The sequence below is a fragment of the Aulonocara sp. 'chitande type north' Nkhata Bay genome, linkage group LG3 (genome assembly GCF_057382095.1).
Source record: "Aulonocara sp. 'chitande type north' Nkhata Bay isolate Kocher_YH1m ecotype deep benthic linkage group LG3, A_spYH_male_GT1.1, whole genome shotgun sequence".
Taxonomy (NCBI): Eukaryota; Metazoa; Chordata; class Actinopteri; order Cichliformes; family Cichlidae; genus Aulonocara; species Aulonocara sp. 'chitande type north' Nkhata Bay.
Window position 1 is genome coordinate 22317950 of NC_141346.1, and position 72089 is coordinate 22390038.

General features: G+C 40.0%; 4 protein-coding genes and 1 pseudogene across 5 annotated transcripts; 1 reads left to right on the forward strand and 4 right to left on the reverse strand.

Moving 5' to 3' along the window:
- The first annotated feature begins 13224 nt into the window (after positions 1-13224).
- Positions 13225-14694, forward strand: LOC147334575 (uncharacterized). Its single transcript, XM_086273193.1, has 2 exons — positions 13225-13698; positions 14374-14694. Exons 1-2 carry the CDS (start codon positions 13255-13257, stop codon positions 14692-14694), a joined length of 765 nt encoding a protein of 254 aa, XP_086129319.1. The 5' UTR covers positions 13225-13254.
- A 10319-nt stretch (positions 14695-25013) lies between these two features.
- On the reverse strand, positions 25014-27078 carry LOC147334576 (uncharacterized). The gene is made up of 6 exons (XM_086285952.1): positions 27019-27078; positions 26542-26811; positions 26143-26388; positions 25797-25934; positions 25648-25695; positions 25014-25126 (listed from the first exon to the last, which is right to left on the reverse strand). The coding sequence occupies exons 1-6, from the start codon at positions 27074-27076 to the stop codon at positions 25014-25016; spliced, it is 873 nt and encodes a 290-aa protein (XP_086142078.1). The 5' UTR covers positions 27077-27078.
- A 12498-nt stretch (positions 27079-39576) lies between these two features.
- LOC147334577 (cell adhesion molecule CEACAM20-like) lies at positions 39577-44992 on the reverse strand. The gene is made up of 5 exons (XM_086285954.1): positions 44962-44992; positions 40767-40811; positions 40355-40615; positions 40030-40272; positions 39577-39782 (listed from the first exon to the last, which is right to left on the reverse strand). The coding sequence occupies exons 1-5, from the start codon at positions 44990-44992 to the stop codon at positions 39577-39579; spliced, it is 786 nt and encodes a 261-aa protein (XP_086142080.1).
- Positions 44993-49899: 4907 nt separating this feature from the next.
- Positions 49900-52846, reverse strand: LOC147334578 (uncharacterized). The gene is made up of 7 exons (XM_086273188.1): positions 52816-52846; positions 52614-52658; positions 52185-52448; positions 51839-52102; positions 51438-51551; positions 50138-50203; positions 49900-49982 (listed from the first exon to the last, which is right to left on the reverse strand). The coding sequence occupies exons 1-7, from the start codon at positions 52844-52846 to the stop codon at positions 49900-49902; spliced, it is 867 nt and encodes a 288-aa protein (XP_086129314.1).
- Positions 52847-57169: 4323 nt separating this feature from the next.
- On the reverse strand, positions 57170-58286 carry LOC147334579 (low affinity immunoglobulin gamma Fc region receptor II-like; annotated as a pseudogene). Its single transcript, XR_015128362.1, has 4 exons — positions 58256-58286; positions 57996-58040; positions 57534-57791; positions 57170-57447 (listed from the first exon to the last, which is right to left on the reverse strand). The product of XR_015128362.1 is annotated as a low affinity immunoglobulin gamma Fc region receptor II-like (transcript).
- Between the last annotated feature and the right edge of the window lie 13803 nt (positions 58287-72089).

Below are 72089 nucleotides of genomic sequence, written 5' to 3' on the forward strand. Positions count from 1 at the left end.
TAGTCATACAGGCACAAATTCATTTCCAAACAACTGCAGTGTGTTTGGAATGAATCTGAGACAAGGAAAAGGTGGGGAATTTAGTTTACTGATAAATTACCAAACTGCTAAACTACCAATCTTTAACTGTGCAATTAACTTATAAAGCATAAAAGGAAAATAGTAGATAAATTTTCACAAAACCAAAATTATCTATTTTCTCTTCACTTTTTCTACTTTAAAAGTTCACGTTGATGTCAGTAAGAATCTGTAACTGACACATATTTTTCATTTTTACATTATCAATTCATCAGTATTTTTTTCAAATAAGCAGAGTCAGTCAGCAGACTTTGTCATTAAACAAAACCACATACAATTTCAACCACTTTTAGTGACACAGTGGATAGGGCTGAAGGATCTCTCTTAACTTTATTTTAGAGGGAGGGAAATAAAGGCATAGATAACTTCTAAATTTTACAATACAATACAAATATAAATTTTGAAAAAGTTTGCAGTTTATGTGACGTTTCTTGTTCTGGTCACAATCTAGTGGTTGCTTATAATATAGCAGACTACATAATGATCTGTGATAATCCAGAGATTATCAGGCTGTTTTACAGCTGATCAAATGTTTAAGATCACATGCCTTTAAAATGCCAAATCTGTGCAAAAATGTGGATTCATGGTCATGTTCTGTCAGGTAGAGTAATTGTCATGACATTCTGATGGCAAAGGCAAAAAAAAAAAATATATCAATACTACAGTCTAAATATCAGGAGAGCAAATCAATATGCTTTCAGATGTGTGGCTACTTGTTGGTGACTTTTACCTGGATTCTGACTCCACTAATAGGTGAGTCATGACTGGTAATCTGAGATGGGACACAGTAAGACAGTCATTTGGAATTACTTCAATGATCTCAGCGTTATGGAAAAAAGTCAAGTGGAAGACCCAAAGAAATTTTCACCAGCACTGAGCTGGAGGAACCAACTGGCTGTCTGCCAAAACACTGGATTATCCTCGACCCAAATTAAGGCCATTACTGGTGCCGACTGCAGCCCTATAAACATCAGACGGCATCTGAGACTGAAGGGCTTCAAAAACACAAAAGGTCTTCAAAGGCCTTGTCTCCTTGAACACCACAGGACTCCCTGTTTGGACTGTGCAAGAGTGCACCAAACATGGGAGATTGAAAGGTGGAAGAAAGTTTTATTCTCTGATAAGAAATAATTTAACCTTGATGGTCCTGATGGTTTCCAATGTTACTGGCATGACAAGTAGATTCCCCCTGAGATGTTTTCTGCATGTCACAGTGGAGAGGGCCCAATAATGTTCTGTGGTGCTTTTTCCTCCAGTGGAACAATGGAGCTTCAGGAGGTGCAGGGGCATCAAACACCACTAAGTCCAGATATTGCAGAGCATCCCTCATGACTGAGGGCCCTCGTGTATGTGGGATTGACTGGGTTTTTCAACAGGACAATGCTACAGTACACAATACCCACGGGACAAGGGACTTCTTCCAGAAGAATAACGTCAGTCTTTTGGACCATCCTGCGTGTTCCCCTGATTTAAATCTAATTGAGAACCTTTCAGGATGGATGGAAAGCGAAATTTACAAGAATGGACAACAGTTCCAGACAGATGCCCTTCGTGTGGCTGTCTTCAACATTTGGAGAAATGTTTGCAATCAACTCATGGAAACACTTCCATCAAGCATGCCACGTGAATTTTTGAAGTGATCAACAATCATGGTGGAGCTACTGATTACTGTGTTTATGTTTTGAACTGATTTCTGTTTTGGAGGGTTTATGCATTGTTTTCCTTCCCAGTGTCGCCAAACTGTTTGCTAGAGGTTCATATGATTTTTGTTTTTTTGTATTATGGCAGGGTCTACCTTACAATATAAAGTGTCTTCAGGAGACTATTGTTATCATTAGGCACTGTATAAATAAATTGAAATTTTATATTAAAATTAATTGTGTTATATGTCCATCCATCCATCTTCATCCACTTTATCTGAGGCCGGGTCGCGGGGGCAGCAGCCTAAGCAGAGAGGCCCAGACCTCCCTCTCCCCAGCCACCTCCTCCAGCTTATCCAGGGGAACACCAAGGCGTTCCCAGGCCAGCCGAGAGATATAATCTCTCCAGGGTGTCCTGGGTCTGCCCCGGGGCCTCCTCCCGGTGGGACATGCCCAGAACACCTCACCCAGGAGGCGCCCAGGAGGCATCCTTGTCAGATGCCCGAACCACCTCAGTTGGCCCCTTTCGATGTGGAGCAGCAGCGGCTCTACTCTGAGCCCCTCTCGGATGGCTGAACTTCTCACCCTATCTCTAAGGGAGAGGCCAGCCACCCTTCGGAGGAAGCTCATTTCTTCCGCTTGTATCCGTGATCTCGTTCTTTCAGTCACTACCCACAGCTCGTGGCCATAGGTGAGGGTAGGGACGTAGATTGGCCGGAAAATTGAGAGCTTCGCTTTTACACTAAGCTCCCTCTTCACCAAGACGGACCGGTGCAGCGTCCGCATCACTGCAGCCGCAGAACCGATCCGTCTGTCGATCTCCAGCTCCCTTCTCCCATCACGCGCAAACAAGACCCCGAGATACTTGAACTCCTCCACTTGGGGCAGGAACCCATCCCTGACCCGGAGTGGGCACTCCACCCTTTTCCGGCTGAGAACCATGGCCTGAGATTTGGAGGTGCTGATCCTCATTCCCGCTGCTTCACACTCGGCTGCGAACCGTTCCAGTGCGAGCTGGAGGCCCTCACCCGATGAAGCCAACAGAACCACATCATCTGCAAAAATCAGAGATGAGATTCTGAGGCCACCAAAGTGAAAGCCCTCCGCCACTCCATAAAAATTATGAACAGAACCGGTGACAAAGGGCAGCCCTGGCGGAGCCCATCACCCACCGGAAATGAGTCCGACTTATTGCCGGCAATGCGAACCAAGCTCTTGCAACGGTTGTATAGGGATCGTAGCAATGGCTCAGACACCCCATACTCCCGCAACACCTCCCACAGGACACCCCGAGGGACACGGTCGAATGCCTTCTCCAAGTCCACAAAACATCTGTAGACTGGTTGGGCAAACTCCCATGCACCCTCAAGTATCCTTGAGAGGATAAAGAGCTGGTCCAGTGTTCAGCGACCAGGACGAAAACCGCATTGTTCCTCCTGTATCCGAGGTTCGACTAGCGGACGAACTCTCCTTTCCAGCACCCTGGCATAGACTTTCCCAGGGAGGTTGAGGAGTGTGATCCCCTTGTAGTTGGAACACACCCTCCGGTCTCCCTTCTTAAAGATGGGGACCACCACCCCGGTCTGCCAGTCTAGGGGTACTGCCCCTGATCTCCACGCAACATTGTAGAGGCGTGTCAACCAGGACAGCCCTACAACATCCAGAGCCTTCAGGAACTCGGGGCAGACCTCATCAACACCAGGGGCCGCATTCCGCTTGGCCTGTCGATACCTGTCGGCTGCCTCCGGAGTCCCACAGGCTACCCAAGTCCGATAAGACTCTTTCTTCTGCCTGGTGGCTCCCTTCACCTCTGGTGTCCCCGATTTGGTTCGGGGATTACCACCACGGCAGGCACCAATCACCCTGCAGCCGCAGCTCAATGCAGCAGCTTTGGCAATGGAGACGCTGAACATGGTCCATTCAGACTCAATGTCCCCAGTCTCCCTCGGAATGCTGTCGAAGCTCTGCCGGAGGTGTGCGTTGAAGATCTCGCGGACTGGGGCCTCTTCTAGACGTTCCCAGCACACCCTAACTACGCGTTTAGGTGCACCGGGTCTGTCCAGCGTCCTCCCCAGCCACCTGATCCAACTCACCACCAGGTGGTGATCAGTTGACAGCTCAGCCCCTCTCTTTACCAGAGTGTCCAGAACATATGGTCGCAGGTCTTGTGATACGATTACAAAATCGATCATCGACCTACGGCCTAGAGCGTCCTGGTGCCACGTGCACTTATGGACATTCTTATGTTCGAACAAGGTGTTCGTTATGGCCAAACTGTGATTTGCACAGGAGTCCAATAACAAAACACCGCTCGGGTTCAGATCAGGGAGGCCGTTCCTCCCAATCACGCCCCTCTAGGTCTCGCTGTCGTTACCCACGTGAGCATTGAAGTCTCCCAGGAGGACAACAGAGTCTCCAGGTGGAGCACCTTCCAGCACCCCCCCCCCCCCCCCCCCCCCTCAGGGACTCTAAGAAGGCTGGGTACTCTGAACTGCCACTCGGCGCATAAGCGCAGATGACAGTCAGGACCCGTTCCCCGACCCTAAGACGCAGGGAAAAAAACCCTCTCATCCACTGGGAAAAACCCCAACGTACCGGCAGCAAGCCGAGGGGATGTTAGAATACCCACCCCAACCCGTCACCTCTCACCAGGGGTAACTCCAGACTGAGACAGAGTCCAGCCCCTCTCTAGGAGACTGGTTCCAGAGCCCAAGCCATGCGTAGAGGTGAGCCCGACTATATCTAGCCGGTACCTCTCAACCTCACGCACTAACTCAGGCTCCTTCCCCACCAGAGAGGTGACATTCCATGTCCCTATTGCTAGTCTTGGCAGCCGGGGATCAGTCCGCCAGGGCCTCCGCTCCTGGCCGACACCCGGCACACAATGCACCGACCCCTATGGTGCCTACTGGGGATGGTGGGCATGCGGGAGGATGGGCCCATGTCTGCTCTTCGGGCTGTGCCCGGCCGGGCCCCTTGGACTAAGGCCCGGCCACCAGACGCTCGCCCTCGGGCACCATCCCCGGGCCTGGCTCCAGGGCGGGGCCCCGGTAACCCTATCCCGGGCAGGGTAAACTGTTCCCTCGATGTTCTCTTCATAAGGGTCTTCTGAATCGCTCTTTGTCTGGACCCTCACCCAGGACCAATTTGCCATGTGTTATATGTGTTCATGTAAAAAGGCTACCAACTCCTTTGACAACAATGAACTAAAATGACTAATTAAATTAGAATCAGATAAATGCTTCATGGTCAAAAAAATTTGAATGCCTTGGCAATGCTGCGTGGGGTTTTGTTGGTGGCAAGGCTTTTTTTTTTCTTAAAAACATCAGTGTTACTGATACAACTTTTGTTTTTCCAACTTCCAAGAGGGACCACTTCCAGAGGCCACTGGGAAAAAAGTGTGTTTTTTCTGACTTTAATTCTGAATCCTGAGATTAAAGTCACAATGCTTGTTTGGATCTATGGAGAGGCCAGTAAGTGTATGTGTGTGTTCAGTTTTCAGGCGAGTCCTTTGCAGTTCATTGTAGTACAACTCTGCCACCTGCAGTGCATCACAAAACATTAGAACATTCATTTTCTTTAGGCAAAAAAGGTTACATGCAGTTTGACACTGAGTCAGATTTGGCAAAAGTACAGATATTCTGTACTTTCACAAGAAAGTATAGGTATATATAATGTAATATGATAATGTAATAAAATAATATTATTAGTACATGTTCAAATTTATTTCATTATACATTTTAATTCTAATGAAGGCACTCAGCTTGAATCGTTTTTTTTACGCATAAGTGGAAAAAAAAACAATGATTTTTTTAATTGCTCTATTTTCTGTTGCCTACATTGTAGATGACCTTTACCTCAACACATAAAGAGGGAAATGAGAACAGTCAGAGCCTGAGTTAGGATTCTGTTGTTGTTGTTTTGTTTTTTTTAACTATACCTCCAGTACATTACAGTCCATTACAGTACAAACTTCTACTACTACTACACCAACAGTAACTACTGTGTAATATTATTTAAACAAGATGCTATGAGTCATTCCATTATTCTTGAATTTGATTTATTTATTTGTGCAGAAGGAGACACAAGTTCCTTTGTTGTTGTATTGGGATCTTTGGCATCTTTCTGGCCTAAAAATCTTTCAGTTAAATCACATGGAGACCGATTGTGACAACCGAGGTTTATTATCATACAGTATTAGCTCATAAAGAGGCTTCCTTTTTTTTTTTTTTCTTTTTTACAAGGAGTGCTGTAATGCCTGCTTTTTGCAACAGGGGGCGCTGCAGCACTTCTACTTGACCTTTCTCTGAGTCGTCACCAAGTGATTCCTCTGCATGAAAAACACATTAATATCACATTTGAGAATTACTCATGTATGTTTTAAAAAAATTGAACTCCATAATTTTCTTTTAATTCAGAAAAATATTCACACAATCTGATGCAGAGAGCTCTCACCTCCATGATGTCTTACTGAGTAAAACCACTGTGACTCATTTCTGCTGCTGAAACAACACTTTAAAAAAATAGCTTTGGTGTACAGTTCTCTTTCAGAGGGGGAGGAAACAAACAAATCCTGTCTTAAAGAAATCTTGTAATCATTTTTTATTCTCTATGTCCACTCTGACTCTAATGTATTAATATGCTAAAATATGTGCATTACTACTAAGCCCAGAGTACAGGCTTGGCTGGTAAGTAAGGAAGTTACCCTTTTGCTGTAGAGGGATTTTATTTTTGACTACTGCCAAAAGTTGAGCCGCAAGTATCATATCATATCCTACAGTAATCCTTGTTGCTGGTAGCAGTGAATACACTCATGTTAAACTGAAGGTAAAAACAGCAACAATGACACATAACTGTTTGTTGGGATGTACGTCAAAGTACACCAAAGAAAGGCACAAATGCAAAACAATGACTCAATTCATCTGTGCTCACTTTTATTTGAACACAACTCAAGGTGCTTTATATTGTAAGCTAGACTCTATACATACAAAGAAAAAACCACTGATCATTTGACCACTCATGAGCAAGCACTTTGGCGACAATGGGAAGGAGAAACTCCCTTTTAACTAGGGATGGGTACCGGTATCCGGTGCCATGATGTTGTTCGTGTTTAATTTACGTTGAGTAGGCTAACCACGTTATTACATTAATGCAGTAAGGTGAACTAGCAAACATCATCATAGCTACATGCGGCTGTCTTCTTGTTTGATGGCAGATACTACCTTCACCCTGGCCAAAAAGGCTAAAATGACCAAAGAAAAAGTGGAAAACAGCTAAACATGAGAGGTTTTTGGACAAAGTTTGTGTTTTTTCCATTGTTTAAGCACTGCTTCCAGCCAAGAGTGATACCATATATGTCCCATAGCTGCAGAAAAGGCTAACATTGTTATCTTTTTACAAAAAAACAGCTGAACATGAGAGCTTTTTGGACCAATTTTGTGTTCTCCATTCTTTAAGCACCAGTTTGAGCACCGTTTAAGCACCGGCACCATTTCAAAAGTACCGGTTTGGCACCGGTATCGGATAAAACCTAAACGATACCCATCTCTACTTTTAACAGGAAGAAACCTCCAGCAGAACCAGGCTCAGGGAGGGGCGGCCATCTGCTGCAACAGGTTAGGGTGAGAGAAGTAAAACAGGATAAAATACATGTTGTGGAAGAGAGAAAGAGATTAATCTGATAATATGGATAATATAATGATCATATTTAAGACTGAAGCATTCATTAATGGCAGGACTTCTTTGAGCAGTCCTGTAGGAATGAGGTCTAAAAGACATTCTGATGGTTTGGAGGAAGTAATTACAGAAGTTAACTCACAAAGATCATTTTGAGAAAAAGACTAAATAAATATATATGAAAGGCAGTGAAAGAATCTGTAGATAATATTGCATCTATCAGATGATTATGACTAATTTAAGTTAAAGACATAAAATGTAAGTACTATCTGCTTTTTAAGATGATATGTTTTATACAAACAAAGTCATAGGTCACATGTGTGTCCCCAAAAGGCACTGCAGTCTTCTATAGAGAAGAATAGTGTGGGTACTTTATCAGAGTTATAGTACGATGTTACAGACATTTAAAAGTATTTTAAGATCCCCATTTCTTAAAACTGTCAAAACACTTCATAACTGAATTTGTGATCCACAGAAGGATGCAACCATTGTGTCCAGTTCGTATACACACACAAGTAACTAGTAAGTGCATTATGTCACAGAGAAAGTAAATTCTGCTGAAATAATTCATATTCACTGACTGAAAAAATAACTGACTGTAACCTATTCTGTTAAGGCCAAACCAAGAGGAGCTGAGTGTTGCCTCCCTCACTTAGCTCCTAAATTCTGCTTTCACACAGTCTGACCAAAAAAGAAGCTGATGCAATAAAACAAAACACCACTTATTTTGTCTGGGTAATAGACCACACTTAAAGTCAGTCATGCTCTATATTGAACATGGCAGTTATATCTCATTTCTGACCACAAACTCATTGCGTCTGTTTTGGAAAAAAAGTAATGTGACACTTTGAGATTAGAGGTTCACCACAGTGGGTGTCATTGAAAGCTGCAGCATCTCTTTTATTGAAACAACATTCATACATGTGTAAAAAACAGAAAGATCAAACGTGTTGGTTAAAGTTCAGCTTTAGCAAAGACGCTTATGTTCAAACTTTATATGTGTATAACACCGTGGGAATGACATGCAGCTGTTACTGACTGAATGAAGAAAAACTCTAACAGTTTATAGACATGTAAACCAAACCTGTCAGAAAATGCACAGCTTGTTTAATTACAAAAAAACAAAACAACAACATTGTGATAAAACTGAGTTGCTTCTTTGATTTCATTCTTACTCAGATGTGATTATGTGCATCTCTCTCTCTGCAACCTGTAAACAAAAGAATTGTAGGAGAAAAAATGTAAAGCACAACATAAAAAAGTGTCATCAAAAAATCTAAGAATTAATCTGCATACTTTTTACAGTATATCATGGCTTTTAATACACAAATTTGGGTGTGAGTGAAATGTATGACAAACTATACATATTCCATTGTCAGGTAATAGTAGGTAACTGTCTATATAGAAAATCCCAAATTTACTAATTACTATTACCTGACTGCAGCACATGAGGCATAATCTCTACTTACTGTATTGTAGAATAGAAGGGATCCTCTGCTATGGGTTGGCAGGGACCTGTTGAGGGCATCTCTCTGCTGGTTCCTGCTTCTGCTTTGACAACAGATGGAATGAAATCAGTTGGTATCCAAAGCATTTTACATAATAAAACACTTATTTGTCTTAGATTATACCAAATTACTTACTGATGTTTTGGATTTCTAAATGCTAAAGTTAAAATAGCTTTTAATCACAGGTAGTCTTACCTTGCTGTTGAGTGTCACAGAGTCCTAAGCTATTGGAAATTGGTCTAGAGAGTGATGCATCTTCAGCTTGTGATGGAGAGGGACAGTGAGAGTGAGGGGAATGATAACCACAGCAATATTAGTGATCATGATCCCTGTCTGTTATTTAATGCATTTATTAGATTTGATTTTAAATTTTAGAAAAAAATGACATTCAAGATTAGAAAGAAAATTGAAGCCATTCAAGGGCCCATTATGTAAGGTGTTGCTACTGAGCTAACAAAAACTGACATTTCTAATTGAATTTCTGCTGTTTGCAAGTCAATTCTACTTTGACTGCAAAAATATCAGCTGCTCTTCAACTTCTTGCTTTTTGCTATTTTTGTACTAAACTAAAATATTAGACTTTACACTTTTACACTCAGCTCTACCCTTTTTATGTGCAATATTTTGGTCTCTGTGAAATATCCTGGCAGATGTGAAATAATTAATTACCAATTACCACACCATAGGCAAAAAAAAAGACAATGAATGCTAGTCACTGAATATTATTGATCAAAAAAAGAAAGTAATTGGGTTTAATATAAAGTTAATTTTGAAACTGAATGCATGTCTGAAATTGTACTTCATGCGGCATTTTACTATTCTGAGCTGTCTGAGATACAGTAGCTTTAAAATTATATTCTATGTGGTTTTCATTTGAGGCGTATGTTTTGAAGGCTCAAATTATCACTCACATCTATACATTTATAAATATGACAGACAACTCTACCAAAGCTACAGACATCACCACCTGAGAAAAAAAAAGCAACCCGTTTATTCAAAGAAGTAATTTTGTTCTACTGTTCAGTAAAATATCTCCTGTCTTTCTTATAACAACATATGTTACTCTACCTGCATCCACTGTGCCGGCCTCTATGAAGTTTAAAGTACGGAAGAGGATTAGGGCCACTGGAAAAAAAAAAAAAGAATTCTGACTTTAATCTCAGAATTCTGACTTTATTCTCAGAATTCTGAGATTAAAGTCAGAATTCTGACTTTAATCTCAAAATTTTGAGGTGGGCACCTGCAGGCTTCCAGCTTCGGTGACAGCGATGTGTCCAGTTTGGCAGGTGGAGAACTAATTCACTAAATATGGTGGATATAAGTGACTTTTTGCGTGGCCGAGGGGTCCCCGAAGATGCTATTTTATTAATGGAAGAGCAGAAGGTGAGTAACAAAAAAGAGAAATAGTTTGGTGTCTCCTATTTTTACAGGAAAACAGTTACGGTACAGTTACGGTTAGCTGTTAGCATGCTTGTTAGCTTATAATGTTATATAGGAATGAACGTGTTTCACGATGTTACAGTATACTAGGTGAATTGACGTTTTAACTGTTGTTGATCGCAGGATCATCCCAGATGGGTTCGTTGCATTTTATTTTATTGTTCTACTATTTCAGAGTTTTTCAAGGCAGTTAAGCGGAGCTGTGTTACAGATGCTAGCCGCCTGCCAATATCACTGATATATTTGATGTGTACAAGTAAGTTACACTTAGTACAGCGGAGGAGAGAAGCTGTAATGAATGTTTATGCGGATATTTCACTCAGAAAAATGGGTGGCGTTCATACACAGCCACCGACACAGCCCCGGTTGTTGTTCTGACGGTGGCCGACTGACGATCCCCTCACAACATGTTAGTTAACACAAACTAATGTAGTGCATGTAACTGTGTATACGTTAGTGGTACAGTGTCTGTCGCGCTGACCTAGTAGGTGTGGCTGTTATTCCTCTTTTCCTCCTCCTGCCCTCTACCTGTTCGGTGCTGCTGCTTACCCATGGCCGCTGATTAGACCTTGGGTGCAATCAACAACTAAGCACGGCCTGGTGTGCGCCGCCCTGCCAGGTGAGCCACATTAGAGCAATCAAGGGTGGGCGTGCCGAGTAAACCTTTAAATGCCTGCAGCAGTCATTTGACCCGGGTGCAACATACTGAGAGGACGGCAAACAAAGCACTTTTCCACTGTGAGGAAGACTTTGAACAAGACAGGCTATCGGTAAGCTCTTGAGTTCACATTTTGCTTTTGCAGATGTATCTGGGACTATGGAAGCTCAGTTGTGCAAATGTTTTACGCTTAGGGAAATAGTTGCTGCATTTAAGTTATATTATTATATTATATTATTAAGTTAAATTATATTGACAAAAATGAATGTTTAAGTTTTAATAAATTGTTTGTGCAGTTAGTGTTCCCACATATTTATGTTAATTAATATTAAAAATAGTTACCCCAAATCCTTGGGTGGATCGTAAAACTAGTGAATAAATGTTTGGTTTTGATTTAAAGAAAATAATTCTTTGTAAAGAAAATCCTTAGTTAAAGTCTATTAAAATGTTTGTGAACGCTAAAATGTATACTTTAAAATACAATTGTTTATAAAAAAGTGTTAAATGCAAAGAAGACACATTGTGTATATTTATTTAAGAACCACAGTTAAATTAACACAGTTAACCACATGGTAAATGGCTTTACTGAAGTGTATTTTGTTATTTCATCTGTCTTCTGTGTAATTTATCTGAATGGTTAATGAAATGTTCTTTATTTTTGTGTTGAAAGGTTTTTTACCTGCTGCTACCTACCAGCTATCAAACTAGTTGGTCTAAATAAAGTTGAGTGAAATTCAAAGTCTGGTCTTTTTCAAGTGTGGACACCTCACAGTCAGAGGAACACTTGACAGTGTCGGAAGAAATGAGCAAACTGTTTATAATGTCAGAATGACATCATCTTTCTCCTATATATAAAAGTGCTGGCTGAGGAGCGCTGCCGGGTTGAACTTTGACCTCGGAGTGACGTGACGTTTGTTCGCACAACCAATAGAAGTGCAGAAAGTCGCAAATCAGGCATATTGTTCGCATAAACACAAAAATAAATAACGAAATAATCCCGATATTGTGCCAAAGACTGATTTACAATGTTACTTTGTGTTCTATGTGTAATACCTTTGCTTAAATGACTAAATGGACTGTGTATTTATGACTCTGTGTTATAGTCTTACATACATAAGTAACATTCATATGTACAGATAAAAATGTACAGAGCTATGTACACAAGCGTGTACACAAAAGTCTACTGCTGATCGAGCTGCTCAGTGGTCGTACAGTCTCATGCAGAGAGCGTGGAGGTGTTGTCCATGGTGGATGTTAGCTTAGACAACATCCTCTCCTCCCCAGTCTGCTCAGTGGACTTTAGCAGACCGCTAAAGCTGGCCCTCCCGACCAGTTTGTTAAGTTTCCCCCTGTCCCTCTCTGCCATTCCACCACTCCAGCAGACCACAACATAAAAGACAGCAGACGCCACCACAGTGTCGTAGAACATCCTTAGAAGACGTACTACCTACATCATAACCAATCAAGTCCCGCTTTTTTTTAAATACAGAAGAGGATTTATTATTTACTGAAAGGCTATGCCTTAGTTTGCTTCTTTCATTATTGTGTTTCGCCCTGCATAAAATAGCTTTTCTGATAACTACAGTCAATACTCTCCTACTGGCATTAACGAGGCCTAAGAGGCTTAACTGTAATATTGCTTTGCAGTGTAAATGTTGCAGAAAATGACTGTCTTTTCTTTCTTCCTGTGTGCAGATTGACTGTGACGTCATAGCGCTGATGGATGACGCAACTTTGGCAAACTACATTCCCTCGTACGGAGACCGAATTGCCGTCTTCAATTTCTGCAAAAGCAAGCAACCACTGTCAAAAAGAAAACTAGGACTTCTGCAAAAAGTTCACCTCTCAAAGTGAAACAGTGGCTGACATGTCAGATTTGGATGACTTAAGACTGTATTTCAGACTTTCTTTCAGTAACAAAGAAATACTTTCAATTTTAGCACATAGTCATCAGACAATTATAAGTGTTCGAACTCTAAAGAGAATTTGTAAAAGACTTGGGCTTTTTAGAAGGAAGAATCAATCAAACTTGGAGGAAGTGCTAGCCTTTGTCCAACAAGAGATCATGACAAATGGACAGATGCAAGGTTATCGTTGGCTACATCTACGTGCAATTCAACATGGATTTGTGGTGTCACAAGATACTGTAAGATGCATAATCAAATTGCTTGACCCTCAAGGTGTGGAACTGAGACGAGCTCGACGGTTGAGAAGACAACAGTACAGCTGCAGAGGGCCAAATGCTCTCTGGCACATGGATGGCTATGACAAGTTGAAACCATATGGTATTGCTATCAGTGGCTGCATAGATGGTTTTAGCCGCTATGTTTTATGGATGGAGGCTTATACTACAAACAGTGACCCTAAATTGATTGCAAGTTATTTTCTGAAAACAGTTTCATGCATCAGCGGATGTCCAGAAAGGTTACGTGCTGACCGAGGTACCGAAAATGGTTGTGTCGAAGAAATGCAGATGTTTTTACGGAGAAACCACACAGACAGTTTTGCAGGTGAGAAAAGTTTCCTTTACGGAAGAAGTACGGCCAACCAACGTATAGAAGGATGGTGGGCTACCCTACGCAAACAGAGTGCACAATTTTGGATGAACTTATTTCAAACTTTTCAGGATGATGGCCACTTCACAGGGGATTTTTTGGACAAAAGTCTTATCCAATTCTGCTTTCTCAGTCTTATTCAGGTAAAAGCATGTGCTCATGCTATGTAATGTCTTAGCTGCATAAATAGAAAATATAAATATGGTTAGAACATTTTTTTTCTTTAAATTAAATATGAATTTTATTTCCATTTTAATATGTCTTGATGCATGCTCAATCAGCCAGGTAAGGAATGTTTTTTGACAGAACATTTCTCACACTGAAAACGCTACATCCAGATGAACAGAATCAACTTTTTGGGATTCCATTTTAATACTTTGATGGAATTGTATTCATGTTATCAGTGGAAGTAACTGCACCTTTCTCAGCACAGGTGCATGGAGCATTTTTTTTTATTTATTGCCACATGGTTTAAATTACTATGGAGTCTGTTACCTAGTGGTCCTTTGGGCACGGTTTCAGAAAGCAATCCTATCATTTGGTTAATTCTCTATTGAAAATTTATTGTAGAATCATTGCACACTGAGTATAAAGCGTTGGGCTATCTATTCAACAGCAGAATCATGCAGCACCATTCTGTGTCCATGTGCTGTTTAGTGAAAGTGCTCTTTTGTTGTTGCTGCTTGGTTTTACATTAATTAGAGGTCAGTTTCTATGTCTGTTGATTAATGAGTTAATAAGCCTCAACTTTGGCTAAATCTACTGGTACATGGTCTGTTTCATATACCGGTACTTATATTGTGTTGTTTTTCATGTAGGATGAACTTGATGAAGTTGTGAACACATGGAACTCGCACAAAATCCGGCCAAGTGGTAGTGCAGCATCGGGTCGACCAGTAGTAATGTACTCATTTCCAGAGCTGCACAGTGCTGAGGATAGACTGAAGCCTATTTCTATGGAGGATATCACTTTGTGTATGGAAGAGTGTAGCCCAAAAGGTCAACACCCCTGTGATGAAACAGTCTTTGAACTGTGTTGTCTGCTTATGGTAGAAAATGAATGGGATGCCCCAGGAGATCCACTTGGTGCTGCGGATCTGTACATTAGGTTAAGAGAAGAAATACTGCAAAGTATTTAAGGAAGTTCAGTGTGTAAATGTACAAATAAATACAAAATATTTCTCTTTATCTTGATAACGTGATTTGATAGTAGGTGCCATGTCTTACAGGTACCTTTTATGCAGGTATTTCTGCACTGCATTAAATGAAAAATGTTTTTCTACATTCACACTACCATTAAACAGAAATGTTTATATATTACTTGAAAAAGCTGAATATTGTGATATTATCAATCAGTTATGAAACACATGTCAATCCTTTTAAAAGGCCATACATTAAACTGCATTTACAAATGTTATATTTTTGATTGAATCATAAGTGGTGTAAACCTGCCTACCAGTAAATTGCAATATAAATTTCTGTGTTTTGTTGCCAGACATGTGCATAGTATATAAAATATAAACTGACCAGCTCCCTGCTCATTGTTTTCTGTATCAACCTTTACTCTTAATATTCATGGCTGGAAACCCAGGCACCAGCATATGATATGCTAAGTGCCCGGGTTATCTGTGGTATGTTTCAGCAAACCATAGTAGCATTAACAATTCTAGGTCTTGACAACAGCATGTTTCTATAAACGTATCATTGTTAATATTTAAAGTCGTTATGCCTTTTGGGGAGCTTTTAGTGCAATTATATTAAAGCAAAGCTATTATAATCATTTACCCATATGAAGATCCATCACTTAATTATTAATGTATTTCACTTCTGTTAGTTGTAAGATATTTTAGCTGGTTTTTCATGTAAAATGACCACGAATCATTGCTATACTGATTCAGTGTTAGCTGTTGTATACAAGGCTCCTTCATGATATGAATCCTAAAATTATAAGAAACATACCAAAAATATTTTGACTTTTATTTGTAGTATCCCAGCAACAATGCAACAAAACAGTTCCTGCAAGTGGAACCAAGTTATTGTCCCATTAAGTGCAACATGTTTTACATTTATATTTGTGTATCTTTATGAAATATTTGAAATTAAAAATAAATGGTATTCTTCCATGTTACTGAGCTCATGTGTGGCAGTCTCTTGAATTCTGGCATGTTCAAATAGATATGGAGTTTGATGAACATATTCAAAACAACAATACAAATGTACTGTGTACAGTAACAGCTGTACTGTCGTCTTCTCAACCGTCGAGCTCGTCTCAGTTCCACACCTTGAGGGTCAAGCAATTTGATTATGCATCTTACAGTATCTTGTGACACCACAAATCCATGTTGAATTGCACGTAGATGTAGCCAACGATAACCTTGCATCTGTCCATTTGTCATGATCTCTTGTTGGACAAAGGCTAGCACTTCCTCCAAGTTTGATTGATTCTTCCTTCTAAAAAGCCCAAGTCTTTTACAAATTCTCTTTAGAGTTCGAACACTTATAATTGTCTGATGACTATGTGCTAAAATTGAAAGTATTTCTTTGTTACTGAAAGAAAGTCTGAAATACAGTCTTAAGTCATCCAAATCTGACATGTCAGCCACTGTTTCACTTTGAGAGGTGAACTTTTTGCAGAAGTCCTAGTTTTCTTTTTGACAGTGGTTGCTTGCTTTTGCAGAAATTGAAGACGGCAATTCGGTCTCCGTACGAGGGAATGTAGTTTGCCAAAGTTGCGTCATCCATCAGCGCTATGACGTCACAGTCAATCTGCACACAGGAAGAAAGAAAAGACAGTCATTTTCTGCAACATTTACACTGCAAAGCAATATTACAGTTAAGCCTCTTAGGCCTCGTTAATGCCAGTAGGAGAGTATTGACTGTAGTTATCAGAAAAGCTATTTTATGCAGGGCGAAACACAATAATGAAAGAAGCAAACTAAGGCATAGCCTTTCAGTAAATAATAAATCCTCTTCTGTATTTAAAAAAAAGCGGGACTTGATTGGTTATGATGTAGGTAGTACGTCTTCTAAGGATGTTCTACGACACTGTGGTGGCGTCTGCTGTCTTTTATGTTGTGGTCTGCTGGAATGGCAGAGAGGGACAGGGGGAAACTTAACAAACTGGTCGGGAGGGCCAGCTTTAGCGGTCTGCTAAAGTCCACTGAGCAGACTGGGGAGGAGAGGATGTTGTCTAAGCTAACATCCACCATGGACAACACCTCCACGCTCTCTGCATGAGACTGTACGACCACTGAGCAGCTCGATCAGCAGTAGACTTTTGTGTACACGCTTGTGTACATAGCTCTGTACATTTTTATCTGTACATATGAATGTTACTTATGTATGTAAGACTATAACACAGAGTCATAAATACACAGTCCATTTAGTCATTTAAGCAAAGGTATTACACATAGAACACAAAGTAACATTGTAAATCAGTCTTTGGCACAATATCGGGATTATTTCGTTATTTATTTTTGTGTTTATGCGAACAATATGCCTGATTTGCGACTTTCTGCACTTCTATTGGTTGTGCGAACAAACGTCACGTCACTCCGAGGTCAAAGTTCAACCCGGCAGCGCTCCTCAGCCAGCACTTTTATATATAGGAGAAAGATGATGTCATTCTGACATTATAAACAGTTTGCTCATTTCTTCCGACACTGTCAAGTGTTCCTCTGACTGTGAGGTGTCCACACTTGAAAAAGACCAGACTTTGAATTTCACTCAACTTTATTTAGACCAACTAGTTTGATAGCTGGTAGGTAGCAGCAGGTAAAAAACCTTTCAACACAAAAATAAAGAACATTTCATTAACCATTCAGATAAATTACACAGAAGACAGATGAAATAACAAAATACACTTCAGTAAAGCCATTTACCATGTGGTTAACTGTGTTAATTTAACTGTGGTTCTTAAATAAATATACACAATGTGTCTTCTTTGCATTTAACACTTTTTTATAAACAATTGTATTTTAAAGTATACATTTTAGCGTTCACAAACATTTTAATAGACTTTAACTAAGGATTTTCTTTACAAAGAATTATTTTCTTTAAATCAAAACCAAACATTTATTCACTAGTTTTACGATCCACCCAAGGATTTGGGGTAACTATTTTTAATATTAATTAACATAAATATGTGGGAACACTAACTGCACAAACAATTTATTAAAACTTAAACATTCATTTTTGTCAATATAATTTAACTTAATAATATAATATAATATAATAATATAACTTAAATGCAGCAACTATTTCCCTAAGCGTAAAACATTTGCACAACTGAGCTTCCATAGTCCCAGATACATCTGCAAAAGCAAAATGTGAACTCAAGAGCTTACCGATAGCCTGTCTTGTTCAAAGTCTTCCTCACAGTGGAAAAGTGCTTTGTTTGCCGTCCTCTCAGTATGTTGCACCCGGGTCAAATGACTGCTGCAGGCATTTAAAGGTTTACTCGGCACGCCCACCCTTGATTGCTCTAATGTGGCTCACCTGGCAGGGCGGCGCACACCAGGCCGTGCTTAGTTGTTGATTGCACCCAAGGTCTAATCAGCGGCCATGGGTAAGCAGCAGCACCGAACAGGTAGAGGGCAGGAGGAGGAAAAGAGGAATAACAGCCACACCTACTAGGTCAGCGCGACAGACACTGTACCACTAACGTATACACAGTTACATGCACTACATTAGTTTGTGTTAACTAACATGTTGTGAGGGGATCGTCAGTCGGCCACCGTCAGAACAACAACTGGGGCTGTGTCGGTGGCTGTGTATGAACGCCACCCATTTTTCTGAGTGAAATATCCGCATAAACATTCATTACAGCTTCTCTCCTCCGCTGTACTAAGTGTAACTTACTTGTACACATCAAATATATCAGTGATATTGGCAGGCGGCTAGCATCTGTAACACAGCTCCGCTTAACTGCCTTGAAAAACTCTGAAATAGTAGAACAATAAAATAAAATGCAACGAACCCATCTGGGATGATCCTGCGATCAACAACAGTTAAAACGTCAATTCACCTAGTATACTGTAACATCGTGAAACACGTTCATTCCTATATAACATTATAAGCTAACAAGCATGCTAACAGCTAACCGTAACTGTACCGTAACTGTTTTCCTGTAAAAATAGGAGACACCAAACTATTTCTCTTTTTTGTTACTCACCTTCTGCTCTTCCATTAATAAAATAGCATCTTCGGGGACCCCTCGGCCACGCAAAAAGTCACTTATATCCACCATATTTAGTGAATTAGTTCTCCACCTGCCAAACTGGACACATCGCTGTCACCGAAGCTGGAAGCCTGCAGGTGCCCACCTCAAAATTCTGAGAAAAAAGTCAGAATTCTGAGATTAAAGTCAGAATTCTGAGGAAAAAGTCAGAATTCTGAGATTAAAGTCAGAATTCTGAGGAAAAAGTCAGAATTCTGAGATTAAAGTCAGAATTTTTTTTTTTTTTTCCTGTGGCCCTAATCCTCTTCCGTATTAAAGAAATACATTTCAAAAAAGTTTTATTTTGTTGTTGTTGTTTTAAAACACATTAAACAGGTATAGAGGATTTCTTAGTTCAAGCCCAGTAGTTTATGACATTCAACTGTATTAAAAAAACGTTGGATGAGAAAATATGACAATGCATCTGCCTGATAGACTCATTTTCCATCTAATAATAATAACATTAATAATAATTTTCATTACCTCTTTTCCAGCAATCTTTTCCAAAGTGATGCAGTCCCACTACCACCAACAGAGCGAACGCTGTTGCGAGGCTTCTGACTAAAACATATTTGTATGTCACACTGTTGCTGATTGAATACAGTCTTTTTCAAGATTCTGGTTCTGACTTTAAGAGCTCTCCTAGACAAGCACCAGCTTACATTAGATAACTTTTACATCCATAGATCTCCAGCAGGTCTTTGAGGTAATGTTATCAGAGCCTATTTATTGTGCATGATAAAACTAAAGGAGACAGAGCTTTGGCAACAGTGGCCACCAGACTCTGGACCTCTCTTCCTCCGAGCGTGAGGTCAGTGGACTCAAGACTTCAAGAAACGACTAAAACGACCTATTTGCAGTTACCAGTTAATACACTCATTTTAAATTGAAGGTAAGAACAACAACCCATAACTGTTTGTGGGGATGTGAGTGTATCAAATAGAGGTACAAAAACAAACTAGTACATCAGAGCAAGCTGTAGCTTTGACTTTTTACTTGTAGTGGACATATTCACAGATATTTACTTGTTTTAAGTAGGAACAGTATAGGTGTAAAAAAAAATGACTAAAAGAAATATGCTTGATGGTGGAAAGAAATATTTTAATACGATTAGGTCGCAGGTCACATCTCCACAAATACACCACAAAGTGGCAGATTTTTTCCAATTTTTCATATGTTTTATTTAATTTGCAAATTCCTCCAAATATACTTCCAGAGTTGTTAGCCTGTTTGTTGTATATTATCCATGACATAATTCATTTTTTTTCAGTGTTTTATGGCACCGGTCCCCAACCCCTGGTGCCATAAACCAAACGTGAGTCGTTTGGTACTGGGCCACGAGAGTTGAGGCTCAGGTGTGAAATTGATGGTTTTCAGGGTTTCTATTGTTATTTTTTAATCACTTTTACCGTTAACTCGGTTTCCCTGGCTCTTTTCCCATGTGTCATGACCAGAGATGGGCAGTAACGCGTTACTTGTAACGCGTTACTGTAATCTGATTACTTTTTTCAAGTAACGAGTAAAGTAAGGGATTACTATTGCAAAATCGGTAATTAGATTACCGTTACTTTCCCGTAGGAACGCTGCGTTACTGCGTTACTAAAACCGTGATTTTTTTTGCGAGAATGTCTCATGACAGTGACGTAAGCAAGTGCGACGTTGGTGACAGCAGCTGTGTGCAGATCAACAATGGATAATATATCGAGTGCGGGAGAGAGTATGAGCGTGCAGCGTTTAAAGTGTGGAAGTACTGACCTTACTTTGAGTTTGATTCCATAAAAAGTGACAAAAACATTAGCGTCCATCGTGCGTGGGAAGAAAACTTCTTTTTACAGCGAAAAAAACCCCTAAACTTCCGAGCAAGCACCGAGTAGCTACGACGTGATGGGAAACTCACAGAGACACTCGCGCGGATTCTTCAACTGACCGCAGCACACCTGCACCAGGGTAACCCTCCGCCTACCCTGCTCCTGCTTTACAGGTGAAAATAGAGCAAAAGGACCGCTGAGTCTTTGACTTTATTTATTTTCTGCTGTGTTTTACTTGCATCTGTTTGAAAGAGTGAGTGGAAACACAAAAAATATTTTATTTTATGTGCTGGAATGTGTAGAAAATAGGTTTAAATTTTAAACTAATTTATTCAAGTCAGAGAATGTTGCATATAATTAAATGTTTTGCTTGATGCATAAAGTTAAAAGATTAAAACTGATAAAACAAGTTTTAAAAAGAGACTTTTCCATTTGATTACATTTTGTATGATGGATTATGTAGAAAAAGTAGAATTGGGCTGAAAGATCTATCACTTTATCACCTCTTCAGGTTGTAAATCGTGTTTTTAAAAAGTAACTAAGTAACTAAGTAACTAAGTAATTAATTACTTTTGAAAATAAGTAATCAGTAAAGTAACGGGATTACTTTTTTGGGGGAGTAATCAGTAATTAGTTACTGATTACTTTTTTCAAGTAACTTGACCAACACTGGTCATGACTAAATCTCCCTTTTTTTGGTACCGGTACTGTTTTTTTTTTTTGTTGTATTTATTTAAGACACCTTAAAGGCCGGTCCGTGAAAATATTGTCAGACATAAACCAGCCCGTGGATGGGTCAAGATCTCTGTCTAAATAAATAAATAAATCTGGGTAAATTCCCAGATCATTAAACATGCAACTACCTGAAATGAGTAAAGAAAATCAACAGCCTATTTATGCAAGATGATTCATAATTTTATTTGGGGGGTTATATTGTTGGGTCTGATTATTGGGGGGGTCATAACCCCCCTAACCCCCATGGAAATTGCGCCCCTGCACATAGGTACACATACCTTAAAAACAGCTCTCTGGCTGACAGTTCTTTAGTGATTCTCCAGGTCCTGAAGTACTGGATCGTTTCTGCAGCTCAGAGTTACATCTTCTCCCTTTATCACAGGAACAGCAGCAGTCTCCAGGATCAGAAAACCAGTTGAAAATCAATGTGTTGTTTATTTAATTAAAATGTGTGTTTGATTATGAAAAATTATTGCTTACTAAATTAAAATATACCAGTAACAGTGATTTAAATGTGTTTTTCTGATCAGAATATATTGAACACATTGCTTTTAAACGTGCAATAATATTGAATGTGTTCGGGCTGCCCCCTGCAGTATATCAACTAGCAATACAAGACTGACAGAAATAAACACAATTTGACACTGAGTGCATTTGGCTAATATATCAGCCAATTATTGAAATTAAAATTAACCAATTCTATATGAAATTCCTTGTTTTTTAATCTTTATTATCTTTATATAATTATATCTGTTTGACTTTTTAATTTCAATTATTGAAGATGAAAACAAAGCCACGTCACATATTTATCCACAAACACAGCACAGATATAGAGTCACAGACCATGATGCATCTGCTTCTAGAAATACAGCAAACAACAACAAAAAAACGAATCAGTGAACTGGTAAGAAAACAGATACATGATGCAAGAAGCATGATGGTAACATAATTATGACAGTCAGGCTCTGGTGTGTGGGCTCTCTGAGTCTCTGTGTGACTGGCTGCAGAAATTACAGAAACTAATGCCGTGGTAAAACTGGCTGGATGTAAAAGAAAATGTTTGGAGATTTGTTTTTTGTTTTTTTGTTTTGTTTTGTTTTTCTCTTCCCGCAAAGAAGCAGAATCAGTCAGAGGACTCTGTCAGTAAACAAAACACACCACTTAAGATTTACAGCTAGATGTGATCAGATTGATTGGGCAGAACAATCTCTTGTATCTCTTTAGAGGACAATTTAAAGAGGAAAATGAAACCACATATAATTGAAATTTTGCCACATGCCCACAGGCACGGGAGTTTTAGAGTTTAATAAGTCAGCAGCACATTGTAATACCAACAGGAACCACTACATTTGCAGCAGAGGAAATGTTTTTCCCTTCATTACATAATAATGCATGCTCTTCCACAGATTATCAGTCATCAGCAGAGGTGCCAAAGAAACTGCATTAGTACTGTATTATTTAACACTTGTGTTAAGTAATACATGTTCATATGTGTCCATATTTACACTATTCAACCAATGCTGGTGCATACGTGGTGGAATTAGAAGGGATGTTTCTTTTATCATGACAAACACAAATTTCAGTAATGTCTACATTTCAAAAGTTAATTTAATTTAAAAAAACAAGAGTATTGTTAATCCTTTACATAATCACATTTTCTGCTATGACGTAAACATATTAAATATGCTTGATAAATTAGTACATTGTTAAAATCATGTTGCACTTCATCATGAAATATGCTGAAGTTTTTTATCCTTTATATACTGATATTTGGCCTATTAATTATAAGCTTACTATAAATATTCAAGCAGAAAAAAGGGCTGAGCAGCATCTTAATCAATTCCTCTTCTCACTCCTCCAGAGACACAGTTTGACCTTCAAAATTAGCCTGTTTTCTTTGACTCGACTGAACAGTTTCTGCTGCAGCATGAAACAAGCCTGTGCACTAGACCACACATAAAGGCATGCTCAGTAGCAAACTTTGCAGGTGTATTTCACTGCCTACCACAAATTTGGTTCATCTGTTTTGGAAAATAAAACAATGCGACACATTCACATCAGCAGTTGACCACAGTGAGAACCTGCTGTTTACAAGAAATGATCTGCAGCAGTTATTTTGTTTTGAACAGCATTCATGCACAAACAAAAAGAGCAGAAGCAACAAGTGCTTTAAATTCAACTTCTAAATAACAGACAGAAGCGTTTGTTAGCATGTAAACTTTATACTTATAGTTCTTTGTAGTTCAGTTATATACCCAGCAGATGATGTACAGCTTGTTCATTTGCAATAACAATATGTGATAAATGTGGATTACATCATCGATGTCAATTTCTCTCAGATGCGATTTTTGTCTTCATTCAGCTCTTTTTGAGACCTGTCAGATATACACGAAATACAGAAAAAAATGTTATTTTCTTTAAAGGATAGAATAAATTTGTAGTTTGCAGTTTGTATTACACACCAAAATTTACTTCACAGGGCAGCTAATTAACAAACATGATTTTTTTTTGCCATGAACAATAAGTTTTATTAATATTGCCAGTATTTAATATTAACCACGCATCACATATTACATATTATCTAAATGCAACACACAAAGAATAATCAATCAAAGTTCATCTTACCTTTGAGTTTAGTCTCAACCTGGCGTAAGGTGTAGTAAATGGCTCTAGAATATAACATGTCATCATCTAATGGAGAGATACAGCCATAATGAGAGGACAGACGACCACAGTAACATCAGTGATGATGAACAATATTTGCTATTCACTGTTCATTAGGTCTAATTTGGAATCTTAGGAAAATCTGACAATCAAAGGAACATAATGTCACTATTACATCAGAACATGTAAGCAAACTGGTGGTGGTCATAACTGTGGGGCAGGAGTGCCCTAATGTGACCAGCTTTTCAAAACATTTCTTTGTTACAGGGGTGATAGAGACTGGCTGGTTGTAGATGAAGCTGAAAATATTTTGTTTCCTGGGCATCTCTTTGTGCTAAGCAATGTTTAGGTTTGTTCATAAATTAAAGTGGATGTGTTCAAAGTTTATTCTAAACAATAAAAGTTGCACTTCAGGCCACAGTTTTGACCTGCACGATGAAACTCTTTTCATTTGGAGCAAAAGTGTAGAAAGCTCATAGTGTATTATCACTATCACTATCACTGTATTATCACACCTATACTCTTTCCTTATCCATGTTTACAGATACCAGAAAAAACAGCACAGGAAAGCAGAAGTTTTTAACTAAATGTATTTATCTCCTGCTTTTTTAATTATTTTGGTATTATTCCTGAAAAAAGATTTAATTAAATAAGAGAAATAATAAAATAACGATAAGAGAAGAACACAACATTCACAAAACTTATGTTGCCTTGATTTACGTGCTGATGTGCATGATGTGAGCATGCGACAAAGCAAAAGTGATCAATTCAATTCAATTTTATTTATATAGTGCCAAATCACAACAAAAGTTGCCTCAAGGCGCTTCATAGATACAGAGAAAAACCCAACAATCATATGACCCCCCATGAGCAACCATTTTGGCCACAGTGGGAAGGAAAAACTCCCTTTTAACAGGAAGAAACTTCCAGCAGAACCAGGCTCAGGGAGGGGAGGGGCCATCTGCTGCAACCGGTTGGGGTGAGAGAAGGAAAACACAAAGTTATGTGCAAAACATCATGTTCAATAAAATATCTAAATGTTTATAACATAAGAACCAAGTTCTTGAGTTTGTCGTGTGTTGTTTATGGTCACAGTGGTGTAAACAGGTTGTTTAGAGCTATAACCTGAAGAGGAAGAATCATCCCTGGGCAAGGTTATATGTATATATATATATGTATATATATATATATATATATATATATATATATATATATGTGTGTATATATATGTGTATATATTTAGACTCTAAAGCTGTTTTTTGGTAGCCCTGACGCTTCTTTTTCTGGCTTTGTGCTGTGGTTTGACCTAAGACAGTTTTAAATTATCAAAGCATCACCAGTGTCGAAAACAAAAAACCCACATACGACATACTGAGCAGACACAAAAATAATCCTTTTGTGCAGCATATGTCACGTAAAACTACCACACTTCACTTTAGCTTTTATTTTAATTTTCTTAAATGTCAACCTACTAGAAATTGTATCATTCAGTCTCTCAAACAAGTGATGCAATTTTAATCGATTGATACTGATGAAGTTACTCCCACTGTGACCCTGATTTGGACTGGTTAACAACTTTAAATTGATAAATGAATAGAAGGCCATAAAATCGGTAACAAACATGAAATAGAGTAATACAATTGTGATAATTATTTCTCTCTCACCTCCTGGATGGTCTCCATGTGAGTTTGTCGCTGATGATGTCTTTGAGGAAACTGATGAATAGAAAAGAAAAACCCAGCATTAGAAAAAAAAATGAACAGGGAATAGAAGACTATTCTTAGAAATTATGTAAACTGAAAAAAAACTGAATTACCTCTGTGTTTGCAAGTATTAAGAAATCTGACTACCAGCAGTGTCAATATTATCACTAAAATAGGAAACACAATCCACAGCAGGAATAAGTCAGGAGTGGAACTGGAGTCATCTGACGGGGTCTCTGCTGAAGAATATGCTGCAATGGTACAACTTTATAAATATCATAGCACGTGTAATATTTCTGACTTTAAACATAAAAAATTGTAACATCATTTTTATAACATAAACATTTTCATGAAGACCAAAAGAACAGAAATCTGCTTGCTGGCTGCAGTGGTTAGAGTCACATTTCTCTCTCTATGAAGCCCAGACACAGAAATAAGTAAATATAGTTTTAGCCTTACATCTGACATGAAGCCAGCTTTCTGGTGATGTTCCAACACCAGAAATGCTGCACTTGTATCGTCCTTCATCAGACCTGGAAACACTGTTAATTTCCATGTTGTCAGAAGGGCTCCGGTCTATGAGGCCATCGTCTTTGTAGAAATTTGCACTTTGGTTGATGTGAGTTGCCTTGCTTATGCAGCGCAGAGTCACATTGTGTCCCTCAAAAACAGGGAAAACTGGACTCTGTAGGATCACAGAACCATCTGAAGAAAATGCAAAACAGATTTTTTTCTTTTAACTTTTTAAAAAGGTGAATGACAAATAAATTCTGTACCATACAAGACAAAGTGGACAATAAATCTCACCTAATTTTAAAATAAAACTTTTTACTAATTTCACAAATATGATGAACTTACCAGTTATCGTAATGTTGACCCTGTTGCTCCTCTGACCCCCTTTATCCTCACACCAGTACTCTGCACTGTCTGTTACATAAATTTGAGTAATTGTGCATGAAGAGGAATTTGTTTTACTATTACATAATGGACTAAAAGATTCTAACTTGTCCTCAGAGGTTTTGATTCCTCTCAGTTCAGCAGAACCATCAGGGCTCTCACAAACAAAAGATAAAGACTTGAATTGAAAGTGTTGGAGTCTGTTAGGAGTCACACGAAGAGTAGCTGCACCTGAAAATTAGAAACATCACAAGATTAATAGTAAACAGATTAATCAAAATTCTTATAAAATGTGTTAGTAAAAGATGATTAAACTTAAAAGGATTTTAATAAACATCATCAACAGACTTGTAAAATGTTTAAGTCAACCCCAACTTACTCACCCCCAAAAAAGTAAAAAAAGATTATTTATTTTATTAACGTCTCTAACTTACTCACCCCTTTTTTGGGTAAAGCCATTTCGAACATGTGTCCCCAGCAGAATAACTTCCAACATTACTAGATCAGCACAGGAAAGCCATAAATTATATGATGTACAGACATATATACAGTAAATCTGAAAATATAAAAATAAACCTTACAACAATTACTCACATAGTCTGAAGCAGAGAGTTGTAATCACCATGTTGTCTTGCTGCTCACTGACTGAGTAAAAGACTAAAATACAACTGAAGAATATCACTGGGGGAGGGCAGGTTTCCTGTTCCTGTGCAGTTTGTTTAGTCATAATGTCTTATGAGTCTGCAGATTTCAGGTGTAAAAGAGGTCCACCATTACTCGACCTGTTCGTCTGGTTCACTCAAAAATAAATAAATAAATAAATAAATAGGGTGGTTATTACATTTGCTTGAGTCCAATTAGTTGCATGGTCATGCAATATCATAAAATCACACAAGATCTCAAACCATAGGAAAATCAGTTATAATAATCGGTTATAATAAGGCCCAAAATGAATACACACTTCACATAAATGCTCTTGCTATTTATTGTGGTCTAACCTGTCAAGGACAAAAGAGAAAAGATAATTCTGTATCAAGCTTTGTAATCATAGTAATGCTGTTAGTGTTAATCTCGTTAAAATGACGTTAACGCCATAACTGCATTAACGTGTCCATTAGTGAGTTCCCGCCGATCCCCTCGTGCATCGTCCTGGACGGCGTCAATTCGTTAATGAGCTAACCGTGCTAACGCGCTGACGGTGTGCAGCCCCATCAGCGGTAACTCGTTAACGGAGATTTGCCGCGTTAATGCGGTTATGGCATTAACGTCATTTTAACAAGATTAACGCTGTGCCACTAAATCATAGCTTCCCTAATTTTTTTAAAGTATAGAGAGACTGCTCAATGGCGAGGTGGTTAGCACTGTTGCCTTAACGCAAGAAGGTTCTGAGTTCAAACCACAACATGAGTTCTGTGTGGAGTTTGCATGGTCTCCCTGTGTTTGCTTGGGTTTTCTCTGGGTAATCTGGTTTCCTTCCACAGTCCAAAGACATGCTGGTAGTGGGATTAGGTTAATTGGTCGTTCTAAATTGTCCATAGATGTGAATGGTTGTCTGTCTTTCTGTGTTAGTTATGCAATAGACTGGTAACCTGTCAAATTCTCCTATAAATCCAACATACTGAAGAAAAAATGGTGCATATAGTAAGTTTTATGTCAACCACACTGTAGAATGTGTTAAGCACTACATAAAACAACTGTTTAAATCAAATTTTTCATGGGTTGGATGAACTCAATCAAATTAAGTTGGACTCAACTGCAGTAAATAAGTTATTGCACTTGAATGGGAGCAGTTTGGACCAGCTTAATTAATTCATGAATTAAGTTGGAATAACAGAACTGCATAATGCCAAGATAAAGAAATTAATCATTTGGCAATCCTATCCATGGTTGTTTTATGCTCATTCAAACACTTTTTTGGGGGGCTGAAAAACATTAAATAATTGATTTGATTTATTTATTTTTTAAGATTTCAAGCCCATACCTAGCAAACATACACTCATGGAGTCCATGTGAGTACACTGTGGGCAGACCCACAAACCATAGGTGTGGCCTCTGTAGCTGACGGCCTGACCTTAATTGCCTTGAAACTCTGGCTTTGTGTCGAATAATTATGTCTCTTAACTTTAATCACAGTTTGACACACTCTTATTATTTAGGGTGACCATATTTTGATTTCCAAAAAAGAGGACACTTGGCCCAGTCATGAAGAACTTTAATAATACTGTTTGCTTAAAGAAAATCTTAACATATTTAAACGATACCTTCTCTGTCCCCATAGCAGACAGGTCTGGCCCAGATCTGGCATCAAGCTCGCACTTCTGACTGACTGGTGTCATGGCAGAGTGTATGTCAACCAGATGTGCACCAGGTCTGGCAATGATGAAACTATTTATGTTCCAATTTTCCTATTTTAGTTAGAAGACCCAAATGCCATGTTGCAATACTGTACTGTTATAGTAGCCAACATTTCTGTGACGTCGGACTCCGACACATACACACACACACCGTGGATATGGTGACACGCACTTTTTTTATTATATACTGTGGTTTTGGCTTGATGCAGGGGACACAGACACTCCTGCTCAGTAGTCGCTCTCCTTCTTCCTCGACTGTCACTGAAACATAAGAAAAGTCTCAATCAGACACTTGTCCCAAACACCTGTTCAGCCCCGCTTCCACAGCACCCCGGGAGCTCACTGTGCCACCCCTCCTCTGCAGTGGGCCAGAGACCACACCCGCGCCACAGTTTCAAATGCAGGTTTGACAGGTTTGTGAGTGTACACCTTATCCAAAACCTAGTAAGGGTTTACTCATGTTTAGCACTGGGTGGCTGTAGCTCAGTTGGAAGAGCAGATCACCTACTGGTCAGAAGGTTAGTGATTCGATCCCTGGCTCCTCCAGTCTGCATGTCAAGAGTGAGAATGTGTATGAATGTAGTTAGGAAGCACTCAGTTTAGAGAAAGTGTGTGAATGTAACATGTGGTATAGAGCACTTTGAGTAATCTGGGAGAGTAGAAAAGCGCTATATAAGAATCAGTCCATTCACTGTGACAACAGAGATTTGTCATGTTACTTTTGCACTATTATGTTCTGGCACATGTTGTTATTACATGGCTTCATTAAGGTACACATTAGGCTGACATCTGGGCCCAGAGCTGAAACTGTCCTGGGCCAGCATAGGGCCCGCAGTGTGTCTGCAGCTGGCCCATGTGTGGGCGACATCGGGCAAACCAGACCTTGTCATTCTTTGCAGTATGTGGGCGTGTGTAAGCACATTTTGTGGGCCAGATCCGGGCCATACCGATTTTGCTATGTGGGGTGCGGTTAATGAGTGGTAAAATACAAAATGTCATATAGGCTTTTACAAGTCAACAAGGGCAAAAAAACAACTTAAAAACCTCTGGAATTAAATAATGGTACAGAAACAAGGTCTCATAGTTTGTCTGAAAAGCTGCAGTTGCGCTTTGGCATCTTTTAAACATCATCAGCCATGCTGCGGGGCGCTGTCTGTCCCGTCTGTGAGCGCAGAACAACCACTCACAAAGCAGCAGCTTGGGGATGACGTCACACATATGGGTCCTCTGTAGGCCTATAGGAAAACCCGGACATTTTCATCAATCTCAAAAATCCCCCCGGACAGAACGTGAAAAGTGGACATGTCCGGGGAAAAGGGGACGGTTGGTCACCCTATTGTTATTGTCATCCAAAGACCTCTTGTTTTACTCATGTCAGCTTTCCTTGAGCCCCAAGGTTTTCTTCCTCTTTCATGCCACATTATCGTGTTCCTGTTTTTGTCACAGCTGCAGCAGCAGTCCTGTGGTGTGTGGGAAAAGGACTTGAATGCAGGCACTTACTGAGAACCAAGGGAGGTTTATTGTAAATAACGGAACACATAGCAGGGATGGCAAAAACAGAACGAAAGATAACCTGAACTGGGAAAAACTAAAACTAAACAGCAAACCTGAGGAGAGCAAAAGTAACATGAAGGAGGTGGTGAGCAGGGAGAAGATATGGCAGTTTCACGGAGACGTTCACAGATGGACCAGTAACGAGCACATGAGTTCACACAACATAAATACACAGGCTGCATCCCAATTCAGGGTCTGCAGCCTTAAAGTACGCAGCCTTAACGGTCCACAAAGGCCGGAAGTGCGAGGCTTGTGAAATGGGACGGTCTAGCCTCCGTCGCGCTGTCCAGGTTGCCTAGTAACCATGATACTAACAGCTGGAAACGTTTCATACAGCTTTGTTTGACAGAAATGAAGGAGAAAATCTTTTGTTCATTGTTTGTTTGTTTCTACATGAGCTTTGATCATTCTCTGTAAGATTAAGCTCAGCTATTGAACGGCGTATATTTTAAAGTAAAGGCTTTAAAACCAAGTTAGTACAAACTTCACTAATGTCACATGACTTTGCCGACATGTGGCCAACAGTAATGTTTTAATGTTCTTCGTTATTAAACATTTGCACATAAATAAGTGACATCATATTCAGTACTTACTTAAAGTTTACTCTTCGGGCGCCCCTCATCTGCCATTTTTTTTTTGGCAAAATTATCCACACCCACCGCCGCGCTATGCATTCTGGGATATGTTGGGCCACGAAGTCTACACTGCCACATCCTTAAAATTCAGGGAAATGAAAGACACATTTGAGGGCCGCATTTCGAGCAGCCTTTGAATTGGGACAGCCTTCGTCGCGTCGCTGTGACGTAATCGGCCTTAAAATGCAGCCTTTAAGGCTGCAGACCCTGAATTGTCATATCCATTTCATAAAAATGCAGTCCTTTCTCTTAAAGCAAAACATGAACAACACTGACACGTTTTTAACAAGATTAATTAAAAACTTTTTTAATAAATATATTTAATTTATTTTTTATACAAATTTTTCAGATGTGGATATTACTTACACAGTCTGATACAGAGAGATCTAAAATCCATGTTGTTTTGCTGAAGAATGAAGGCAGTGAGTGGGGGTGTCCTCAAACAGTTTTAATATCAAAAAATTTTAAAACTTCATGCAATGCAACAAAGTAGTTTTACAAAAGTAGTTTTCACTTAGACTGATTTGCTCTTGTGGTAATTTAAGCCTCTGTGATTACGTTCATATCAGTGGGTGGAACAAATAACCACTTCAGACTTTTGTTCAGACTGCCTGTACGGGAGAGCTGCCCTTTGTTTTGATTCCCTGTTTTCCTCCGTTTATGTGTTGGTAGGTAGGTTATGCTTCTATGTTGTATATTTTGTTTTCTTTGGGGTTAGGCAAGTTATTTTCATATCAAGGATATTTTGTTTGTTATGTTGGCCTTAGCTCTAACCCTCAGTCTGAACTAGAACATTTATGCTAGCAGGAAATAAACCTTTTAAAACTACCATCTTAGCTCCTCCTTCACTATTTACCTTTATGTTAGTCCCTTCTAACCCCTTGACTAGCGTGGGGACGTAACACTAATACAAAAATATCTTAACTGATGGTTGTATCTGTCAGGCTCAGGAGGGACTCGGAGGCAGACCGTCACTTAAGTTCGTGATTTATTGACACACACAGACACCAGGTGCGAATATATACAGGTGAGGGGGCACAGGAAGAGGGTCTCCGGGAAGCACAGGCACGGGAAGAAGAGGGCTATGTACAACATCCACTGAAGCTCAGGTAGCTCGGACTCCGGCTTTAGCTCACCAACGGCGGTCCTCAGGCTGGCGAGAATCCTGGCACAGAGAGGAAAGGCAGGTGAGTAGTGGCACGACAGAAACTCGAAAAACGGCTCAGATAAGTGATGACACTGACGAGTGTTACACAATAATCCAGCGAGGAAGCACTCTCAGCAGCCGCCTTAAGAAGTGAGTGAGATGATTGCTTGCAGGTGTCCGAGCCAGGGGCTGGAGCCGTCATGACTCCGCCCCGGTAGAGCGCAGTGCAGGGGAGAGAGAGAGATGCAGCACAACAAAAACACTTGTAGCCATACAGAGTCAGCCGAGAAGGCACAGGGTCATGACAGTACCCCCCCCTCAACGGGAGCCCCTCGGCGACCCACCTGGCTTACCCGGATGCCGCCGGTGAAACTCGCGGAGCAGACCAGGAGCCAGAACCGCCGACCGGGGCACCCAGGAACGTTCCTCTGGCCCGTAGCCCTCCCAGTCCACCAGGTACTGGACGCCCCGCCCCCGCCGCCGAGAGTCCATAATGCGGGTGATGTTAAACACTTCCTGCCCATCCACGAGCCGGGCGGGCGGAGGGGGCCCGGAAGGAGGGCACAACGGGCTGGAGAGCACGGGCTTGACCTGGGAGACATGGAAAACATTATGGATACGCATATTGCGAGGCAGCTTCAGACGGACGGATACCGGATTGACCAGGGCCTCAATCTCAAACGGACCGATGAAAGCCGGGGAAAGTTTCTTCGACTCTGCACGAAGGGGAACAAAGTGTGAGGAGAGCCATACCTGTTGCCCAACTGTATAGGCAGGCGCAGGGATCCGGTGGCGGTCAGCGATCTCCTTATTGCGCTCCGCCGTCCGCAGCAGAGCGGCTCGGGTGGACCGCCAGGCCCGGCGGCACCTGCGGAAATGATGTTGTACCGATGGGACGGCATGCTCACCCTCCACGGCCGGGAACAGGGGTGGTTGGTAGCCCAATGAGGCTTCGAACGGCGACAGTCCAGTGGCTGAAGAGGTCAGGCAGTTGTGGGCGTACTCAATCCAGGGGAGCTGCTCGCTCCAAGTGGCCTGGTTGAGAGAGACGACACAGCGGAGTGCCGCTTCGAGCTCTTGGTTGGTACGCTCGGCCTGTCCATTGCTCTGAGGGTGGAAGCCCGAAGAGAGACTGACCGCGGCGCCGATCTGCACGCAGAACTCCTTCCAAACCCGAGAGGTAAATTGGGGTCCCCGGTCGGAAACGATGTCCATCGGAATGCCATGAAGCCGGAAGACGTGGGTGGTGAGCAGCTGGGCGGTCTCCAGGGCTGTAGGGAGCTTGGGGAGGGCGATGAAATGAGCCGACTTAGAAAAACGGTCAACAATAGTGAGGATGGTGGTGTTACCGGATGACGGTGGGAGCCCCGTAACGAAGTCCAGCGCTATGTGAGACCATGGCCGTCCTGGCGTGGGGAGTGGTTGAAGAAGCCCGGCGGGTGGTCGGTTGGGACGTTTGTTCCGGGCACACGTGGTGCACGCCATAACGTACTCCCTGGCGTCCTTGTCCAAGGTGGGCCACCAGAAAAACCGCTGCAGGAAGGTGATGGTGCGGCGGGCTCCTGGATGACAGGTGAACCGGGCAGTGTGGCCCCAGTGGAGTACCTGAGGTCGGACAGCAGCAGGGACAAACAACCGACCAGGGGGGCCCGTCCCCGGGTCGGGGTCAGTATCCTGGGCCTCGCGCACGAGAGCTTCGATCTCCCATGTGACAGCTCCAACAACACAGGTAGCTGGAAGAATCGGTTCTGGATCGGAGTCTCCTTCCGTACTGGAAAACTGACGGGAGAGTGCATCGGGCTTCACGTTGCGCGACCCTGGTCTGTAAGTGATGGTGAAATTGAATCTTGTGAAGAAGAGGGCCCACCTGGCTTGTCGTGAATTTAGGCGTTTGGCGGACCGGATGTACTCAAGGTTCTTATGGTCGGTCCACACGATGAATGGGTGTTCCGCGCCCTCAAGCCAGTGCCTCCACTCCTCCAGGGCCAGTTTGACCGCTAGCAGCTCCCGATCACCGATGCCGTAGTTCTGTTCTGCGGGTGAGAGACGACGAGAAAAGAATGCACAGGGATGGAGCGTACCTTCAAATCGTTGAGACAGAACTGCTCCCACTCCAGAGTCCGAAGCATCCACCTCCACCACGAACGGTTGCCTGAGGTTGGGCTGACGGAGGATGGGGGCGGTAGTGAACTTCTCCTTTAGTAGGGAAAAGGCCTCCTGAGCAGAGAGGTCCCACTGAAAAGGAACTTTGGGAGAGGTAAGCGCAGTGAGAGGTGAGGCGATCTTACTGTAGTCCTTTATGAAGCGTCGGTGGAAGTTGGCGAATCCTAGGAACCGTCGGAGTTGCTGGCGGTTCGGCGGTTGAGGCCAGTCCACCACGGCCCGGACCTTCTCGGGGTCAGGTTTGAGATCCCCCTGAGAGATGATATAGCCAAGGAAGGCCACAGTGTCAACGTGAAATTCACATTTCTCCGCTTTCACGAACAACCGGTTCTCCAGGAGGCGCTGCAGGACCTGCCTCACGTGACTCTCGTGCTCCGCCTGGGACTTAGAGAAAATGAGAATATCATCAAGGTACACAAAAGCACATCGATTAATAAAATCCCTCAGAACATCGTTAACAAGGGCCTGGAAGACCGCGGGCGCATTGGTTAAGCCAAAGGGCATGACGAGATACTCATAGTGTCCGATATGAGTGTTGAAAGCGGTCTTCCACTCATCTCCCTCCCGGATCCTCACCAGGTGGTAAGCGTTTCGCAGGTCCAGTTTGCTGAACACCGTGGCCCCCTGGAGTAGTTCGAAAGCAGAATTAAGGAGGGGAAGAGGGTACTTGTTCTTTACCGTGATCTTGTTGAGGCCGCGGTAATCAATACATGGCCGGAGCGTCTTGTCTTTCTTTGCAACAAAGAAGAATCCTGCCCCCACGGGGGAGGATGACGGGCGAATTAACCCAGCAGCCAGAGAGTCGTTGACGTATCTCTCCATGGTTTCCCTTTCGGGCTGTGTGAGGCTGTAGAGGCGGCCAGAGGGGAGAGGCGCCCCAGGGAAAAGATCAATGGCACAGTCATAGGGCCGGTGTGGTGGAAGCGAGCCCGCCTCATCCTTACTAAAAACTGCTGCGAGGTCATGATAGACGGAAGGAACCGAAGACAACTCTGGTGACTTTGAAGGCTTCCCGGGGGGGGGAGAGGGAGCAGATGGCGTGGCGGCCCGAAGGCAGGTCATGTGGCAGCCCACACCCCACCCCATAACTTGCTCCTTCTTCCAGTCGATGTGTGGGTTGTGTTGTGAAAGCCATGGATAACCTAGTACGAGCGGGGTTACTGGAGCCTTAAACACGCAGAAACAAACGTTCTCAACGTGGTTACCGGAGAGAGTGAGTGTGACAGGTAGGGTGACGTGCGTTATGTCAGGCAACCGGTGACCAGACAGGGCGGACACGCGGAGAGGATGAGGCAGTGGTCGTGTGCCAATGCTGAGCTTGGAGACTAGCGACGCATCAATGAAATTCTGTTCTGCACCAGAGTCAATTAACACAGAGAGGGAATGGGACAACGACCGGAGGGTGAGTTTAGCAGGCAGCAAGAGACGGGGAAGAGGCTTGTTGCTGGACAGGTCGCCCACCAGTACCCTCTCAATTACTGGCGGGCGCCCCCTTTTGCCAGCGCCGGGCAGGCAGAGATGTAATGCCCCTTGCGACCGCAATACAGACACTCACCCGCGGAAAACCGGCGTTGTCGCTCCGCAGGGGTGAGTCGAGAACGTCCCAGCTGCATGGGTACCTCCTCCTCAGTTCCAAAAGCTCTAGCCTCCCGTGCGTCGGGTTGGGGCTCCCGAAAAGCCAGGGGCTCGCGAAACTGCTGTCTTCGTGAGCTCTGGCGCGCCCGCAGGCGATCATCCACCTGAATACACAGGGACATCAAAGCATTTAGAGAAGCAGGAAGCTCACGCATCATTATCTCATCCTTGAGCTCTTCGCGGATATTATTTAACAGAGTGGTCTTCAGGGCCTCAGGTCCCCATTTGGTCTGTGCAGCTAGAGTCCAGAAATCAACAGAAAAGTCAGCCATGCTTCGCCTACCTTGCTTCAGATTAATCAAACGATAGCCAGCTGCCTCTGTACTAGAGCCTTTATCAAACACCGACTTGAAGCGCGACAGGAAGTCGTCATAAGACATTCCGGGGCAAGCCTGCAGCTGGGCCTGGGCCCAGGCCAGGGCTCGATCACGTAGTAGCTGGGTGACGTAAGCGATCTTAACCCCGTCAGAAACAAACACATGGGGCAGTAATTGAAAGTGCATAGAACACTGCAACAAAAATCCCGCACATTTTCCCATCTCCCCAGAAAAAGCCTCAGGTGAAGGCAAAAGCTTATCCAGCGAAACCGCGGAGGCTACCGATGATACCACGCTAGCAGCCTGGGTAGCTGTGGCTGTTGTAGTGACGGCAGGAGCGTGCGTTACCTGGGGAGGGGCCGCGGGAGGCTGGTCCTCGGCCAGCGGAATCCGTTGGGCGAAGGCCTGCGTTAGAGACGCCACGTCTCCGCTGAGCTTCACCAGCATTTGCTCGTGTCGGTGCAGAAGCTCCTCCAGAGACATAGGGGCTGTCGCTGCCGAGGCTGGGCCTGCTGAGTCCATAGCGGTGGCTGGATTATTCTGTCAGGCTCAGGAGGGACTCGGAGGCAGACCGTCACTTAAGTTCGTGATTTATTGACACACACAGACACCAGGTGCGAATATATACAGGTGAGGGGGCACAGGAAGAGGGTCTCCGGGAAGCACAGGCACGGGAAGAAGAGGGCTATGTACAACATCCACTGAAGCTCAGGTAGCTCGGACTCCGGCTTTAGCTCACCAACGGCGGTCCTCAGGCTGGCGAGAATCCTGGCACAGAGAGGAAAGGCAGGTGAGTAGTGGCACGACAGAAACTCGAAAAACGGCTCAGATAAGTGATGACACTGACGAGTGTTACACAATAATCCAGCGAGGAAGCACTCTCAGCAGCCGCCTTAAGAAGTGAGTGAGATGATTGCTTGCAGGTGTCCGAGCCAGGGGCTGGAGCCGTCATGACTCCGCCCCGGTAGAGCGCAGTGCAGGGGAGAGAGAGAGATGCAGCACAACAAAAACACTTGTAGCCATACAGAGTCAGCCGAGAAGGCACAGGGTCATGACAGTATCATTACAGAAATACAAGAAAAAAACGTAAATATTCATCTTGTTCATAGTTTACAGTCTGTAGACTATACAGATTGTAAACTATGTACGGAATTACACCAATATTAAATGAGCTATCCAAACAAATAAATACATAATGAAAAATAACCTGTTTTCTTAGTGGCACAAGAGAAATGTCAAGAATGCATATAGAAGCAACTAATAGTCAATTTATAGTTACAGTTATAGTATAATAACTGTATGAAAAATCCTCAACACAAATTTGTTGCTTCAGTTCTTCCTCTCTTTAGAGCTCTGTCAATTTAAATCTACAGGGTGGGCCATTTATATGGATACACCGTAACAACATGGGAATGGTTGGTGATATTAAAGTCCTGTTTGCGGCACATTAGTATATGTGAGGGGGCAAACTCTTCAAGATGGGTGGTGACCATGGTGATGCAGAAAGCTTAATAGTCTCAGAGTCTCTTCCTTTGTAGGTTTATCCTGTTATAGCCACACAACTGTAATGAAAGCCGGTGAACTTGTACTTTTAAAGGTATCTACAAAATAAGAACAACAATGACACACAACTAGTTGTGGGGATGTGAGTATATGCCCCGCTGATATATAGGCCCCGCTGATCGTGCTGTAACAGTGGTCTAATGTCCTCTCCTCTCTGGTCGGGCATTTAATATACTGCTTGTATTTGGGAAGCTCATGGCTCAGATTGGCTTTGTTAAAGTCCCCAAGAGCAATGATGAGAGAGTCCGGGAATGTCCGCTCCATGTGGAGAATCTGCTCCACGAGTGCGCTCTGAGCTGCCTGCGCATCTGCGTCTGGCGGGATGTAAACAGCGGCCAGGATGAATGAAGCAAACTCCCGCGGAGAATAAAACGATTTTCAGTGGATAAAAGGGCACAAAAAAGGGCACAAATTCAAACCAATACTTAAGAGCTGGCTGTAGTTTAGACTTTTTACTTGCATGAAATGTTTTTACATGTTTGTGTTTTGCAACTTTGACCAGGTATACTACAGGTAGTACATATTTTTGACAGAACACTGATAGGTTTGTAGCATAAACCTATTCGCTGGAACGTTAAGGACAATTCAACTACACAGCAAAAAAGCATTAAACACCAAGTAGGCAAAGTTCTTCGTGTTACTCATGCATGAGGGAGAGAACCACGACAAGCGCCGTTCGTTCGCTTGACCCCAGTCGCTCTCGTCCGCTCCCCCGTAACACTGCTCTTTTATTGAGGTTACATGAATATACATAGGTTCATTAACATATGACGTCTACATACACACAAAGAGTACCTTGCCTGTGCGTTGTGTAAGTGTGTGTGTGTGTGTGTGTGTGTGTGTGGTCAGAGTGTGACCCCATAAATGACTTCCCTAACCCTGCTGGTTTGGAAGTCCAGCAGTTCATCTAAACAAAAGGCACTTATCCTAAAACAGATAGAGACACGTTTATCCTACCATAAAACAATAAGAGAAGGTATGCCCTCTCCCATGCTCCCAGAATGTGGGTGTGAATGCCAGAACACTGGCATTCACACCAAGCCTTTGCAGACTATTAAGGATCACACATCCTATCACTACACAATCGATTATACACCTCTAAGCATATATGGTTAAATATTTCTAAGCATAAATGACAATAAACAATACAAATCTAACAAATACAAATGCAAAAAAATATATATTCACAAGTACTTTTAAAAAGGATGAGTTTAACTGAGAATATTGAATAGTAACAAATATGAATAAGGAATGAGTATGATTAAAGAATAAAATACACAAGGTGGCATAATGAAACGTTTCAGTGCAGTTAAATCAAAGGTAACAGGTGTCAAAGTCTATATACGGTATAGAGAAAAAGCAACAGTGTGACTCCTTTACAGTTGTTTAATGGAGTTATCGTGGTATTTTTACAGACATTACCCAGATTGACCCGTCAACCTTCCAACTGGTGTACCATCCACTCTACCTCAGCCACAGCACCTTGTATTCTCAGGCAGTCCCACATCCAAGTACTAACCAGGCCCGACCCTGCTTACCTCCAGATTTCAGACAAGATGGGACATGCTCACGATAGTGTGGCCATACACCCATATTAATCACTTTCTGTTTTCTGTTTGTGCTGTTATTCATATTCGCTTGTTTCCTGTGCAATGACAGTTACATTTACATGAAGTTGAACATGAGTTAGCTGTTGTAGCTCCAATTTTCCCATGGTGAAGTAGACCCAGCAGCAGCAGCAGCAGAGCCACCAGCATGATGGTGAACACAGTCCGTAAGATGAGGTAAACATTACAGCTGTGCTCTGAAGAGTCAATGAATGTGATGAAAGAATCTGTTTAATCACACAAAGCAGGAGACTGAAGTAAGTCGTAGTCATTGGACTAGAATTTATGCTGATTTTGTCTGAAAGAATAGAAACCACAGGTTCCACCAAACCACCAAAGGTTCCTAAGACTGACACATAACTCAGTTAAGAGTCACTACATGATTCCGTTGTAATACTGGCATTAAAGGGGGGGGGGGGGGGGGGGCAGAAAGAAATGATAAACAGCTCTTCAGTGTCTGTGTCAATGTCTAACCTGTGACATTCAGCCAGCTTTCTGGTGATTCAGCTCCTGAAATGCTGCACTTGTAAAGTCCTTCATCAGATTTTGAAACTTTGTGGATGGTCACAATTCCTTTGGAGCTGCTGCTGATGTTGAGTCCATCTTTGTAGAAATCTGCTGTGAACGTGGAGGAATTCATCTTGCTTCTGCAGCTCAGAGTCACATCTTCTCCCTCCATCACAGGAACAACAGGACTCTCCAGGATCACAGAACCAGCTGAATACCCATGTGCATAATTCTTTTAATGAAAAGTTGTTTTTGAATATAACAATATATTGTTTACTTAAACCAAACATACCAGTGACAGTGATGTTGATAATGTTGCTCCTCTTCCCTTCTCTAGTTTCACACCAGTGCTTTCCACTGTCGTCTACATAAATAGCGTTTACAGTGCAGGAGGATCCTGTTGCTGTCTTCTTATTGCTGTTGCTACATGATTGTATTTTATCTTTCAACTTATGTAAGACATTATGATGAGAGACTCCCTCACAGTAAAAAGTTACTGGCTCATATTCAAAGAACTGTGATCTGTTTGGAACAACACGAAGAAAAACTGCATCTGAGACAACAAAAAAAAAAAAACTATTTACTTTTGTTTTTGAAAAACCAAAATATGCGACTATGCTAACTGAAATTAAAAAAAAGGAAATCACAAATTGATAAAAACAAATTGACAAATGTTCATGTCAGTTTAACTAGCTGTTACTTACCAACTCTCTGATCATGTGCAAAAAACATCATCATCCAACTCATCGCTGAAAAGACAAAAAACAAAAGGATTGCACACACACACAAATTAATCGTGTTAAAAATTTTAATCGTTTTTTTAATCAACCGTGATGGCGGATTAATTTGTATTAACACGTTAATTTTGACAGCACTAATATATATATATATATATATATATATATATATATATATATATATATATATATATATATGTGTGTATTAGAGATGGACCGATCCGATATTACGTATCGGTATCGGTCCGATGCTGACCTAAATTACTGGATCGGATATCGGAGAAAAATAAAAAATTTAATCCGATCCATTAAATATCACGAAAGCACCTCGCAAAACTTGCAACACGCCGTAACTCACCTCAGAACGTTAGCATGTCGGAACAGTATGCATCACGTGATAGAGCGGCTGTGGCATGCGGGACCTGTCGGTGGTCTGGATAGCATTTGGAGCTTTGCTAGCAACCCGGCATTTCATCTCCGATAAAGTTATCCCCGAGAGAAGTAAAGCAAGTGTGTAAGTCCATCTCTGAATGTTTGTAAAGCATTCCTGCCTTAAGCTTAACAAGCAAACTGCCTCATCTTGCTGCTACTTCAATCATGAAACTGATCAATGATCAGCTGATCGGCTTTTCTGTCGCGAGTCCGTCTCTCTTGTTTGTTTTTGGCCCACTTTGCACCAGAAAGAGGAAACCAGCGGCTGAACAGCAGCAGCACGTTTAAGCTTGATAAGCTGTTGTTAGAAATTATTTAATATTACTTTCTACGCCAGGATCTTTTTCTACGTAGCTGACGCTGGTAACTGTGCAGGGGCGGATCTAGCAAAGTTTAGCCAGGGGGGCCGATAGGGCATTAACTGGGAAAAGGGGGCACAAAGACATACTTTTCTTTCTTATTCTCATTTAAAATGTCGAGCTTTTAATAAATAATTATCTGACACCCAAAGTTTTAATTTGATGTAAAAGGAATAGAAGTCAATTACTGTATATAGTGACTATTAAGTCTAATATATATACCCTAGTAAGCTATAGTACTTTTTCCTTTGGGAAGGTACCATCTGTGCAGTCTGCAATTTTGTTGAAGAAAGATGTTGAATCTATTTAATATTTCTTGAAAAATAATTGATTTCTGTGCATTTTTTTTCACACTGCATCAAATTAAGGTTGATTACGTCGATTAAGCATCATGAGGTGGAGCGTGAGGGGTGGTTCCCTATTTTTTATTTATTTATTTTTGTTGTTGCTGGGAGTTGGAACCCTATTAGTTAGGTTGCTTAATATTTACGCTAAGTACTCTTTAAAATACCAGAATAGGGAGGATGGTGTAGGTTTAAGTTTATTAGATTGATCAGTATTGCTGAACTATGAAATATTTTTTTTGTATACAGGTATAACAGAATAGCTTTAGTGTAGTTGTTGTTTTAAACTTGAGTATGAACTTATACAAAATGCAGCAAGATATTTAAAAAACAGTTTTGTTGATTAAAAAACACTATATCGGATTCATATCGGTATCGGCAGATATCCAAATTTATGATATCGGTATTGGTATCGGACATGAAAAAGTGGTATCGTGCCATCTCTAATATGTATATATTAGAGATGGCACGATATATATATATATATATATATATATATATATATATATATATATATATATATATATATATATATATATATATGGAGACGGAGCAATACTGGAAGAGCATATGGGAGAAGGATGCAACCCATAACGGCAATGCTCAGTGGCTAGAGGATCTGAGGGCTGACCACAGCGACCTCCCTGAACAGGGTCCAGTAACCATCACAGTGGCAGATATCCAAGAAAGGGTCTCCAGTATGAAGAGTTGGACAGCACCAGGGCCCGACATGGTTCACGCCTACTGGCTGAAGAAGCTGACTGCACTCCACGAGCGTCTGGCAGCACAAATGAACCAGCTGCTAGTTAACGAGAGACACCCGGAATGGCTAACTGAAGGCCGGACGGTCCTGATCCCCAAGGACCCCAAGAAGGGACCGGTCCCCTCCAACTACCGACCAATAACCTGCCTCAGTACTACATGGAAGCTCCTGTCAGGCATCATATCGGCTAAGATGAACAGGCACATGGGTCAATACATGAGCGGGACACAGAAAGGAATTGGCAAGAATACCAGAGGCGCAAAACACCAGCTACTGGTAGACAGAACAATCAGCCGAGACTGCAAGACCAGACTGACCAACCTGTGCACTGCCTGGATTGATTACAAGAAGGCCTATGACTCAATGCCCCACAGCTGGATACTGGAATGCCTAGAATTGTACAAGATCAATGGGACCCTAAGAGCCTTCATCAGGAACTCAATGGGGATGTGGCGTACAACACTAGAGGCCAACTCCAAGCCCATAGCACAAGTCACCATCAAGTGCGGGATCTACCAAGGAGATGCTCTGTCCCCACTGCTGTTCTGCATAGGCCTGAACCCCCTCAGTGAGATCATTAACAAGACTGGCTACGGATACCGACTACGGAACGGAGCAGTTGTCAGCCACCTCCTGTACATGGATGACATCAAGCTGTATGCCAAGAGTGAACGAGACATCGATTCACTGATCCACACTACCAGGCTATACAGCAATGACATTAGAATGTCGTTCGGACTGGAGAAGTGTAGTCGGATGGTATCAAAGAGAGGGAAGGTAGTCAGAACTGAGGGGATTGAACTACCAGAAGGCAACATTGCAGACATAGAGGACAGTTACAAGTACTTGGGGATCCCACAGGCGAATGGGAACCATGAAGAGGCCGCTAGAAAAACTGCAACCACCAAGTACCTGCAGAGGGTCAGGCAAGTCCTGAGGAGTCAGCTGAATGGTAAGAACAAGATCCGGGCCATCAACACGTACGCCCTGCCCGTGATCAGGTACCCTGCTGGGGTAATAGGCTGGCCAAAGGAGGAGATAGAAGCCACTGACATAAAGACAAGAAAGCTCCTTACCATGCATGGAGGGTTTCACCCCAAATCCAGCACCCTGAGGCTGTACGCTAAGCGGAAGGAAGGGGGCCGGGGACTGGTGAGTGTCAGCACCACAGTCCAGGATGAGACAACGAACATCCAAGAATACATTAGGAAGATGGCCCCAACTGACCGAGTGCTCAGTGAATACCTCAGGCAGCAGAAACCCAAGAAAGAGGAGGGAGACGAGGAACCATCATGGAAGGACAGGCCCCTGCACGGTATGTACCACCGGCAGATAGAGGAGGTGGCTGATATCCAGAAATCCTACCAGTGGCTGGACAAAGCTGGACTGAAAGACAGCACAGAGGCACTAATCATGGCAGCACAAGAACAAGCTCTGAGCACAAGATCCATAGAGGCTGGGGTCTATCACACCAGGCAAGACCCCAGGTGCAGGCTGTGTAAAGATGCCCCAGAGACAATCCAGCACATAACAGCAGGGTGCAAGATGCTAGCAGGCAGGGCATACATGGAACGCCATAACCAAGTGGCCGGCATAGTGTACAGGAACATCTGTGCTGAGTATAACCTGGAAGTCCCGAGGTCAAAATGGGAGATGCCCCCAAGGGTGGTGGAGAATGACCGAGCTAAGATCCTGTGGGACTTCCAGATACAGACGGACAAAATGGTGGTGGCTAACCAACCGGACATAGTGGTGGTAGACAAACAGAAGAAGACGGCCGTAGTGATCGATGTAGCGGTTCCGAATGACAGCAATATCAGGAAGAAGGAACACGAGAAGCTGGAGAAATACCAAGGGCTCAGAGAAGAGCTCGAGAGGATGTGGAGGGTGAAGGTAACGGTGGTCCCCGTGGTAATCGGAGCACTAGGTGCGGTGACTCCCAAGCTAGGCGAGTGGCTCCAGCAGATCCCGGGAACAACATCGGAGATCTCTGTCCAGAAGAGCGCAGTCCTGGGAACAGCTAAGATACTGCGCAGGACCCTCAAGCTCCCAGGCCTCTGGTAGAGGACCCGAGCTTGAAGGATAAACCGCCCGCAGGGGCGTGCTGGGTGTTTATATATATATATATATATGTATATATATAAAGGTTTCTCAACATGAAATATTTCAAACAACACAGTGATTTGACAAAATTACTAACTTAAACAGAATCCTTAAAGTTTAGCTTAATAAATAGTTAATGTGATAATGGAGAAAGTACTCACTGAGTCGGATGCAAAAAGCTCTGACCCCCATGACGTCTTGCCGGTTGTGAACAACTCTCTTCCTGTGTGGCTAATTTATGCTACTGAAACAATACTTGGCATTTAAAAATAGCTTTGAAAGAAGCAGAGATGCTGCTGTTGTTGTCAAGCCTCAGTGTTTCAGGCCACCATCAGGGAAATTAAGCTGAAAAACTAGTTCATACATTTATTATTTCCAGGCTGGACTACTGTAATTCATTATTATCAGGATGTCCTAAAAATGCGCTGAAAAGCCTTCAGTTAATCCAAAATGCTGCAGCAAGAGTACTGACAGGGACTAGAAAGAGAGAGCAGATTTCTCCTGTTTTGGCTTCCCTTCATTGGCTTCCTGTTAAATCCAGAATTGAATTCAAAATCCTGCTCCTCACATACAAGGTCTTAAATAATCAGGCCCCATCTTATCTTAAAGACCTCATAGTACCGTATCACTCCAACAGAGTACCTCGCTTTCAGACTGCTGGCTATCTTCATTCCTAACATATTTTAAAGTAGAATGAGAGGGAGAGCCTTCAGTTTCCTGGCCCCTCTTCTGTGAAACCTACTCCCAGTTTGGATTTGGGAGACAGACACCCTTTCCTTTTTCATAAAGCATATAGTTAGAGCTGGATCAGGTGGCCTGATTACTTTACTTTTAACAGTAAAATATGGTGGTGGTCAATGATCTGTGAAATATTTAAAATTGTTTGATGATCTGAAACATCTTAATGTGACAAACATACTAAAAGAATAAAAAAAAAAAAACAGGGAGAGGCAAACACCTTTACCACTACTGTGTGTATGTATGATAGTATAACATTTACTACTATTTAAATCAAACTACATTTTTTCCTTATGTGTTATTTGTTCATGATTTGACCTTCGGTTGAGTCTTTAACCTTTTACTAACAATGTTTTTGTTTTTTTGTCTTTTATCTAACAACGTTTATCTTTAACTATGCTTTTTAAGTGCGCAATCATTTTTATTATATTTATTCAAAAATAATAGCAATATTAATAGTGTGTTTAATTAAAGATTTGTGTTAAAATAAAAACGCATGTCAGAAGTTGTACTTCATGACATGGGCGATCGTGGCTCAAGAGTTGGGCGTTCGCCTTGTAATCGGAAGGTTGCCGGTTCGAGCCCCGGCTTGGACAGTCTTGGTCGTTGTGTCCTTGGGCAAGACACTTCACCCGTTGCCTACTGGTGGTGGTCAGAGGGCCCGGTGGCGCCAGTGTCCGGCAGCCTCGCCTCTGTCAGTGCGCCCCAGGGTGGCTGTGGCTACAATGTAGCTGCCATCACCAGTGTGTGAATGGGTGGATGACTGGATATGTAAAGCGCTTTGGGGTCCTTAGGGACTAGTAAAGCGCTATATAAATACAGGCCATTTACCATAACCATTCTAAGCTATGTGAGGAAATTCACAACCCTCACTGTCACTAGATACAGTATATCTATATCTGTCTAAAAGAGGTGCTTCAGACTTACACCCTATGTGGTTTACATTTGGAGCGTAAGTTCACTAAGCTCAAATTATCACTAGCATCTGCACATTTATAAATATCACATACACACTGAAGAAACATTCAGATGGTGCACTTTTTTTCTCCTTGTGACTTAATACTGTATAAATAATATTGTGCTACTGTTGTTGAAAAATGCTCAGTAACATATTTTCCCTCTTCTTGTTTTTTCCTTACAGCAGCACATGTTGCTCTACCTGCATTTACTCTGCTGGCCTCTATGGACATGGAAAAAACACTTTGCTTTCAAAACTTGGACTACTCTATTCGGACAATACATCTCTTGGGCAGAGAATCATCTCCTAGATATTATCATCGTAATTATTATTTCAGCTGCTGTAATAAAATAATTTCTTAAATATAGGGCAGACAAAGTATTTGTCATAAACATTACAACCGAACAATAAAAATGAACAGAAATATTACCACTACATCTCTGTTCTGACCTGTTTGAACCTCAGTTATGCCTTAACCATCTACTTCTGTTGACTGACAGAGCAATGCGCAAGAAAAATGTACAAGATTACAAACATTACATGTCAAAAGAAATTAATTAGCACATTTTTCCATGTCACAATATTTAAGGTGCAGTGACTCCCTTACTTTGAAAACAAGGAAAAAAAAAAAAAAACTACACTACACTTTTAAGCCACTCGTCTAGCTTTGAAAATCTGTACATGTTCGTGTTTGTTTTGCGGCTTGGCTTGATGAGATGTCCATCTTTAATCAGCTGTGAAGGTAAAGGAAGCAATTTTGTTTCTGCTGCTCAGAGTCACAGTTTCTATAAATTTTAATCAAAATGAATCATTAAATATTCTTTCTGCAAAAGTATCAGAGCACTGACGTACTGTTGCTTCTGTTCCCTCCTGAAGTCTCATATCAGTACTCTTCACTGTCATTTGTATAAAGAGTTTTAATCTTGCGGGATGATCCTGTTGGTGTTCTCTTGTTTGTTGTGTTACATGAATTATTTTCCCTTTGGATTTATGCACAACTTTACAATTAACAACTCATTTAAAGTGAAATATTATTGCTTCATATTCAAAGAACTGCAGTCTGTTTGGAAAAATACAAAGAGACACTGCATCTGAAACAAAGAAAAAAGAAAGCTTGAGTTTAGAGTGCTAATCTTAAGCAGTATTTAAAAGTTATTTCCTACAAACAGATGTAAAAACTTTATTTAAAAAGTGCACCAGCAGTCATTCATATCACATGTGCATGTAAAACATATTTTAAAACAGCTCAATATCTCACCTGTGACATTAAGCTCACTGTCTACTAAAACTGCAGTGCTGTATCGAAATAATGAACAAGTAAAATATTTTTTTTAAGTGTATCAAAAACTCATATGATGATTAATCATCACAGGACAAGGTTCACAAAAATCACAAAAAAACAACAACAACTCTTCTTCTGAATTGCTCTCTACTCCAAAATGCTTAATGACGTTCATCTAGATAAGTAAAGAGCTGGGACTCACCAACTTACTGTTTCTGTATACCCAGAAGATTTACTACAACTTTGTGAAGTTTACACATGTACAAGACATGGACGTGGTGACAGCACTTCTTTATTTTGACATTCGGTTTACTGTGGGTTTACAATGGAACACAGACACTCCTGCTCCGCTAGCACGTCCACTCTCCTTCCTCTCTGACTGTCACTGTGAACATATGAAGAGTCACAATCACAGGGGGAGGGGTGCAACCGGCCAGAGACCTCACAGACTTGTTGACTTTTACCGATATGAGTAAATATATCATCACATCTTATAACTGGACCTATGTCTTAAGGTTAAAACAAACAAAAATGTCATATTGTGGAGGTAAGCATCAACGACACAGAGCTCTCAGTTCTCACTCCTTTATTCGTCTCTCAACAACAACAACTGAGCATATCGCGCCACAAAACACAGGAACACACTTCCTATACACTGGGTGTGAGTGGAGCCCTCTAGTGGTCCACCACAATATTTTAAAAACATTTGTTACTTTTTTCCATCAAGTGGAAAGTACTCGCATAGATGCACAGAGCTCTGACGTCCATGTTGTCTTGCTGCAGACTGACGAAGGCAGCATTAACTGAACTGTAACAGCAGTGAGCAGAGGTATTGCTAATTGCTAATAAATACATCTTAACATCAAATATTTTTAGGACTTTTAGGACAATGCAATGCAATAATCAAGTTTTATAAAATAACTCTCCAAAAAAGCTGAGTTAACTCACTGTTTCAGTTCACTATCCTTGGCCAGAACAACAAACTGGTTCAGACTTATGTTCTGTTTGGTGCAACTTGTATGCAGACCATGTCATTAAGTTCAAATCATGTCCAACTGTTTTCTTGCACATGATAATGTTTTGCTTGTACTCAGATGACCTCTAGAGTCACCATGTCTCAATCCAGTGGAGCATCTTTGGGATGTGGCAACTGTGTGATGCTTTTCATGTCAATATGGAACAAAGTCGTTGTGCAATGTTTGTTTGAAGTGTTTATGTGTTCAGTATTTTAGCATCTTTTACAGTAATCATTGCATTTCTTCATTGCAGTCAAACTCTGCCATCTGCAGTGCATCATAAGACATTATAACATTTACTTTTTTCAGGCATTGAAAGGTTACATGTAGTTTGACACCGAGCCAGAGGTGGCAAAAGTACAGACATTCTGTAGTTAAGCAGACATACAGATACTTGTGTATCTGTAAAATTACACAGTTATTCAACCTTTTTACTCAACTAAAAGTGAAAGGGTCATGAATCTGAAACACACTCAAGCAAGATAGTAAAAACTACCTTCAAAACTTTCTACCAGACATTTACTTGCAAAGCTAAGTGAACCTCGTGTTATATTAATGTAATAAAATTATATTAGTACAATGGAGTACAAACTACAAACTTTACTTCAGTCTAATTTTTTTGAATCAGTTACGTTTAACATAATCACCTCAGAGACCACCTCCAACTTATTGAAGGCTTACTGTGCTATTCACGGACATTTACACTGTATTTATAAACTGTATTTATTATACTATACTATGTATGTATGTACAGATGTGTATGTATAACTTGTATATATCTTTTTGTTAAACACCTGTGTTACTATGTAGATACTGACATTATTGTGTATTACACACATTCCCTGAGTAGGTATACCCTTAAACATATGTCTATGTTTAAAGGTACATACATATTTCTATCTTAGCTTCTTCTCCTATCCTTAAACAATCTGAATGTAAATCTACATGCTGTCAATGGAGAGATGCCAAACTCTGTTTGACAATAAAGATCTGTTCTATTTTATTCAAAGAATAAATGAGTGGTATGTATAAAAAGTATAAATCTTCCATATACTTATAGATCTCTATAATCCATCACAGATTGTGTGAATGCAGTCTTACTTACTTATTGTACTGTAGAATAGAAGAGATCCTCTGCTATGGGTTGGCAGGGACCTGCTGAGGGCATCTCTGTGCTTGTTCCTGATTCTGCTTTGACAACTGATGGAATTAAATCAGTTGTCATCCAAAATACTTTACATAATAAAACATTTATTTGTTGAAGATCATTTAAAATCATTTTCTGGTGTTTCTGATGTCTCAGTGCCATCATTGAAATTCCTTTGAATCACAACTAGTCTTACCTTGTAGTTGATTGTCACCATGGCCTAAGCTGTAGTAAATAGGTCTTGAGGGTGATGCAGCTTCATCTTGTACTGGAGAGGGACAATGGGAGTGAGGGGAACAATAACCACGATGATCCCTGTCTGTTATTCAATGTATTCATAAAGCTTAATTTTAAAGAAAATCTGACATTCAGGGTTAGAAAAGAAAATCTGTGTCACTCCTGCATCATTATGTAAGGGGTGCTAATCGAACACTGAGCTAACAAAACCTTAACTTTCCAAATGAGTTTCTGCTGTCTGCCTGATTTGACTACAAGAATATCAGCTTCTCTTAAGAGCTTCTTAGTATTTTTTTACTATTGTACTAAACTAAGATATTATACTTTACAGTTCTGATCTATATGTTTTACATTTACTGTACAACATATACTCTAAAATTTTCAGACACTTTTATAAATGTGTTTTATTTATTTATTTTCAAATTTTTTGACTATGCAATGAGATATTTCTTTCCTTTATGGGTGGTCAAATGGTAAAATTATTGATTGTATTCTGCATTTTTTCTCCTTCATGTAAATACTTTTTGAGACAATTAATGCTAATTCACTGAATATTATTGTTTAAAAGAGAAACAAGTTGTGTTAAATGTAAAGTTAATTTTGAAACTGAACGCATGTCTGAACTGTCTGAACGTCATGTAACTATTTCGAGCAGTCTGAGGTACATTACGTGTTTAAAAGAGCTGCTGTAAAATTGTGGTTTGCATTTGAGCTGAACGTTTTGAAAAAATTATCACTCGCATCTATACATTTATGAATATTACATACATGTCTAACCAACCTACAGACAACACTACATGAGTAGACAAAGGCAAAACTTCTTTTCACAGTCTTAATTTTGTGATATTGTTGCTCCATAAACTACCTCCTGTCTTCCTGTTTTTTCTAACAAAAGCATATGTTGCTCCTGGAATATTTCTAACATTTTGAGTTATTTTCCAATGTTAGAAAACCAGCACTGCTCAGTGTTAGTCTTTGTTAATCTTCAAAACTGACTGGGTTACTTTTAAACATATAACACTGTCAAAAGTGTTAATTTAACACTCAACAGTGTTGTATTTAACACTCAGAGGTGACCATATAGACACTCTCCAGTGTTAATTTAACACTGGAGTTTTTGCTGTGTAGTTTAAGCCAGTTAGCTTATAGAGTTCACTTTTGTTTAAAATCTGTGGATGATAAATTTTAAAATGCATCTGCCTGACAGACAATAATTGTGCAGATTTTACGCTACTACTAATAATAATAATTTCCATTACCTCTCTTCCAGTAACCTTTTCCAAAGTGATGCAGTCCCACTGCCACCAACAGAGCACTGACTAAAATGGTGGCAATGATCCGAGGTATGGCAGCAGAGGAGGAATGAGTCATGTCTGGTTTGAAAGCACAGAAATGTTTAAATGAGACAAGAATGGTAAATCATCAAAGGTTAATTTTAGTTTCTTTGTTATGACATTTAAAAATCTTACTAATCAACTTAAAAGCTTCTAAAATGCAATGGAAATGTTGGCACACCTATTGTTTAAATCTGCAACTTAGGTTTGAACACTAGAAACTTCTCAGTATTTCACAAATGCTAATTCAAAGAGATTTAGCAGCTCTGCATAAAGAGCATCAGCTGCCATTCAGATCACCTTATTTTAAAACCTTATTTTAAAACATCTCAGTGTCTCACCTGAGACTTTCAGCCAGCTTTCTGGTGATTCTCCAACTCCTGAGATGCTACACTTGTAAAGTCCTTCATCTGACTTTGAAACTCTGTGGATGGCAATGTTTCCTGTGGAGCTTCTATGGATGTGACGTCCATCTTTGTAGAAATCAGCTGTAAAGTTGTTGGAGGAAGCTGTTTGGTTTCTGCAGCTCAGAGTCACAGGTTCTTCCATCAACACAGGAACAGCAGGACTCTCCAGGATCACAGGACCAGCTAAATGACATGCATTTGATAGTTATATATTATATTCAATCAAGATTTTTCAGGAAATAATGTTACCTTGATGAAAATATACCAGTGACAGAGAGGATGATAATGTTGCTTCTTGTCCCTCCTCCAGTCTCATACCAGTACTCTCCACTGTCGTCTGTATAAACATTTTTAATAGTGCAGGATGATCCTGTTGGTGTTCTCTCATTCGTTTTGTTACACGATTTTATTGTCCCTTTGAATTTCTGCACAACTTCACAATAATCGACTCCTTCGCAGTGAAATGTTACAAATGGTTCATATTCAAAGAACTGCAATCTGTTTGGAACAACAAGAAGAGAAACTGCATCTGAAACACAGAAAAACAAAAGACTCACTTTAGACTATTAAACCAACATACTACACTCATTGAATAAAAAATAAACAAATCATCACAAAAAATCTAACTATTTCCTATAAATTAGTTTATTTTCCAAAAAGGGGAATTAAAGTTGATATATATGATAAAACTCACCAACTTTCTCATCCTGTACGTCCAGCAGTATCATGATGCTTATCACTAAAGAAGATAAAGGAGCTACTCAGTTACTAAAATATGTATAATTACTAAAAGTAATACTAAAATAACCACATCTAATATGGAGTCCACAAAAATACAATAGCCTACTTTAATAACCTAAATTTATTAATAATGTAGAAATAGAGAAAGTACTCACACAGTCTGATGCAGAGAGCTCTGATCTCCATGTCGTCTTGATGTAGACGGAAAACTTAACAGTCGTGAGCACAGGTGTCTCTTTGCTACTAAAAGTAATTCAATAATCTAGTTTTAGTAAAGCAGTTTCCAAAGAAGCTGAGTGTCTTTTGTGTCAAGTCAAGCCTCACTGTTTCAGTTCACTGTCAGTGGGTGGAACAACAAACCAGTTCAGACTAATGCTGTGTTTGATGCAGCTTGTAGGCTGGTTCATGTTTCCTGTGCTCAGTTTGGTGAACTGTGCAGAAACACATCACAAAAATAGTGAACATTTTAAGCCTCTTTGAGGGTTAGCCCAGGCACTCAGAAAATCACCAAAATCATTGAAGCCACTCAGTCACAGGGCATTTAATATTGCTATAGATAAATAAATGCTATTCTGGATCTGTACATGTTCAATACACATCTGTTTAGGTTCAAGGTTCTTTATTTGTCACATGCATAGTTATACAAGTATAACACACAGTGAAATGTAGCCTGACACGCTCCTCGACATGTGCAAAAATGGGGAGGGGGGGGGGGGGGGGGGTAGAGGAAGAACATTATACATATATAGTATATACATTGGGTGAATGTGCAGTAGTAGCAGCAAGCAGGTGAATTCTGTACATTAATAAGAATAGACCTCTGACTATTTTACAGGATAGACAATATAAACATATTTAAAATTAAAGGAATTTGAAATGTACATTGTGCCTTGGTTTAGAGTGTCTGGACTCAGTCAATTATAGATGATGTGAGAGGGCGGGTGTGTGTGTTTAGGGCACGGATGGCTTGGGGATAGAAGCTCCTCTTGAGTCTCTCTGTCCTTGCCCGGATGATGCGGAACCTTCTACCAGATTGCAGAAGTTGGAACAGTTTGTTGCCAGGATGGGACGGGTCCTTCAGTATCTGCGCTGCTCTAGTCCGGCATCTCCTGGTGTAGGTGTCCTGAAGTGGGGGGAGAGCAATCCTGCAGCAGCGTTCTGCTGTACGGATCACTCTCTGGAGAGCTTTTTGGTCCTTCACACAGCTGTTCCCAAACCACGATGTCATGTTCTGTGTGAGGATGCTCTCCACAGCGCCTGTATAGAAAATCCTGAGGATCTTTGGAGAGACCCTGAACTTCCTCAGTTGTCGTAGGTGATACAGGCGCTGCCTAGCTGTTTAAGATTTGTTGTTCCTATGGCAATGACCATTGAAAACATCACTTTAATGTAGTATAACTTTTGAACAGACATATTAGCTACAGATCCACAATCCCCAAATTTGTGGGTTGGAGACCTAAAAAACAAACTAGACTGGTCCCTGAATACAGATGAACTACTTTATAATATGTTTATGGAACGAAAACAACAACAAACACATCAGTACTGGAATCCTCCTCTCTTTCTCTGATTTAAAACAGAGAGACGCAGAAAATCATTCGGCCCTGCAGCCATCAGGCTTTTTAGTTCTCATACAAATAGCGGATGAGCTGTATCAGACTTTCCTTTGATAAATAAAGTTATTTTTTCTTCTCCTTAATGTTATTATTATTGTTATGTTTATTCATCTTTGGGATATTACTCTCCTCTTCCACCACATCTGAAAGGTGTTCTATTGGACTGAGATCTGGCGACTATGAAGACCATTTATATACAGTTAATTCATCTTCATATTGAAGAAACCAGTGCGAGATGATTTGAGCTCTTGTAAGAAACCATCACAACATGGGTACACTGTGATCGTAAAGTGGTGGACACCAGCAACAACACTCAGGTAGGCTGTGATTTTTTAAATATTCTCAGTTGGTACTAATGGGGGCAAAGTGTGCATAGAAATGCTCCCCTGCACCATTACGCTAAGATCTTTTCAGATCTACCAGGTTCTTCAAAAGTTCTTTCTCTGGCAACCTCAAATAAAAAGATGATGACAATTTCATAAATAATTATTAAGAACTTTCACAGTTAAAGCACTTGACCATAGATTTAAAAGTTCACTGTTACTCTTAGTTTTTTAACTTTAACTTTACATTTCACGTTTATGTTTGAGTGAACAAATAACTGCAGCCGTGACACCTATAAGTAAAAATAATGAGATTTTTATAACTGTTTGCAAGCATGTGAGACAGAGGAAGCAGCTCTCCAAATGCAAATACGTTCTTCAGAGCAGAAAGCATTGTGGGCCTTTGTCTTTCAATGGGCATTTTCATGCTTCTGGTTTGTACCTTTGATCACATATGCTGGTGTATGACAGTATAATCGAAGATAAATCACTGAAATACAACAATTGCACTCTCCCTCTGAAAACAGCAAGGTTTGCTGTTTGCTAAAATTTATTGTGAAACATTTACAAATTGTAGTTTGTGGATCAAAATCACTCACAACCTCAACTTGATCTCAAGTTAACTGTACCATTAAAATTAATGCATAACAGCCAATTTAAAAGAATTAAAAAAAAAAAAAAAACACCTGAAAGGCATGTTTTAAAGTTATCTACTGTCCAGCCCAACATGCCTTGCATTGCAAAAGCAATTAATTAAGTATATGACCAAATCTTTGTTTAATGTATTTATTATTTTTAGCATATAAAATACAATCAGATAAAAGTGAGACACATATTAGTACATAAAACGTCATACTTCTCACTTGTGTCCACAAAAACAAACACATATGAAAGTATCTTACTAGACAAGTAGCAATATTGCAGTAATTTTGCAGATGTTTGTCAGAATTATGGTGGTTGTCTTAAAAATGTTTCTACATATATGACTTCTATTTTGTTTTTTATTGTTTTAACTTCTTAAAGATGTCACAGCACATCATACACCTGCTGCTAAAAGCTTAAAAATACAGCATGCAAAATTCTTCATTGAGTATCCAGATGAATCATGATGTGATGTTAACTCTTTAGCTTTGATGTTTCTATTTTTCTTCAGTAGCTGAATCATTTTCTCTTGTGTCACAGTGACATTTATAGTTGGGCAACCATTAGTTAGCTGTAGCTCAGAGTTTCCTAAAGTGAAGAAGTCCCACAAAAAGCAGCAGCAGAGCCACCATCATCAGAGTGAAGACATTTCGTAAGATGAGGTAAATATGACAGCTGGGCTCTGAGGAGTGGTTGGTGTTAAGGTTCGTTCGAGTTAGGGAAGAGAAGAAAGCAAGCCCAAGCCGAAGTAGGTGTCAAAAATAGTGAACTTTATTACACACTTTGTGCACTAAGTGTGGGAAAAGACAATTTGCAATCGAATCTTCTCCTCAACTGAAGCATCGGTCTCCTTATATTGCCATTATGACATCACAGTTGGATCTTTACTGGAAATGATCTCAAATGATAACAATTCCCCGCCTATCACAAAGTTTTCCCTTATATAGACATCAACTGCTACTCTTAAGAGAAAAACAAGTGTGTATTGCATTGTGCATTTTGTGAAAGTGTATCTATCAGAGAAACTGTCCTCAGACGACCCTCCTATTATTACTAAGTGTGTAGGTGAACGTGCGTGTGTGTTACATAAGTGCGTGCATGTGGTTACAGGCCGGCGTACGTGCAGAACTACACGCAGGCGAGCCAGGGCCCAACAGAACTAGTGGGTCTGTATGGTGTGACTGCACTAAAGTGCAACAACTTTATATAAACAGTCAGTGTGCATTAATATTTGCTCAAAGTAACACAGATGTAATTAAAAGATTATTCTGTCAACCAATTTAACAATGGTAAATGATTAATCAATGATAACTGATTGTGAGAATACAAAATAAAATATCTCCTGATCACATTGGTTACAGTTGCTGTGTGATGGGATGCAGAGATGATAGAAATTACTTTGTGAGACACAGTGAACTTTCAATGTGTTAAATGTATTTTGTATAACAGTTTGGAAACAATATTCAATACACTGTTGCTGAATTGACTGACTGATTGAATATGACTGTCTCTGCTCTGGTTAAATATCCCAAAAGGTTGATTGTGTTCATCTGGACGTTTTAAATGGGAGAAATGTTTTGTCACTCATCCAAGTGACTTCTTTCTTCTTCTGGCTAATTATGTACTATCCTCATTTATAATATATCATATATGATATATATGACATATGATTATTTAAACAAAAGATTAATCTAGTTAAGGTGGCAGAGACAGCCAAAATCCCAGACTTGTTGCTTTACAGTAGTCGACCATTAACCTTAAAATCACAGAATCTGAGACCATCTTTAAAATATAGTCTGTGTAAATGTGTACTGTCGGCTTACATTTTTGCACTATAGCAATTGTTAATCAAATGTAATTATGCAGATTTTGTCACATGAATAAAAATCTTGATCTTGAAGTTTTACTGTATTGATGGAATTTTTGTGTCATGTGGACATTAAACATTGCTGTTTGTCACCTGTGACACTGAGCCAGCTCTCCGGTGACTATCGACCTCCTGAGATGTTGCATGTGTAAAGTCCCTCATCTGACTTTGAAACTCTGTGGATTATCATGTCTCTTGTGGAGCTGCTGTGAACATGAGCTCCATCTTTATAAAAATTAGAGGTGAAGTTGGAGGAAGCAGTTTTGTTTCTGCAGCGAAGAGTCACAGCTTCACCCTGCATCACAGGAACAGCAGGACTCTCCAGGACCACAGATCCAGCTGAATGACAAGAATCTGAGATTTAGTTGCTGTGAAATTTATTTAAACTAAGTTTGAAACAAAATGTTGTCCCGGTTCAAACTTACCAGTAACAGTAATGTTAATGCTGTCGCTTCTGTTTGCTCCTTTAGTCTCACACCAGCGCTCTCCACCGTCATCTGGATACACACTTTTTATTATGCACAATGATCCTGCTTTTCCCTGGTTGTTGTGACTGCATGAGTTTATTTTCCCTTTGGAATTATGCACAACTTCCCAATAAACAGCATCCTCACAGTAAAATATCACTGATTCATATTCAAAGAACTGCAATCTGTTTGGAGCGATACGAAGAGAAACTGCATCTGAGAAAAAGAAAAAAAAAGAAAGTTTCAGACTTGTAATAAAAGTACTGTTTGTTAAACAATGAAAAAAAATCACTTGAGCAAAATTACATGTTCACTAAAAATAATTTTTTCCTACTATTCATACATTCATACGTTGTCTGCTCCGACAAACACAAAACCACGAACAGTGTTCAGATCAATGAGGAAACTTATGACACTCACCAACTTTTTGATCATGTGCACACAGCAGGATCATGAGGTTCATCACTGAAGAGACCAAAGAGCCACAGGTTACAAATATTCTGTTGAGTCCTACAGCTGCTGATAAATGTATTTTAACATCTTATAAGTTGTACAACAAATTTGTAAAGACAAATGAATTATTAAATATTTGGCATTTAATAATTACTGTTATTTAATGGTGGCTATAATGATTAATAAATAAGCTGAAGCTTATTTTTCATGTGGAAATAGACACTTACACAGTCTGATGCACGGAGCTGTGACATCCATGATGCTCTGCTGCTGACTGTGTGGACAACTGACAGTGAGCATGGGGGATTCTACTGTGTGGTTTCTTTCTGCAGCTAAAGCGATGCTAAACAAAAATAGTTTTCAAAGAAGCTGCATTGCATTCAAGTTACCCACAGATCAGGAGAAAAATACAGACTGCTTTCAGTGCAACGTGCAAGTTGCACTGAAAGCAGTCTGTATTTTTATACATACTTTGATGTACTAGCATGTTAACATACATTTAATAACATTAAACTCTTTATCAAAACTGAAAAAAGAAAAAAATGTAATATTGACTTACTTCATTATTTACTGCAGATCATTTAAAAATCTTATTATTAATGTTTACCGGTAATTTAATTAAAGATCGGAGAGCTGCCCTTTTAATTTTTAATTAATTTTTAATTCTAATTCTATCACGACTGCCTCACCTGCTATCACAATTTTTCAAATATAGATTGTTAATATTTTGTAGGGGAAAAAAGCAGCATTGTAACAAGTAGTATTATCCATCAGAAGGTTGTTCACCTGTTTCTTTACTTGTAAAATTATTTGACCCAGTGAAACTCTTGACATTTTACCTGCATCTTCGCAGTTTTTCAGTCTGTTGATCCTTCTGTGGTCACCATAATCAAGATTTCATTGATGTGATGTGTAAGAAAAAGGAGGAATGCAGGCACTTACTGAGACATGAGGGAGGTTTACTGTAAATAACAGAAAACAAGGCAGGGATGGCAAAAACAGAACTAAAGATAACCTGAACTGGGAAAAATTAAAACTAAACAGCAAACCTGGAGTAAATATCACTAAAGATCTGTCTAAAATATATCATGTAAATTTTAAACCTTTGTGTTATAAAATAAATGAGGATATTAAAAGATGGAACTTAATACATATTTTTAAATTTCAAAGTGAATATTTTGCCTAGGATGCTTTATCTGTTCCTAACACTCCCAGTTGAAATAACTGATAAACAATTTCAGGAGTGGGATAAAATAATCTCTAGGTTCATATGGCAGGGGAAAAGACCACGGATTAAGTACCAAACTATCCAGTTGGCTAAAGATAAAGTGGGGTTGGGGTTTCCATGTTTGAAAGATTACTATATTTCAGCTCAACTGAGGATCCTAGTGTGTTGGTGCAATGTAGACTACCAAGCAAGATGGAAAGAAATAGAAACAGTTGTCTCAAGAGATTTTCCGATTCAGGCAAGCTTAGGGGACGTGACACTTATTAAAAAAACAAATTAATCAAGGAAACCAATGGATTAACTTGCCTTTAAAACTCTGGTTATAATGTCTTAATAAGAATGATTGGAATGAAGAGGCCAGGATCTTAGGATGGTTATGATCTTGATTTTTTACCCAATAAGTTAGACCAGGGGTGTCGAACTCCAGGCCTCGAGGGCCGGTGTCCTGCAACTTTTAGATCTCACCCTGGGTCACCGCACCTGAATCAAATGATTATTTCATTACCAGTCTCTGGAGAACTTCAAGACATGTTGAGGAGGTCATTTAGCCATTTCAATCAGCTGTGTTGGTTCAAGGACACATCTAAAACCTGCAGGACACCGGCCCTCGAGGCCTGGAGTTCGACACCTGTGAGTTAGACGAACATAAAAAAAATGGGCAGGGCAAGGCTTAATGGCATATTGTATGTTTTATGATAAGGGAACTCTTAGGGACTTCAAATCAGTAAAAGATCAACACCAGTTAAGCAATATGGATTTTTTCATGTTTCTTCAAATCAGGCATTATCTACATAACTTTATACCTAAGAGAACAGATCTTTTCTCTCTTCCCATTTTGAATATATTTGTCAAGGCTTACCATGTAGATCCTGGCCTCAAGGTGATTTCTAGATTGTATAAGGGTTTACAAGAGGTTAAGAAGTTGAACACTATCTACATTAAACAAAAATGGGAAAGGGAAACAAATATAGCAATTTCAAATGATATCTGGTATCAGCAGTGTGTGCCTTTCAGTGGAAAATTTCTAATATATGGAGATGTTTTGGTTGGAAGAGTCTCTGTAGGTTTGTTATTACACCTGCACAAAGTAAACACTACTCTAATCACTCTAGCTGCTGCAGAAACTGTGGGGCCCAAGGAATAAAACACTTCCACTTGTTTTGGTCTTGCCCATTGATCAACACCTGTTGGGAGTTATATTTGACAGTAATATTACCTTTGAAAAACATATTAGCTCAGTTGTACAGCGGTCCTTTTTCAGACTGAAGCTTTTATCTAAGGTGAAATCATTTTTATCTTTGAACATGCTTTGACCATATTTTTCGCACTATAAGGCACACTTAAAATACTTTAATTTTATCAAAAATGCACAGTCCACCTTAAGTATGAATTCTGGTTGTGGTTACTAACTGATTTTATCAAATCAAATCAAATCAAATCACTTTTATTGTCACATCGCATGTGCAGGCACACTGGCACAGCACATGCGAGTGAAATTCTTGTGTGCGAGCCCCACAAGCAACAGAGATGTGCAAACACAACAACACAAACCAGCAAATACAAGAATGGCCAACCTGAAACTAATAAATATATGTACAATATATAATAGTGTATGCATTTCTGGATGTGTATACTAAATATTATCCTACGTGTGTGTGTGTGTGTGTGTATACACATTTTACAAATTAAATAGTAAAAAAAATAATAAATAAAATATATAAAAATATACAGAGTTGAATATGTGCAAAACAAGTGGCATTTATATACAGTATGTAGTGCATAATGTTGAAGTTCTAGTAGTGAAGCTGAGGTGTCTATGACGTGTTCAGCAGTCTGATGGCCTGATGGAAAAAGCTGTCTCTCAGTCTGCTGGTACGGGACCGGATGCTGCAGAACCTCCTTCCTGATGGAAGCAGTCTGAACAGTTTATGGCTGGGGTGACTGGAGTCCTTGATGATCCTCCCCGCTTTCCTCAGGCAGCGCTTCCTGTAGATGTCTTGGAGGGAGGGAAGCTCACCTCCAATTATCCGTTCAGAGCACCGCACTACTCGCTGGAGAGCTTTGCAGTTGTAGGCGGTGCTGTTGCCAAACCAGGTGGTGATGCATCCAGTGAGGATGCTCTCAATGGCACAGTGATAGAAGGTCCTGAGGATGCGGGGGCTCATGCCGAATCTTTTCAGTCTCCTGAGAAAGAAGAGGCGCTGCTGCGCCTTCTTCACTGTTTTGTTTGTGTGTACAAAACAGTGAAGAAGGCGCAAAAATCTCAAAAATCTGTCAAAGTACGACTTTGGTAGTCGTAATAGACTGCAACAATATGGAAATAGAGCAGCTGCGAGAGAATTCAACATTAATGAATCAATGGTACTGAAGAAGAGGACGCAAGAAGAATGAGTTGAGTAAAGTTCGGCTTATTTGACTATTTTGTTTTGCTTAATGTGCCTTATAATCCGGTGTGCCTTATGGTCCGAAAAATATGGTATTATATCCCAGTTCGACAATTGTAACCCCTTGTCATGGTACTGAGTCTTTGACTCAGTGGTTTTTGGTTTCGGTTATTATTATCTTATGTTTCAGGTTAATTCTTGTTTACATGTTCTTTGCGGTAGGGTTTTGGTTATATTTTTGAGCTCCTTCTGTTCTGTCTCTCTGTGCCTGGCCTGGTCCCATGTCTCTGTGTTTCCCCCCGAGTCTGTGTCTGTAAGTTCAGTCTGTGCATTTCCTGTTTTACTTTGAAGGTCCATGTCTCGGTTTAATGTATTCTGTTCTGTTTCCCTCGGTCTCTGTGTCTTTACTGTCTTTTGTATTTAAGGCCCTGTGTTCTCCGTGCTTAGTGTCATGTCATGTCGTCACTGTCTCATCCCTGGAGCTGTGTGATTTTCCCCGTGTTTCCTCGTGTCTCAGTTTATCATTCCCTAGTTTAGTGTGATATTCTGTTTCGCCGTTAGGCCTGCAATAAAGCAGTGATTTTTGAGTTTAGTTATCTTTCCGTGAGTCTGCACTTGGTTCTTTTCTTGCCTCCACATAGCAATTCCATGACACTCTTTATATGTTGGAGTTAGTCCGACCTGCCTTGCAAGACTGCAGTTGGTCCAGAATGCTCGTCTTCTGACACAAACTAAAAGTTGTGAAAAAATTAGTTCACATGTAGGGGACATGGCAAACAGGTGGAAGAAGATGATCTGGTCAGACAAGACCAAAGTTGAACTTTTGGGAGGTAAATATTATATTGGAAAATCTGTTAGTGTATATAAGACTTTTTTTCTGTTTTTTATAAAAAGCTCATATGTCAGCAGAGCCATAGAACTGAAGAAATGTAAGATAAGAACTTCAGATCCTGAAGAAAGTTTTGAGAATCACATAAATATTGGAAATTGGAAAAGTTGCTGCTTAATTTTTCATAATAGCAATTTGCATATACTCCAGAATGTTAAGAAGAGTGATCAGATGAATTGCAAAGTCCTTCTTTGCCATGAAAATTAACTTAATCCCAAAAAAAACCCTTTGCACTGCATTTCATTGCTGTCATTAAAGGACCTGCTGAGACCATTTCAGTAATCTTCTTGTTAACTCAGGTGAGAATGTTGACGAGCACAAGGCTGGAGATCATTATGTCAGGTTGATTGGGTTAGAATGGCAGAGCTGACATGTTAAAAGGAGGGTGATGCTTGAAATCATTGTTCTTCCATTGTTAACCATGGTGACCTGCAAAGAAACGCGTGCAGCCATCACTGCGTTGCATAAAAATGGCTTCACAGGCAAGGATATTGTGGCTACTAAGATTGCACCTAAATCAACAATTTATAGGATCATCGAGAACTTCAAGGAAAGAGATTCAATTCTTGTTAAGAAGGCTTCAGGGCGTCCAATAAAGTCCAGCAAGACTTAACAACATTACTTCAGTTATAGTACACCAACATCTCTGATACATTAGCACTAAGGGAACACTGAATGACCTAGTGGGTTTTGTCCATTGTTAAGGTTCAAAACTGGTGGTGGTCAGAGGGCCCGGTGGCGCCTGTGTCCGGCAGCCTCGCCTCTGTCAGTGCGCCCCAGGGCAGCTGTGGCTACAATGTAGCTTGCTATCGCCAGTGTGTGAATGTGTGTGTGAATGGGTGAATGACTGAATGTAGTGTAAAGCGCTTTGGGGTCCTATGGACTAGAAAAGCGCTATACAAATGCAGGCCATTTACCATTTACCAAAATTATTGGGGGTGGAGACAAGAGAAAAACCACAATAACAACACTGGTCCGGTCGGGTCGAGTCAAACGATGATTTTTAATGATCACACACATGTGGGAGATGGACACTGATGCAGACAGTCTCTGATCTCAAAATGGTGGAGCATTGCTCAAACTTTTATAGCCTCTGGTGTCTCCACCTTATCATAAAACCTAAACATTCACATGCTCTCTCTCACACAGCGCCTAAGCTACGACCTTGGCTCCCCGTTTATCTGCTCCTGCTGAGATGGGGCAGAAAACTCCAGTATGTTCTGTTCTCTTCTAATCAGACAAATAAGGCGATGACTTTCTGCAAACAGTATTTCTTATAACTCAGCAGTATAATGCATCATAAAACAATATCATTCATTCACAATAAATCAACAGTTTAATATAATGCACATCAGTTTAACTAATGCAATAGTTATCAGCTTCTTCTAATTCAGGAGAATAATGCAAACTAAAACTACATAATAATTCACAATCTTTAATTAGGGGTATAGCATGGCATAAAATAATATTATAATCTAACACCATAAAACTACTGATCTAAGATTACCACAAAAGTAAAAGATCTCTCAGCAAAATTATGCAACATTTTAGACACCATACAAACATTACTGATGAGTCACTCAGTAATGTTTGTAGGCTGAGTGCATTTTTAAAACAAGTTGTGCAAACTGCACTACAAGGTGGATATTTGCAAAATCATGACTACCTCATGATATTTTGTCTCAAAAATTAACCCTATGAATATGTCAGTGCCGTTAGGATGAAATTATTGTGTCACCAACATTTAACGTTAGACATATAATTTTAACAGCCTCTGTAAACTAATATCCTGGCTTGCTCAAAAATGCCGTTGTCTCTGAAAGTTTCAATCAAAATTAGAAATGATACTCTGGGAGACTGAGATAACTAATAGTGCTGCCTCTTGTGCAGTTAGTTTCCAAAACACATTATTCATGGTTACATACAATTTTAGACTGATGTGGGCCAAAGCCTAGCATAGCCTGTAACGTTATTATGACGGACACATTTTATGAGTTAATTTGGCTTTAAAAGACTTACAGGTTTCTTTGAAAAATACTTTCTTGTATCCAGGTTCTTCCTTTTTGCTGCCATCCTCCTCTCCTCCTCACAGCGCAGGTTTGCCGCTGCTAAAACTAAACAGAGCTCCCTGAAAGGCACAGCCAATCACATTGGCCATATATGTCACATGATGTAGGACTCCAGTACAGAAGTAATTTAACTGTTTCTGCACCGCTGGGTGAATGAGACGCTGACCAGTGTTGGTCAAGTAACTTGAAAAAAGTAATCAGTAACTAACTGTCACTTTTTATGGAATCAAACTCAAAGTAAGGTCAGTACTTCCACACTTTAAACGCTGCACGCTCATACTCTCTCCTGCACTCGATATATTATCCATTGTTGATCTGCACACAGCTGTTGTCACAAACGTCACACTCGCTTACGTCACTGTTGTGAGACATTCTCGCATTAAGATCACTGTTTTAGTAACGCAGTAACGCAGCGTTCCTGTGGGAAAGTAACTAATTACCGTTTTTGCAATAGTAATCCCTTACTTTACTCGTTACTTGGACAAAGTAATCAGATTACAGTAACGTGTTACTGCCCATCTCTGACGCTGACAGATCTTTTTTTTTCTTTCTATCGGGTTTTTTTTCTTTACTCGAAGAGATCAAATTATTGGTGGGGGCAATTCAATAAACCCTGGATATTGGTGGGGACATGTCCCTGCCGTCCATGCCAAATCTACGCCCATGAGTTAGACTGACAGATGGTTTTAAGTTGGGAGTCCCATTACGTCAAGTTGAGTTTCCACTGACCTTTACAGACCACACTGTGTGGGTTATGAAACTTTTCGACTTACGAAAGACTGTCAGGAACAAATTAATTTCAGAAGTCGAGGTTCCACTGTATTTGTAGAAACAGCAGATCATTTCATCAACAGTTCATTTCTTTTTTTTAAAAATGCAATTTTTATTTGCTTTTAGAACAAAGAGAAACTGTATGTGAAAACATTTAAGTAATCAAACAGACAGACGCCAAAAGAAGCAGAATCAGTCAGAAAACTGTCAGAGTTTAATAAGTCTGCAGCACGTTGTAATACCAACAGTAACCACTAGATTGCAGCAGTGGAAAGGTTTTCCCTTCATTACATAATAATGAGTGCTCTTCCACAGATTATCAGTCATCACCAAAAGCGCTAAAGAAACTGCATTAGTATTGTATTCAATGTTCATATTTTTAATACTCAACCAATGCTGGTGTATCAGTACAGCCATAACTGTTTACATAAACTCTTCACATGTTTACTTCACCCCAATTCCAATTGATATACATACCAAAGAAAAGAGTTAAAAATTAATCAGTGTCATGTCAGCCTCTACCTCACATGAACTGCTGTATATTGTTACTTGGCCCTGGGACACATGTATTGAATCTTTTTCTCTTTTCTATTTCAAAGCAGGAGATTAAGTGGTGATCAGCCTGACAGTAAGATATCTCATTATGCTTTGCAGGCTTAGTATTTAAGTATTTATTCTATAAAAGTTTATTTTGAAAACAGCTCCTTGTTCAGTGCCAACAGTCACTGATGGCAGAGAAAGTTCAGGCTTTAACTCATCTGGTTCAAGTATGCAATGCAATGCATAATCTAGGAAGAATAAGAAGAATACTACAGATAAATTAAGTCATAAATAATACAAAATAAATAATTAATGTGATGAAGCTATGGCTTCGAATGCCTCAGCATATGTCTGAATGCCTGCCTTACCAGTTTGTACTTCTGGGTGGCTGTGGTTCAGGTGGTAGAGCAGCTCAGCTACTGACTGGAAGGTTGGTGGTTCAGTCCTTGGCTTCCCCAGATTGCATGCCAAGTATCCTCGGGCAAGATACTAACCCCAAGTTGCTCTCAGTCCATCAGAGTGTGAATGCTTAGATTGCACGTAAGTATAGAAGGAAGTGTTTGAGTGAATGAGAGCGTAGAAAACCACTATATAAGAACCAGTCCATTTACCATTTCGGTACAGCCTAAGGCTGGCACATTGTTAAAATCCATATTGCACTTCATCATGAAGCATGTCGAAGGTTTTTATCCTTAAACTGATATTTGGCCTATTAATTATAAGCTTACTATAAATATTGAAGCAGAAAACAGCTGAACACCACCTCTCAGCATCTTAGTCATATCTACTTCTCACTTCTCAAGAGACACAGTTTGACCTACAAAATTAGCCTGTATTCTTTGACTCGACTGAACAGTTTCTGCTGCAGCATGAAACAAGCCTGTGCACTAGACCACACATAAAGGCATGCTCAGTAGCAAACTTTGCAGGTGTATTTCACTGCCTACCAAAAATATGTTTCATCTGTTTTGGAAAACAAAGCAATGCGGCACATTTATATTAGTGGTTGACCACAGTGAGAACCTGCTGTTTACAAGAAATGAGCTGCAGCAGCTTTTTTGTTTTGAACAGCATTCATGCACAAGCAAAAAGAGAAGATGCAACAAGTGGTTTAATTTAAAAGTCTACATAACAGCGTTTGTTAGTATGTGAACTTTATTGGTACTTATAGTTCTTTATTGTTTAGTTATATACCCAGCAGACCATGTACAGCTTCTTAAATCGCAATAACAATATGTGATACTTCATCGTCTTCAATTCCACTCAGATGTGATTTTGTCTTCAATCAGCTCTTTTTTTGAGACCTGTCATATAAAAAAGAAGTACAGAACAAAACATGTATTTATTTTCTTTAAAGGATAAAAAATGCTATTGTTTGTGTCACACACCAGAAATAAACTCCATATAGCAGCTACTTAAAAAAACAGTAATTTTTTTGCCATGAACAAAAGTTTTATTATTATTGCTAGTATTTAATATTTACCACGCATCACATATTACATATTATCTGAATGCAATACATAAAGAATCACTAATCAAAGTTAATCTTACCTTTCAGTTCAGTCTTGACCGGGCATAAGGTATAGTAAATGGCTCTAGAAGATAACGTCTCATCATCTAGTGGAGAGATGCAGACGGAGTGAGAGGACAGACAATCACAGTAACATCACTGATGATGAAAACTATTTTCTGTATTCATTAGATCTAATTTTAATTTTTAATTTTAATTTTCTTGACAATCAGAAGAAAATAATAGTATTCTTACATCCGAACATTATTTTTTGGCAGTTTCATCTTAATGAAATAATTATCTGATGCTCTAAACAGCTTCTTGATTTTTATCCTACATTTCATTAACACTGCTAGTCAAGCTTCAGTGTTGCTTTCCTGGCAGAACTCAGAAATACAAAATTATATTGCAAAAAATATATATATTATTTCTCAATACTAAAATTTTTAAATAGTTTTTAGATATTTTGTCTCTTGAGCCTCTTGGGCTAATTAAATAGTTTTATTAAAATTATTTAGAATGGAACATTCACGCCACTGTGTACACATTTTAAAAATGTAGGAAAAACAACACCAGAAAGAAGACTGTTTTTATGCTTTGATTGTATTTGTTTAAAACGTAATTTATTCATACATGTGTGTGTATATATATGACCATGAAAAATAAATCAACATAACATTTTTTTTCAACATTAATGAACACAAAGTTTCATGTATCTTAGTTTACAAAATATTACCTTTATTTCTGTACCAGCAATCGTTGCCAAAATACATTCCAAGCAACAGCACCAGAGCACTCAATAAAGCAATGGCAAGGATCCATGGTGCATCCTCAGAAGGGAAAAGGTCTGCATCTTTGAAACAGTTTTGATTAAATGTTGAATGTGGAAAAAATTTAAAAGATAAGAGTGAAGATAAAATACTTGAAGATTACACAAGCTTTTAAATAAAAAATCTTGGATATTTTATGCATCTGATTAACTTACTTATATCAACCATTACCAGAAAAAAGTATTTTACTACTGAAAACTCTGGACTGTATTTGATTGATGAAATAAATGAAATGCTAAATAAAATACAAAAAAAAATTTAATTGAATTATTTACTCCTCCAAAAAGGAAAAATTAAGTTTATATAAACAAGAACATAGCTGGTACTCACCAACTCTCTCAGCTTGAACTCCCAGCAGAATCATAGTGGTCATCACTGAAGAGATAAAAGAGTTGCTGACTTTTGCAGGTAATAATAAAACATTTTGTTACATATCATAACTTGCCCACTAGGCTATGAGCTACTTCATTTTAAAGTAAAACAAACTAAATCATTCCATTTTAGACATAATTTATAGCTTTAACCTTTTTTAAGGTGGAATAAAGATATGACAAAGATGACATCTCATGTTTCATAAAGATACAGTCCTTTCTGTTACAAAGGACTGAACAAAAAACAAAACTGATACATTTATCGAGATAAATCAAAATGCATTTATTTATTGTAAATTATATTTACCAATTTTATCTATTATATATTAAATGTATCTATTATTTATGTGTATTTATCTTATTTGTTTATATATATAATTATTTTTTTTCTAATGAAAATGAGAAATTACTCACACAGTCTGATGCCGAGAGCTCCGGCATCCATGTTTTTTTGCTGCAAACTGAAGACTGAGGTGTTACGGCAGTGAGCATGGGTCTTTCTGCTGCTCAAACCTTTTTAGTATCCAATAATTTTAAAACTTCATGCAATGCAACAAAGTAGTTTAATGAAAGTAGTTTCCAGTGAGACCGATTTGCTTTTGTGACAAGTCGAGCGTCACTGATAGTCAAGTTCACTGTCAGTGGGTGGAACAAGAAACCATTCAGACTTTTGCTGCATCTGACACAATTAGAAGGCTGGTTCATGTTTCCCACACTCGCATTGTTACTTTGATGTTCATAACTAGCTTGTAATGACTTAACTGATGGTACAGTAATATTGTTGCTGAAAAACAAGATAAACTCAAATCTTCTTCAAAGTTCATTGAGTATAAAATATTCACCAAATTTATATTTATTAAGATATTTCAACACAATTATAAACAAATAATAAAAAAAGAACACAATTTTCTTGCAGGCACAAGAGAAACATTGTTGAAGAATATATGAAAGCCATCAATAGTTACAATATTTATATAATTTTAGTGATAATCTGATAAGTAGATAAAGAGATCTAAGGAGCTCGGAAAGAAAAGCGTCTGGACTTCTTTGAGTTGCTTGAAGACGTTTCACCTCTCATCCGAGAAGCTTCTTCAGTTCTAAGGTCAAATGGTGGAGAGTCCCAGATATAAACCTAGTGGGAGTTTCCCCCCAAAGAGGGACAAAAGGACCCCCTGATGATCCTCTTCCTAATCACATGAGCCAAGGTGTGAAAGCGGGTGTGGGTCACAATCAGCCAGGGTTTCAGGTGAGCTCATTGTGAAACCTGGCCCCACCCTATCATGTGATTTCCTGAGGTCAGATGGCCCAGGATGTGAGTGGGCGTTAAGGCATCTGGGGAGGGATCTCAAAACTGGATTATAGTTGGTGTCGTAAACCACTGCCTCTGTTCACAGATGGTCGCTCACAGTGGACGTAAATGACGTAAAATTCTTTACAAATCCTACCATGTGAATTCATGGATTTTTTTTTCACATTCTGTCTCTCACAGTTGAAGTGTACCTCTGGTGCAAATTACTGACCTCTGTCATCATTTTAAGTGGGGGAACTTGCACAATCGGTGGCTGACTAAATACTTTTTTGCCCCACTGTATTCAGTCTGTGCACTATATAACATTTTATGCAGAGCCATGCTCAGTACCAAACTTTGCAGTTATAGTTCACTGCTTACCACAAATTTTCTTCATCTGTTTTGGAGGGGAAAAAAAGCGACACATTTACATTTGTGGTTGACCACAGTGAGTACCTACTGTTTAGAAGAAATGAGCTGCAGCAGCTTTTTTCTTTTGAACACCATTCATGCACAAGCAAAATACGAAAAGCAACACGTGCTTTAAATTAAACATCTAAATAACTGACAGAAGTGTTTGTTTGCATGTGAACTTTATGAGTACTTACGATCAGCTACATCTGACAGCTAGCTATTTTTGAATATACATTAGACATGACATTTTACACACTGACATTCACACCAAACCCAGCAGATGATATACAACTTCTACAATTGCAATAACAATATGTGATAAATGTGGATTACTTCATTGACTTTATTTTCACTCAGATGTGATTTTGTCTTTAGTCAGCTCTCTTTCTGCGACCTGTCAAATATACAAATAGTAAAGAACTAAAACAGTATTTTTTGGGTGGAAAAGAAAAAATGCTATTGTTTGTATTACATACCAATATTAACTTCACAGGACAGCTACTAAAACAACTATGAACATTTTGCCATGAAGCATTAGTTTTCTTAATATTATATTTTGTATTTAATATTTACCACCCATAACAAATTACATATTATCTGAATGCAATACATAAGGAGTCATTCGTCAAAGTTACTCTCACCTTTGAGTTTAGTTTCACCTGGGTGTAAGATGTAGTAGAAGATAACATGTCATCATCTAATGGAGAGATACAGCTGGAGTGAGAGGACAGACGACCACAGTGACATCAGTGATGATGTACAATATTTTCTATTTACTGTATTCATCAGATCTAATTTTAAATCTTGTCAATCAGAAAAAAGTAATGTCATTCTTATTTTTCTGCAGTTTCATCTTAATGACATAAACATCAGCTGCTCTAAACAGCTTTTTGATTTGTACCTAATAGTTTGTTAGCATAGCTAGTCAAGCGTGGTTTTCCCTTTCCTAATAAAGCTTTTAATTAATATTTAGAACAAATCATAATAAATGGAGCACATATGGAATCATTAATCTCACCTTTAAGTTCAGTCTCACCCAGGCTTAGGGTGTAGTAAATGGCGGTAGAAGACAATATGTTGTCATCTAATGGAGAGATACAGCAGGAGTGAGAGGACAGATATCCACAGTAACATCAGAATACTATTTGCTATTCACTGTAGTCTGACAGTTTTATTTTGATGACAAAAGTGTCAGCTGTTCTGATGAGCTTCTTGATTTTTAGAATAGAATAGAATAGAACAGCTTTATTCCTTCTCTTTCCACCCAGTCTACGTCCATTCTTGTCCACAGTCTGGTTACCTCCCGTATTGACTACTGCAATTCTCTTCTGCATGGTCTCCCCCACAAATCCCTCCATAAGCTTCAACTGGTTCAGAACTCTGCTGCTCGCATTATCACCAGAACCCCCTCCTACCAGCACATCACCCTGTTCTTCAGGAACTTCACTGGCTCCCTGTGAAATTCCGGATAATTTTCAAACTTCTTCTGCTCACCTTCAAGGCCATTCATAACCTCGCTGCTCCTTACCTTTCTGACCTGTTAACCACTACCAGTTCTGCTCAAATTCTGTTCTGTTAAAATCTGCATATTCTCTGTGAATCCACTGTTTGTATATTTTATCTTGTGCTTTTGTTTTATTGTTCTTATTCTGCCATTGTTTTACTAAGTGTTTTATCCTATTGTAAAGTGTCCTTGGGTGACTTGAAAGGTGCTCATAAATAAAATTTATTATTATTATTATTATTGTCATTGTAATAAGTACACTA

Excerpts from the sequence above, each read along its gene's own strand:
- LOC147334575 (XM_086273193.1), top strand. The coding sequence starts at position 13,255 with ATGGATGGCTATGACAAGTTGAAACCATATGGTATTGCTATCAGTGGC. Across the intron at positions 13,699-14,373 it reads GCTTTCTCAGTCTTATTCAG|GATGAACTTGATGAAGTTGT; the intron begins GTAAAAGCATGT and ends TTTTTCATGTAG.
- LOC147334576 (XM_086285952.1), bottom strand. The coding sequence starts at position 27,076 with ATGTTGGAAGTTATTCTGCTGGGGACACATGTTCGAAATGGCTTTACC. Across the intron at positions 26,812-27,018 it reads TGGCTTTACCCAAAAAAGGG|GTGCAGCTACTCTTCGTGTG; the intron begins GTGAGTAAGTTA and ends TCTAATTTTCAG. Across the intron at positions 25,935-26,142 it reads AAGCTGGCTTCATGTCAGAT|CATATTCTTCAGCAGAGACC; the intron begins GTAAGGCTAAAA and ends GTACCATTGCAG.
- LOC147334578 (XM_086273188.1), bottom strand. The coding sequence starts at position 52,846 with ATGGAGATCAGAGCTCTCTGCATCAGACTGT. Across the intron at positions 52,659-52,815 it reads AGCTCTCTGCATCAGACTGT|TGATAAGCATCATGATACTG; the intron begins GTGAGTACTTTC and ends TATCTTCTTTAG. Across the intron at positions 52,449-52,613 it reads CGTACAGGATGAGAAAGTTG|ATGCAGTTTCTCTTCTTGTT; the intron begins GTGAGTTTTATC and ends TCTGTGTTTCAG.
- LOC147334577 (XM_086285954.1), bottom strand. The coding sequence starts at position 44,992 with ATGGGGGTCAGAGCTTTTTGCATCCGACTCA. Across the intron at positions 40,616-40,766 it reads TGCACATGATCAGAGAGTTG|ATGCAGTTTTTCTTCGTGTT; the intron begins GTAAGTAACAGC and ends TTGTTGTCTCAG. Across the intron at positions 40,273-40,354 it reads TATCAACATCACTGTCACTG|CTGGTTCTGTGATCCTGGAG; the intron begins GTATGTTTGGTT and ends ATGGGTATTCAG.